Source organism: Chenopodium quinoa, unplaced genomic scaffold, assembly GCF_001683475.1.
Source record: "Chenopodium quinoa cultivar QQ74 unplaced genomic scaffold, ASM168347v1, whole genome shotgun sequence".
In the NCBI taxonomy this organism is placed as follows: Eukaryota; Viridiplantae; Streptophyta; class Magnoliopsida; order Caryophyllales; family Amaranthaceae; genus Chenopodium; species Chenopodium quinoa.
Window position 1 is genome coordinate 1,636,395 of NW_018744128.1, and position 69,574 is coordinate 1,705,968.

The following is a 69,574-nucleotide window of genomic DNA, read 5'->3' on the forward strand; positions in this document are numbered from 1 at the left end:
ATCAATGCTAGATTAATTTCCTATTGATTGATTTAATGCTCTGTGACTAGATTAGGCCTGATCTTTTATGCATGAGTTTGGCAATATTGATTCGAGATTCGACAGATGAGAATTGATGTTTAGGTCTAGTTTCAATAGGCAGGTTAATTTATAAATGGTTAGGTCGAGATTCGAAAGATGAGATTTAATACCGGTAAATTAATTGTGTGATTATAATACGTAGCGAAAACCCTTCATAATCTGATTAATATATGCATTGATGAATGATTATTATATTCTACCCTGGAATATTATTTATTGGTGAACCTATGCCCTAGATCCTTTTATATATTATTTTCTCCTTATTCTTGATCTCCGTAGTTTAGTTTATTATTCAATTATAAATATTGGTTACTTCATAATCTAATTATATTAATTAATTAGGAGTAGAAAGACTTGTTTCCCTGTGGAGTTCGACCCTACTTCCCTATCTACTTTAATTAGAGGACTTAGGTAATTAATTTTTATTAGGGGATACGACTTTACCCTGTCAAAATTTGGCGCCGTTGCCGGGGAAACGACTTTATTTTTATTTCTGATTGTTTTTATAGTCTAGATTATTTCCCTTTTGTCTCAGAGAGCGTTAGTTCTCTGAGACAAATCTCATATTTGCTTCTAGTTTTTGTTTATTCCCAGGTGCTCCAGATCAGGTTACATCCCATTCGATCCTGAGATCGAACGTTCCTTCCATAGACAGAAAAATCTCTACAAGCAAATCCTGGCGGATTCTGGTGATAATAATAATAAATCACCGAGATCCTCCAACTGGTTCTAGCAATTCAAAGGTATCATCAAACGCGGAATAAGAGATGACGGCTCCAAAGAAGCTTAGTGATTATTCACAACCAAAGCTTACAGATTTTCCACATCTCACCCCTACTCCGGCTCTTGATGGGGTTCAATTTGAAATTAAACCTCAATTTATAACGATGATAGAGAGGAAGCAATTCAGTGGAGCCAAGGGTGAAGACCCGAATCTTCACATTGCCGACTATTGTCAATATTGTAACACCATCAGGCAAGCCGGGGTCACTCAAGACCAAATCAGGGAGATTCTCTTTCCCTTCTCTTTAACTGGAAAAGCTAAATTGTGGTTTAATGGCTTAAATAGAACTACACTTGGTATAACTGACTGGGAAACTCTTGTTTTGAATTTCTATAACAAGTATTACCCTGCAGAGAGAACATCTGTACTACGGAGTGCGATTCAGAACTTTGTCCAAGAAGCCGATGAATCATTATATGAGGCTTGGGAGAGGTTCAAGGATTTACAAAGATATTGCCCTCACCATAATTTAGCGCAATGGCAGTTAATCCAAGCCTTTTATTATGGCCTTGGAAATTCTTCTCGAATAATTTTAGATTCTGCAGCTAGTAGGAGATTTATGAATCTTGATGTTGAAGATGCAGGGCAGGTTATTGAACATATGGCGATACACAATTCCCAATATGGGAATCCTAGAGGATTTGCGAACAAGGGGAAACATAGTGTTGACTCTGTATCCTTTTTGCAAGCTCAACTGACCTCTATTTGCCAAAAATTAGATAATCTGAGCATTGCTAATGTAGCTAATGTTTCTGCGATTAATAATAATTCTAATGAGTCTTTCTGTGAAAATTGTGGTATTGTAGGTCATTGGGAGCAAGATTGCAGGAGTTCCGTGGAGCAAGTTAATGCCTTCCAAGCTTATAGGCAGAATAACCCATACTCCAACACCTACAATCCTGGGTATCGGAATCATCCGTACCTTTCCTACCGGAGCACTAATGTTCAAAATCCACCACCACAAGAACCACAGACGCCACAGCAACAACAGCAGAAATATTATCATCCCAATGCTAGCCAGAAGAACCAACCACAACAACCCTCCTCATCTTCTGACCCTTCTCTGGTGGAAATTAGAGCAATGTTGGCTAATATGCAAAAGCACATGGAGAGTAGGGATGCGACAATTGATCAAATTTTAGCGCATAATAAAATTGTAGATAATCAAATTGCGCAACTCTCAGCTACCCTACAAGCCCGCCAATAGGGAGCCCTGCCGGCACAGCCGACTAGGCCTACGGATCAAGCATTTGCAATTACTCTAAGGAGTGTTTCAAACTATGAAGGGCCCTCTATGCCCTGATGAACCTGTTTTATTAAATAATGCTAATCTTGATTCCGTTAAACCAAACAATGTAGTTGATAGCCCTGCAGGGCTAAAGGATAATACTAACATATCTAATTCTACATTGCAGGGTACAACTCCAGAGAAGGTGGCTATTCCAGATAAGAGCAATAATGCTCCAAAGCCAATTATCAAAGTTCCATTCCCCAATCGTCAATTAAAGACAAACTTGGATAAGCAGTTTGGTAAGTTCCCGGAGGTGGTAAAAGATTTGAAGGTAACAGTTCCCTTCACTGAATTAATCACACAAATCCCCTCGTATGCAAAATTTATGAAAGAAATATTGACGAGGAAAAGGTCTATTAGTGAGGTAGAGACAGTAGCTTTCACTGCAGAGTGTAGTGCCGTACTTCAAAATAAGTCTCCACCTAAATTAAAAGATTCGGGTAGTTTTTCTATCCCTTGTCATATTGGTAATCTCTTGATTGACAATGCATTATGTGATTTGGGTTCTAGTGTTAGCGTCATGCCACTATCTGTGTGTTCTAAGTTGAATATGGGTAAATTAAAAGCTACCAATATAACTCTACAAATGGCTGACCGTTCTTTCAAATACCCCTTAGGTGTTTTAGAGGATGTCCCCGTTAGAGTAGGTAAATTTTATATACCTGTAGATTTTGTTGTTCTTGATATGGCTGAGGATATGCAAACCCCAATTATTTTGGGTAGACCATTCCTTAACACTGCAGGAGCAGTCATAGATGTAAGGAGTGGTAAGTTAACATTATCAGTAGGGGATGATAAAGTTGTTTTTAATCTAAATAATGCCCCTAAAAGCTCCATGACCGAGGAGATATGCTTCAGTGTTAATGTGGTTGAAAACTGTTCTAACAAGCCCCAAGCTCTTGAAAAAGGTCCCTTGGAGGCGGTATCTTGTGTTGCATCCTTTTCATATGGGATAGACAAATGGAAGAAGGAAGTCAATGCAATAGAAAGAGCGCTTTACACTGTTGGTCTTGGTTTCGAGGATGAACAGGTGGAACCGATCGAGCAAGTTGTGCGAATCGAGCCTGCGGTAAGTGTTCCGTCAAATCAAGTTGCAAGTGTTGAACGCAATCACAAATTGAAGCAACCTTCGATCGAAGAAGGATTTTTAGTGCGTAGCATTGAAGATCCCCCAGTCCAAGTTAAGGAGGATCCACCAGATAAGGTGATTTGGAGTCCCACAGGGTATGTCAGAAAGCCGCATCGCAACCTAAACACCGCTAGACCGGGTGAGAAACCACCCGATCAAGCGTTAGGCCAAGGGTCCTAGTTATTGTACTTGGTAAGAAAGTCGTGCAGGACCTAGATAAACCAGCGCTTTGCGGGAGGCAACCCGTATTTCTTGCTTTCTAGACTAGTTCTCCTTTTTCTTTATTTTTATTTTTTTTATTTTAGAGAGGTGAGGAGAGTGAAATTTCACCGTTTATAAGTGTTTTTGTACAGGTATAGGTTTAAGAGGTCAAAAGACTTGGAAAAAATTTGAAGACGAAGAAAAAGCTATGGAAATCTGACTGAGCACGGGCCCGATCGGGCGCGCAACCAAGGGAAATCTCAGCTTTAATTTCGCCTGATCGGGCGTGGCTGCCCGATTGGGCGCGAAAGGAGAGTTGGAGGTAGAGGAAATTTCGCCCGATCGGGTGAGGTTGCTCGATCGGGCGCGCAAGTACAGTCAGAAACTCGAGCAAATTTCTCCCGATCGATCGGGCGAGGTTGCCCGATCGGGCGCAAATCGAGTGAAGGAAAAGAAATGTTGGGCGAAGCTCGCCCGATCGGGCGAGTGAAAGGGCGAAATTTTGTTCGTGTTCGCGCCCGATCGGGCGCGCAACTAAGGTTCTGGATGTCAGCATTATCCGCCCGATCGGGCGAGGCTTGCCCGATCGGGCGCGCCTATTTGGCCGTCCTCTTTTAATTCTTTTCTCTTCTTTCTTTCATCACTTTCTTCTTCTTTCATCTTTTTCACCATTACTTTCTCTCTCTAAAACTTCCATTTTCATACCTTCAACTACACTTTCAATCCAAGATCTCCTCAAATCCATCTATCAAAACCTCAAAATTCTTACATATTCTTAATCCTCACATCTTCCTCTACATTTCCCACCTATTTTCTCCCACTTTCTCTCATACTTCCTTCAAACCCTTAGAGAGAGAAAGCTCCAAACATCAAATTTTTCCACATATAATGGCCTCAAAACGTTCAAGGACACAAAGGGGTGAGAGTTCAAGGGCACCACAGCCAACGGTCAACCCGGACCTTCAAATTCCGGGATGGGAGGAGGTTGTCATCACCTCGGAAGAGCAACAGGCTAGGATGATGAACCTCATCGATCGCCAGGTAATCTCTACCCGTTTTATCCATCATCCCACTCTAGCTAGGTTAGTCTTAGACAAATATGTGGAAAAATTGTTCAAAGGTATAGGCATGAGTGGTTTCTTTCAAATGTGCTATGATACGTATGACTATTTAACATTAGAATTTATTTCAAGTTTTAATGTTATTAAAATTAATGCACTAATTACTCATGTACAATTCTGATTATTAAACAACGATGTGAGACTAACTCTTAAAGAATTCGGAAAGTTGTTTGATTTGAAATCGGATAAACCGATTGAACCCTCTCAAGACCACACTGCCGTGGTCTATAAGAGGCTAACTGGGGAGGATTTAGTTAACCTCCAGCATGCCAAAGGGACGTGGATTCAACATCCCATCCCAAAATTTTGGCAAAGATTTGCCGGCCTCACTATTTTTGAGAGGTATGAACCGACGAATGTTAGGAGAGATGAATTGGAACTTTTGGCATCCTATGTAATTCCTACCGCTGAAAAATTGAACATACCTCATAGGATAGCCAATCATTTCCAAAGGGCGGCCAATGCGGCCGAGGCTAGTTTGTCTAGGGCACCTATTTATTTTGGGGGGTTAGTGACCCACGTTGCTAAAAAGCACCTAGGTTGGAACCCGGATGGGCATAGGAAAGTTGTAGGATCAAACCTCATGGACCTAGCCTATTTAGGGAGTTTGAACTGGGTGCAACCAGTGGGAGGTGACACTTGGTGGATAGTCCACCGACAATCTGGTAGGAGGGACCAAGCCTTCACCTTACCCAACCCCGCCTTGACCAAATTTGAGAAGGGGAAGCCTTCTTATACTTTCGATTTTAACGGTCAAGGTGAGGGTCGACCACCTCACCCTTCACCACAACCCCACCAATCTCCCCTAGACCATTCCCCCACTCACCATTCACCACACTACCCACCACCTCCACCCTTCACCTATGGTATACCCACTTCCTCGGTCGACTATAACGTCGACCCCAATGCCCCCTATGACTTTTCGGCTTTTAGGAGCCAATTAGACCGTATCGAGATGGGGCAAGGGAGAGTTGAGGGTATGATGCAAAACCTAGATTCTAGGTTAAGCACCTTGGATGGGCGGGTAGGACACATAGAGAGGAACCTCGGGAGGGGCCTATACCCCATGTATGATGATTATGCCCGTCGGGGGGCTATTCCCCCCGATTCACTTGCTCCCGATTGGTTCCAATACCCCCAAGGAGGGTATTCTCACCCCGGTGCGTATGGTACTTATGTGGACTACTCTTCAGTCCATGGTTATGGGGGTGATGCTCCTTTTGGGGGTATGGGGGGGAATGTGGACCCTAACTACTTTGCAGGTGGTTTGGGTTATGGTGCTGGACCGAGCCAGGGTGGCTCGAGTCATGGAGGAGGATATGAGAGGATGGATGACGATGAGGAGTAGCTCCTCTTAGCTACCCTCCAAAGTCAATGAGGACATTGCTTGATTTGGCTTGGGGGGAGATTTCTCGTATATATGGTAACTTTCTTTCTCTTCTCTCTATTTATTGCTTTTCTAGGTTAGTTTTTATTGCTTTCTTATATATGAAAAAATACAAAAAAAATTGAAAAAAAAAATCCAAAAATACATTCCAATGAATTGTAAATTATGCTTCCATGTGCCCCTTACTTGAGGAAATTGTTTGATTCTTAGTATTTGATGATAAGAATTGTGGATTAGTTGATCATGATTTGATGTTTGATTGCCTTGAAACCTTAACATGCGTCAATTTTGTCCAACTACTTGTGAGTTTAGTGCTTGACTAGTTGATTTGGTAAGGAATGTGTGATAGTTCCATAGTTCCTGGTATGTCAATGAATTTGAGTATTGGTTTGCAACTATTAGTAATATTTATATGATTCATTATTATGCACATCGAGGAGGACGAAGGCATTTGTTCTTTTAGGTAGCCTCCAGATATTGTAGATACATTTGTTCCCTTCTTGCTACCCGTGTTGTTGCCTTGACTTTTTGTTGTTTTATTAGTCACATTACAAGCCTATTTTTGCCCCATTGGTTACTAGTCCCAAGCTTGGCTTGGGGGAGCTATTAGTGAGTGAGGTTAGGGAGCTTGTAGTGTGCTTAGTATTTGCACAACTTGGGTGGGCTTTTGAGAAGTTGTTTTGTTGTTTATCATGTTTATTTTTGATGAGTTTGAAAGGTATATTTTCTTGAAAAAAATAAAGCATGATATTATGAAAAAAAAGAGAAGTTCAAAGAAAAAAAAATGTGAAAAAAATTAGTGAACTTCAAAAGAAAAGGAAAAAAAAGGTGTAGTGTTCTAGTTGGAGGTTGATCAAAGAAAAAAAATAGAGCTTCAATGAAAAAAAAAATATTCAAGTTTGAAAATAAAGTTTGTTTATTCACTCTACTTCTTCATTATTATATCCTATGAGTGAAATTGTAAGAGTTGGGATTATTTATTATGATTGGAGTATATTTGGTTTTTGTTGAAGTTGGTTATGTAGGAGATGTATGATCATTAGTTATTTTGATCATGGGTTTTATTAGGATATGGCTCCTTTAAGCATAGCTTTTCTCTCACTTATTCCCAAATTTATCCTACCCTTTACCCTAGAATTGTATGAATGTGAAAGTGTTGTTTATCAATGCAAGTTATGATTTGGCATATTTCGAGTTGACTAGTAGGATTGAGCGTTCATTGTTTTATACACACGAGAGTGTGAGTTGGGAGGGCATTGTTCACATAAAGGGGTTGGATGGAGAGCGATCGAGTACATCTTTTACTCGCCACAAAAATGAGTGTTGAGTGCGTGAGCACTAGTCTTGAATTCTATATGCTCTTGTGGTTTGCTCTGTTTGACAATTGTTAGGGAAGATTGGTTATTAGATGGATTTGATTGGTTGATTTTGAAACATGTTTATTTGATTTACCCTGGATCGTTGTGCTTGATTTTTACTTTTGGGGTGAAGCATGTTTATTGATTCATTGATGAGATCTTTGCTTAGGGACAAGCAAAGGTTTGGCTTGGGGGAGTTTGATGTGTCTATTTTATATAGTATTTTGACCCCGTCCCTTGGTCGTAATTAGTAGTGTTTTTGGCTCTTTTCGGGCCACTTTTATTACTAATTTGTGTTCTCTAGTGTTTTCGTAGTTTTAGTTGTGTTTTACAAGAAAGTGCACTCTTGGAACATTTTCCAGGGCTTTATGGATCAACTACGGAAGCTAGAAGGACACGACCACTTTTGAAGCCCAGGATCGGTGAGAGACGATGATTAAGGGCTTGGTAATTGGAATCCCGAGGCTTTGGACCGAGTATTCAAGACCCGAAGAGGAAATCCGGATTGGGCCGAGAAATCAAGCCCAATCGAAGTCCGAGCCTCAAAGTGAAGCAAGGGCCCGATCGGGCAACCTCTAGCACGATCGGGCGCGGCAAGGCATTGGTGCTGTGCGTGCTATAGTGCGCCCGATCGTGTGAACGTCTAGCACGATCGGGCGATGCTGCGGAGAAGGAATGCGAAGAAAAAGGTGGGCCCGATCGGGCGGCCCTTTGCCCGATCGGGCGCGTGTTTTTTATATAGTCTGATTAGTTTATTTTTAGTTTTGTTTGAGGAAACGTTTATATACGAGTTTTGTACGGAATTTGGATTATCTTCTTTCTTAGACTTTCTCTCTCTACTTAGGATTTTTCTCTCTCTTAACTTTTCTCTCAAACCTTGTTCTTGATTATTTCCATTAATACAGATTAGTTAGGTAACGATTTCTCTTCCCTTAATCTTAGCTATTTACTTTACTCCTTCCATCATGACTTGTTTTCTTGCTTTGATTAGTTTAGTTTTTATTATGTGTGAGTAGTTTTATTTCTAGGGTTTATGGGGATCCATAAATAGTATAAAGGGGTAATTTATTGTTGTTAATTATCAATGCTAGATTAATTTCCTATTGATTGATTTAATGCTCTGTGACTAGATTAGGCCTGATCTTTTATGCATGAGTTTGGCAATATTGATTCGAGATTCGACAGATGAGAATTGATGTTTAGGTCTAGTTTCAATAGGCAGGTTAATTTATAAATGGTTAGGTCGAGATTCGAAAGATGAGATTTAATACCGGTAAATTAATTGTGTGATTATAATACGTAGCGAAAACCCTTCATAATCTGATTAATATATGCATTGATGAATGATTATTATATTCTACCCTGGAATATTATTTATTGGTGAACCTATGCCCTAGATCCTTCTATATATTATTTTCTCCTTATTCTTGATCTCCGTAGTTTAGTTTATTATTCAATTATAAATATTGGTTACTTCATAATCTAGATTATATTAATTAATTAGGATTGTTTCCCTGTGGAGTTCGACCCTACTTCCCTATCTACTTTAGTTAGAGGACTTAGGTAATTATTTTTGATTAGGGGATACGACTTTACCCTGTCACCTCTATGTCTCGAGCACGAGCGGGACGTGGATGGGTGCAACCATCCAATTTGTCTTTAAACAACCGATTTATCGGTTTACAACTTGCATCGATTTCATTAACCTAAGCCTACCACGAACATTTATGACAACAAATATCGATCATATATGGTTCCAAAGACATTATATGACCTCGAATTATAATCCCTAATCCCGGCACAAGACACCGCATGATCACTGAAAATATCCCTAGGAAAAAGCCTTGAACAAGCAAAGCACAACAAGGGTATTGAGTTAAACAAGTAATAGGCCCATTAATGGGCCTCATGAGATTATGGGTTGGCTGGGAAGACTGAGGCTGCCGCCACTGAGCCTCCTGAAACAGCTGAGAAAGCTGAGGCTCCCGCTGAGACTGAGAATGTCGACGAACCTCAGGAGATCGTCTGCCACGACTAGGCTCCCCCTCGTCCGAGCCTCTTGATGTGTCTATTTTATATAGTATTTTTCCCCCGTCCCTTGGTCGTAATTAGTAGTTTTTTTGGCTCTTTTCGGGCCACTTTTATTACTACTTTGTGTTCTCTAGTGTTTTCGTAGTTTTAGTTGTATTTTACAGGAAAGTGCACTCTTGGAGCATTTTCCCGGGCTTTATGGATCAACTACGGAAGCTAGAAGGACACGACCAATTTTGAAGCCCAGGATCGGTGAGAGCCGATGATTAAGGGCTTGGTAATTGGAATCCCGAGGCTTTGGACCGAGTATTCAAGACCCGAAGAGGAAATCCGGATTGGGCCGAGAAATCAAGCCCAATCGAAGTCCGAGCCTCAAAGTGAAGCAAGGGCCCGATCGGGCAACCTCTAGCACGATCGGGCGCGGCAAGGCATTGGTGTTGTGCGTGCTATAGCACGCCCAATCTTGCGAGCGTCTAGCACGATCGGGCGATGCTGCGGAGAAGGAATGCGAAGAAAAAGGTGGGCCCGATCGGGCGGCCCTTTGCCCGATCGGGCGCGTGTTTTTTATATAGTCTGATTAGTTTATTTTTAGTTTTGTTTGAGGAAACGTTTATATACGAGTTTTGTACGGAATTTGGATTATCTTCTTTCTTAGACTTTCTCTCTCTACTTAGGATTTTTCTCTCTCTTAACTTTTCTCTCAAACCTTGTTCTTGATTATTTCCATTAATACAGATTAGTTAGGTAACGATTTCTCTTCCCTTAATCTTAGCTATTTACTTTACTCCTTCCATCATGACTTGTTTTCTTGCTTTGATTAGTTTAGTTTTTATTATGTGTGAGTAGTTTTATTTCTAGGGTTTATGGGGATCCATAAATAGTATAAAGGGGTAATTTATTGTTGTTAATTATCAATGCTAGATTAATTTCCTATTGATTGATTTAATGCTCTGTGACTAGATTAGGCCTGATCTTTTATGCATGAGTTTGGAAATATTGATTCGAGATTCGACAGATGAGAATTGATGTTTAGGTCTAGTTTCAATAGGCAGGTTAATTTATAAATGGTTAGGTCGAGATTCGAAAGATGAGATTTAATACCGGTAAATTAATTGTGTGATTATAATACGTAGCGAAAACCCTTCATAATCTGATTAATATATGCATTGATGAATGATTATTATATTCTACCCTGGAATATTATTTATTGGTGAACCTATGCCCTAGATCCTTCTATATATTATTTTCTCCTTATTCTTGATCTCCGTAGTTTAGTTTATTATTCAATTATAAATATTGGTTACTTCATAATCTAGATTATATTAATTAATTAGGATTGTTTCCCTGTGGAGTTCGACCCTACTTCCCTATCTACTTTAGTTAGAGGACTTAGGTAATTATTTTTGATTAGGGGATACGACTTTACCCTGTCACCTCTATGTCTCGAGCGCGAGCGGGACGTGGATGGGTGCAACCATCCAATTTGTCTTTAAACAACCGATTTATCGGTTTACAACTTGCATCGATTTCATTAACCTAAGCCTACCACGAACATTTATGACAACAAATATCGATCATATATGGTTCCAAAGACATTATATGACCTCGAATTATAATCCCTAAAATTACAAGACTTTCGACACTAGGGCCCCGAAACCTCCAAAATTTCTCAAAAAGCGTGGACATTAGCCTTTAATTTTAGAAAATTTTGACTTTTTCCGCCCAGAATAAAAATTGCCGAAATGTTTATCATGATCCCTAATACCCTCTGGGAGTCCAATTGGATGGGTGGAACCATCCAATTTGCCTTTAAACAACCAATTTACCAGTTTACAACTTGCATCGATTTACCGGTTTACAACGGCTAATTTAATTAACTTGCACCAAACTCGATTTGAACCGAAATTGACCCCAACCCGTTTTAACTCGTCAAAACTCGTATTTAACCCGACTTGTTATCAACCTGACCTGAATTCAACCCAACCCGTTCCTAACCTGACCCGAATTTAACCCAACCTGTTACAAACCCAACCCGAACTCAAACCGACTTGCTATTGACCTGACCCAAATCAAACCTGACTTGTTATTGACCTGACCCGAATTTTACCAGACCTATTACTTACCTGATCCAAAAATTCAACCCGATCTGTTACTAACTCGACTCGAAATTAACACGACTTGTTATTGCCTCGACCTAAATTCAATCCAAATTATTCCTGATTCGATTTCAAATCACCTTAAATGGAATTTAGACCACCTTATTATTGTTGATCAAAGCATTTTGTCTAGGGAGACCAAGTCGGCCCAGGCCAACAATAGAAAGGAGCATCATCCTCAAATTTAAGAGTTACATATAGTATATTTGTTGTATGGTCAAAGAAGATAATTATCTTCCTAAATTATAGACTATAGTTTCCTAGTATATTGCCATATATATTATAGTATTTATAGTTTGTTGAACCTGAATATGACCTGACTTGGAAATGACCTGTCCTGATTGTATATGCAAATTATTGATTTGAACATAACCCGACTTGAATCCGAGAATCACCCGACTTGGAAATGACCCAACCTGATTATTACTCGCAAATTATTGACTTGAACCGAACCCGACTTGAACCCGAGAATGACCCGACCCAGATTATAACCGGCAAATTATTGACTTGAACCGAACCCAACTCAAACCCGAGAATGACTCGACCTGATTCTAACTCGCAAATTATTGACTTGAACCGAACCCGACTCGAACCCAAGAATTACCCTGACCCGTTTTAACGCTTGAAAACCAGACCTATTGTTCACCCGACCCGAATGTAACCCGACCTGTTATTAACACGACCTAAACCCGGCCCAAACCCGATAAGAAGTATGACCCGACTCAAGCATGACCCAATCCAAACCCGACACGCATAGGTTATGGAATTAATCCGAATTGACCCGACTCGAGTTGACCCGACCTACTCTTATTCGACCCAAACCCGACTCGTTTACCCGAATTGAAAGCTCTAGACCCTCCATTACTAATGCATGCATAAAATGGGTAGTTTTTTTTTTTTTTTTTTTTTTTTTTTTTTTTTTTTTTTAACGGGTAGTTTAGTACTCTGTAGTTGTTTATACTATTTCTAAGAAATTAAGAATCCGTTCAAGAAAAAAAAGAATCCGTTCAAGGAAAAAAAAAAAAAAAAACTATTTCTAAGTATGTAAGATTAAACTACCGTTTTTTTGCAACAAATAAGAAATTTCTCCTATTGTTCTAACAATCTTGCAGCCACCAAAGATTACCAATTTTCTTTTGACTGCCAAGTGCCAACAAATGAGCACATGTACAAATAAAACTTTATCCGCTTAATGTCCCACACTTCCCAGGCTATATATACAAAGTTTAGAGTGGGAACATTTATCAATATTTTACCTTTAAATTTGTTAGCAAAATTAAACTCGTTATTTTTATTAAACCATATATACTTTTTCCTTACCATAATATGCAAGGACTTAAATATTCGAAATTCATATTTATTACTTATTATCTCTTATGTCAAAAATAATGTACATACTACTATTATTGACACGAATTTGACATTGTTACAAAAATAACAGAAATTTTATCTTTTTGACCCGTCGTCTCACAATATTTTTAGTCAGATATGAAATTATAAAGTACTATTACAGAATATATTTTGACAAAAGTTGTTAAGAAATAGTGCTTATATTACTAATATATACAAGTATATATAATAATCTAACTACATGTGGGCAATTGGGATACTACTGCTATATTAGTCCAGTAATAAGCTCACAAAATTTGATGTTTGACTTCAACTTTAGGCAGCCAACCTAATTTGATACTCTTGCTTTTGATCGAACAACCTACTTTACAAAAACATCATAACATAGCCTCCAAACAACTCTTTTGATTTGCTACTTAACAAAACATTTGGCCAAGTACGTAGCAAAGAAAGTTAAACTAAGGAAAAATGTCAAACTATTGGCTGTTTTTTTCATCTCTTCTCTTTATCTCCTTCTTCTCCTTAACAAATTCAAGCAACAACAATGTATCATGTCCAATAGACTTCACCTATGTCAATACATTCCCATGGGACACCCAAGAATGCGGCGAAAACGCCGAATCAAAATCTTGTTGTCAAACACTTAGGAGCTTATTAGGCATGGGATTAGCCACATACCTTAAAGCCTCCTCAAATTTCTATCTACCAACTCCTGAATTAGCCTCCTCTTGCCTATACGCCTTTCATACCAAACTAGCCACGATTTCGAGGACGAATGCCTCATTAGTCTCCTCATGCTTGAACGACTCAAATGAATTGCTGCTTAACCACCCATCAGACTGTGCTGGGATCAGGACTATCGACGAGTGGAATGTAAAAGCCGGCCTTACACCGGAGTTGAACACGTCTTGCCAAGGTGATATGATGAGATTAACACAATGTAACTCTTGCTTTGATGCTGGTATGAAGATGAATGCTCAATTGGTAAGTTTAGCACCTAACTCAACTAAGTGCTTTTACTTCACTATATTTTATGCTGCTGGGATTGTTAATCAGCTTGGACCAACAGATTTTGGGTCAGCAAATTGTATCCTAGGCCTTCCCTTGGCTCCAGGTCATTACGATCTCGGTCAATCTTCAGGGCAACTGAATAAAAACATTGTATATAGGTTTGTTTTCGGGTTTTTAGGGGGTATAGTTGGTGTTTTGATGGTTATAGGATTGATATATTTGCTTAGAGTTTGGGATAAAAGGAGAAAAGAAAGCGCGGTCCATGATAAGTTTGTTACTAGTGTTAGGGGTCAAGTTTCACCTAATGTAGGTACGATATGGTACCACGTGACAGAGTTAGAACGCGCTACAGATGGATTTTCACGAAAAAATTTCATTGGTCAAGGCGGATATGGGGTTGTGTACAAGGGGACGTTTGCAAGTGGGTCTACAATCGCGGTGAAACAAATCACGGACGATTTGGATTCCATGAGGGATGAAGAGTTTTGCAATGAGGTTGATATTATAAGCAAAATTAGGCATCGAAATCTTTTACCTCTAAAAGGATGTTGTGTAGCAAGTGATAATCTAAAGGGGAAAAGGCGGTACCTTGTGTATGACTACATGCCGAATGGTAGCCTAAGTGATCATTTGTTTGACCATCAAAGGAAGTTAACATGGCCTCAAAGGAAGAACATAATCATTGATGTTGCTAAGGGACTTGCATACTTGCATTATGGTGTGAAGCCGGCGGTTTATCACCGTGACATCAAGACTACCAACATACTTCTAGACTCGGAGATGAGGGCAAGGGTGGCCGATTTTGGGTTGGCTAAGCAGAGTGTTGAAGGGCAATCTCATCTTACCACTAGGGTCGCGGGCACATATGGATATTTACCCCCGGAGTATGCTTTATATGGGCAACTGACCGAAAAGAGTGATGTTTATAGCTTCGGAATTGTGATTTTAGAGACAATGACTGGGAGAAAGGTTTTGGACACATCAAATACCTCAACACCATTAATCACGGATTTGGTTTGGAATTTGTTTAAGTCACAAAATGTTGAGGCTATTTTCGACGAATTTATAAGGAATGAAGGTCCAAAGGGGATAATGGATCGATATGTACGTGTTGGACTACTTTGTGCTCATGTTATGGTCGCGTTTAGGCCTACCATAGCCCAAGCCCTTAAGATGTTGGAAGGGGACATTGACATACCAAAGCTACCAGAGAGGCCATTGCCCCTAGCCCACGAGTCTTTTAGGCTAACTTCGTGTTCGTGGCGTAGTGGCTCGACTAGTGAGAGATCAACAATGGCCGCCAGCAGTAGCAACTAGCAATAGTACTATCAATTCAAGGACGAAACATTTTAGTTTGCCAATTCCTTAATTTTGTAAATTGTAACCATTAAGAAAGTATTATACTTGTAGTATAGGGCAATAGTATATTCAATGTAGGTCAGTCTTACAAATGTTGATTTAAAGGGAAAATACTAGTTATCATCATGATTTTAAGTTTACTTCTTAATGGAATGACAAAAGATACAAGTTTACTATCATTATAAACAAAAAAAAAAACATTTATATTGGTAGTTTCGTAAATAAATATATTCCTACTAGTGTTTTGACTTGTCCAAACGCTAACCAATATGCAAAACGCTACAATCAAAAGGCCTTAACACGAATAACCTTTTATTAAATGTAGATCCTATAAATATTGATCTATTTACGAAAAATGAATTTTTAATTGAATTATTTGGAAAGAGTAGGAGCAACGCAAATTCAATTTGCAAAAGTATAGAGGTCATATCATCACGATTCATGATCTATGACTATGAGCCTAAACCGTTGACTTTGGAGAGAGAAAATCATAAAAAAAAGATGAAATAAAAAAATTATACAGAGTACAAGTATTTGGGGCCGAAAGAAGTTATCTAGCTTCTTCCAATCCTAATCTACTCTAGAAATTAAAACCCCATTAATATGTTTGCATTTGCTAGTCTTCTCAATCCTCCTCTTTTTTTACTTCCTAGTCAATTTTAATTATTCAATTTTTCTTCTTGTTTGGAAAGAGAATTAATTATGCATTTGGATTAAGGTAAATGTTCCTAATTTTACCTAAAATTTTAATTATTCTTTAATTTTGATGGTTTTAAATCTGTTTGATTTTGATTTCTGTTCAATTATTGCTTTTTTTTTTTGGTATCTTAATTAGTGTAATGCTTTTTAATTCGATTTCAATCCTCTTCTTGTCACAATGGAGAAAGTTTTCTTGTCCACTCTCTCTTTGAAAATAAAATTGAGTTTATGTAAAAAAGACAATTTCTTGAATGTTTATATCAACCCCTTTTAAACTATTTTTCGCAATCATATTAGTTGGGGTTATTACTTCTTTCAATAATTGATTTGGATTTGGCTATTGAATACCTTAATAAGTTACGGATAAGAGAGTTCTGACCACTCATAATTTATAATACATCTCTATTTCATAATTACGTCTTTTATAACTCATTCGACTTTTTGTTTTAGATTACATAAGTACAAGCATAGATCAATAGATCATTATGTAACGGCTAATAAATAAAATAACCATAGTTTCATTGTCACTAGTTGAAAATAATGCAAGAAATTAAGATTGTATTATCAATATTACTCTAACTAGTAAATACATAGGGCCCAATTGATGATCTCTGGAAATGATGGTTTTGGAATTATGTAGTACAATAATGACGACATCCTGTGCACACTCTTTCCTTTATTTTGGCTGATTTCAGACCATTTTCAAATCTAAATTCAGGATTCCTCGTTTACTCCACCTTTAACCACCAAAATACAATAGAAAATCATGTTGTCTAAAGCATTATGCTGCTATGTTTCCTTTCCATTTGATCAATTTCTTACAACTTCAATACAAAATTCTACATGTAATTGTGAGTATGTAACACAAAACCTTGGTATAGACATCCTATTAAAGTATAAAATCGCGGCGATTTTATCCATTTTAATAGCAAGTGCTATAGGTGTTACATTTCCTATAGTAGGGAAGAATTTTCCCATTTTACACCCGGAGAGTAAATTGTTCTTCTTGATCAAGTCATTCGCGGCAGGGGTAATTTTGTCCACGGGTTTTATTCATATATTACCTGATGCCTTTGAAGACCTTAACAGTCCTACCCTTAAGGACACCCCTTGGGGTAAGTTCCCCTTCACTGGCCTTGCTGCCATGGTTGGGGCGCTTGGGTCATTGATGATTGATGCTATCGCCACGGGGCATTATCGAAGGGCCCACTTCGGTGAGCATTCGGGCTCGGCTGGTGGGGTTGGTGTGGAGGAGACTAGTGAGGAGCATGCTGGTCATGTTCATCTTCACACCCATGCTACACATGGTCATGCTCATGGTCCTGGTCCATTGGAAGCTAACTTGGATGGTTTGACTGACTTTGATCGTATCAGATATAAGATTACTTCACAGGTAACTTTTTCTACTGTTCCATTGATTTTCAATCTAGCTTGGATTTTATTATGACTTATAATGCTATGATATGGTTTGTTTTTAGTACAATTGGTAAAGTTGGTAGCTTTTACCAGTAGCTGTCAAGTTGTTTTTGCAATTGTCCGATATGTTCAGGTCAAATTCCGTGTACATCATTTCTTACATATCGCCTAGTACGTTGAGAGTGGACCATAGTTTTCAGTAGGGAGGGATAAGGTCTAAACTCTAAAGTGGATGGGGGTAACTTTGGTGCTTTATGGTCCCCAAATGACAAACAAGTTTTTCAAGAAAATTACATTAAGTAAAATTACCCATATTTTGACAGAAGTTTGCTTAAATAATGCCCTGCAGTTAATCAAATGCAAATTTTCAGAAACTGCAGCTTCTTGCATATGACCAAAATTTGAAGATAGATTAGCAAATAAGTTTGTTTTATAGAGCATATATAATGATGTGATGCCTGATGTCTGATGTTGCTATACTTATGTACGTGTTGGGGAGGGAAAAAGAGCTAAACTTCTCTGTATTATCGAGTTCTTGAGCAGCTTCTGATGTAGAAGTATGTATTCTTGCTGATATATGTTCAGGTACTGGAGATGGGAATTGTAGTTCACTCAATTATCATTGGCATATCACTAGGTACGTCTCAGAGCCTTGACACGATCAAGCCTCTCATCGTAGCATTGTGTTTCCATCAGTTTTTCGAAGGCATTGGACTTGGTGGATGCATTGCACAGGTATGAAGAAGTTCACACATCCTTCATCTCTATGTTTTGTTCCTTCAGTTTTCTGACAACAGTTGGATAGGCTGAACTGTCATGCTAAAAATTGGAAATCAAATTCGTGACAATAAAAATGAGCCCTGAAGAAAAGTTCTAACACAATTATTCTTACATCATGGTTATTAAAAAGTTAAGCTATTGCTAAAAGAATTATAAATAGGCCTCTTTGCCTCTGAGTTTGTCTGCTGGTTTGATGGGATTAGAGTACTTATGCTGTAAATTAGTAACCAATAACTTGCTAACCTTTCAATCTGTTTCGAAGAATCTTTTGCTTTATTAGTAAACCTCGTTATCTTTCATTCAAGCTAATGGAAGATTAGAATCAGATTCAACAACAATGTGATTTTCTTAGGTCCTCAATTTCAACATAAAATCACTTTATCTTAACATCGGAATTGCCTGTCAAAAATTGGCATTTAGTATTCAAATTATATCTGTTGGTTGCTGTTAGAGGGAATCAGCTTCCAATTTTCATTCTATTTTGTGTTAAGCAGAATCTACCAAGCCTAAATCGAGCTAATCTTTTGTCATATCAACATCTTTAAAGCCTTATTGATAGAGTATAAAACATATTCGTGGGCCTCAACCATCAGCTTAAGCTTTTGGTTGAGTTGGTCCTCTAACATGGTATCAAGAGCCAGCGTAAACATAAGTGTAGCCATCCTTTCTTCCTTTGTTATTTGTTCAAGTTTTCGCCAAACTAATCATAATGAATATGAACATGATCTTCCTGTTAAAACAAAATTTAGTAACCCTGACAAGAAGCTGATCTGAAGACCACATACTTTCTATGTTTTGCAGGCAGCTTTCAAATCTGGATCTACATTGTGCATGGCTTTATTCTTCTCCCTCACAACCCCTGTGGGAATAGCAATTGGTATCGGAATTACAAATGTTTACGATGATAGCAGTCCAACAGCTTTAGTCGTGCAAGGATTGCTAAACTCAGTCGCTGGTGGAATATTGATTTACATGGCTCTTGTCGATCTTCTAGCTCAAGATTTCATGAACTCGAAGGTGCAGACCAACACTAGGCTCTTCTTTGGCGCCAATGTAACCTTGCTTCTTGGTGCAGGAATCATGGCCCTCTTAGCAATATGGGCTTAATTTTTTTCATTACACATAGTATAATAAAGCACTTTGCTACATATAGATGTATTTATTCATTGATTGCTTTATTTTTCTTTGAATTTCCCCTTCTATTTTAATTGGGGTTGATTATAGTAATTCAACATTGATGTTAATCAAAATTCAAAAAGGCATAAATTTTGCTGCAAGTTGAATATAATAATCTCTACATCTTCAGTTATACCAATAAAATTTCTGGTATGTGACGGAAGCACTTCACTACCTAATTTTTTTTTAAACAAGTCCAAAATTAAATAACTGTATCGCAAACCACATATTTAATTATTTGTAAGTTCGTGATAAAAGTCCGTGATAGTACTTTGTGGCGTTATTTTTCCGAATCACTTGCTTGATTACGGAGTAATCCACAAGAGCTTAGATTGAGAGTAATCGGTACAAGTAGTTCATAGATAAAATTAGTAACTACGTAGTATTTAATCTATAGGTGATACTTTTATTACGAGTATTTCTTTCAGCAAACACATAAGTACAAAAGTTGCTACTTTTGTTTGGTCTAACACAGAATCTTAAGGGTCCGATTTTTAGGACAAAATGATAAATTTACAACCTTTAATATATATAACTCGTATTATGTAGAATATACTCCTTTTTCTGAAAAGTAATTGGTTTTTTAATTAGTCTTTTTGTCAGATGCTGAGCTTGCCAGATCCTATAAAATTCACCTTGATTAGTTGTGTTCACATGCCTGGTTGGTACTAATTTTTATTTTAATAAGTGATTAGTATATATAATACGCCAACATTATATGATGATATAGGGCTTCCATCCCCCTCTTTATCACCCAAAAAAAAAATTAATATGAAGATATAGTTGTTGAATTTACTAATAAGTTTTCTTAGTGACATTTTTTTAAAATCTATTTGTGATGAGAATAATGCTTATTTGGAGTCATCACCTCGATGAACATGACATTAGGCGGATATAGTTGGGGATGCAAATCAGGCATAAATCAAATCCAAATCAAGCTAATAAGGCGTTAACATCAAACGTGATCCACAAGTTTTCATGTGTGACTGACCACATGATGTGATCGAGGGGTTATTCGGTCGATAAAGGGTTACTGAACATGGGTTACTCGGTTAGTGTTTTGGTGTGTACCAGCTTACACACGATGTGGCTGATTAGTGACTACACCAAAAATGCGTTGAACGAAAGTCTACAAAACAATGGGAAGGAGCGAGATTTAAGTACTGAAAGCTATGTTGCGTACTTGCTTTTCATTAATGAGACTATCAATGTAACAAAGACTTAATCCCTTCATTCCTATATAATACATGTACAAATTAAAATAAAGAGTAACTTGTAGATCGTCTTTTGCAAATAGATTTAAGAACGGGTTAAAATATTACATTTTTCTTTATTTTTTTACTCGTACATTTCTAATGATTTTATTAATTAACAGAAATGTCATTATCTGATTTTTAAAAATCACTGCGTCATCATCCCTTTTTGGATTGATTTACACTCTCCATTTAAGATGGGTGATGGTAACATTACATGTAATATGGAAGTTTAGAAATTATTTTTTTATTTTTTCTAAAATTGATATGTTCGTACGTACATGAATTTCCAAAAATAATAACACGCACTAAATTCCTTGTTAATACAAATGTGTATAGCAAATGATTTTGGATTAGCTCTTGGGATTTCGTATAAAATAAGAATATCTCGACAATTAACTACTTTAAAAGTGGCGAAACTATATACGCTTTATTTTTTTCCAACAAGTTTTACTTTTAAAACCTTTTAGTTTTATAACTTAACATGTGTCCATGAACATAGATCAGACAAGCCGTTATGTACAACACAAAATTACTCGATCAATTTAGATATTCAATCTAGTTTATGTTGCAAGCAAGGCGAATTTGACTAGTTATTGGCACTACTAGTCATCACCCCAAACAAAATCAAATCAAAACAAAATAATCCTCATTAAATTCAATCTAGGTTGGCTAAATACTAATCAAACATATATAGTTACATTACATAGAGTATATATTATGATTCATCATATCAAATTCAATCTTAGGTAAAGTATATACCCCTCGAGGGAAACGAGTTGATCCAAGCACCCAATCTTCCAATTTTCATCAAAAATACACATATTTTCTTGCTAAAAATATACAAAATAATTACATTATAACACATTTTTTTCCAACCAACGTCCTCATTTTCCACGAGGTCGGGCAGCATAGACTATAAATACAGAGTAGAAAACAACGAGTAAACCATGTCAATTCACCAGACTAATCTTCACTTTCTCTCTCCTCATAAACTAAAGATCTCATCATTTTCTCTCTCTTCTTCTTCATCATCTTCTCAATTTCATCGATCGTTTAATTTTCTCAGAAATTGATTAAATTTCTCAGAGATCTTCAACAATGGCGGCGGAGAAGAGTTGGGTGAGGTTAGTGACGGCGCAAACGCCGACGAACATTGCAGTGATTAAGTACTGGGGAAAGCGAGATGAAACCCTAATTTTGCCGATTAATGATAGTTTGAGTGTTACTCTTGATCCTAATCATCTTTGTACTACCACTACTGTTGCTGTCTCTCCTGCATTTCATCAAGATCGTATGTGGCTCAATGGCAAGGTATTGCTATGATTTTTATTGTTATTGTTGGAAATTTGAGCTTTTTGGTACTAATGTGTGTAATTTTTTTGCAATTTTTTGTGTTAATTTGAAGAAAAATTGAAACTTGCGAAAAATTGATAGCTGGCAAATGTTGCATATGAAATCTGTATGATTTGAGTAATAATTGGCAAGTTTTTGTTGTAAATTTGAGCTATTTGGAATCAATGTGTGTAATCATTTGAAAATTTGTTGGTTGATTGAATAGTAATTGATAGTGATATTTATAGTTGGTTAATTTTGCATTTGAAATTTGCATGATTCAAATGATTGCAGAAATTTTAATTTGTTTCACATTTACCAAATTTTTTGAATTAGGATAGGTATTAGTGTGATCAGAGCCATTTTTTTTTTATTATTATTATTTTTATTATTATTATTAACATTAGCCGTAATTTTTGAAAGTTCAAATTATCATTTGAAAATTGTATGATTTGATGGTGTTGCAAATATGAGTGTATAATGTTTGGTAAATAGTAATTGCATAGAGATTGATTTTCTTGATCGCAAGTTGCATAATTTAATGTAATACTTACATTCATTTTAGAAACATAATTTAATGTAATAGTTACATTCATTTTAGAAAAAGAAGCTCAATTTTTGTTGTATTGGTCTTCTTTTTGGGTTAGTGTAGGAGATTTCCCTAGCTGTAGATAGATTCCAAAATTGTCTGAGAGAAATTCGTAAACGTGCTAATGATGTTGAAGAGGAGGAGAAAGGCATTAAAATAGCGAAGAAGGATTGGGAAAGTTTACATGTGCATATTGCTTCATACAATAACTTCCCCACTGCTGCTGGGCTCGCTTCTTCAGCTGCTGGTTTGGCGTGCCTTGGTAATTTCTGATGTTTCTTGGAAATCATATCTACTTTATGATAATCTGTTGTTTGGTTCACAGTTCATCTTCTGTATTCCCTATGGTCTTAAATGGTACGAGTATGTGACATTTGTAGTTTGGGCTGTTGTTTATTTTGTAGATTTAGTTAGTTGAAGTTAATTTTCCTTACCACATATACGGGGGTGTCTATGTAAGTGAATATGGGGTTTGGAATGGGAGTCCAAATCATATTAAGTGGGCATTTCAATTTTTATTTTATGGAATTGGGATGGGGGTTTGGAAACTATGTTTATATAATTAGCACAATAAACCAAATTGCCATTCATAAAATGAGAAAAGAGGCTAGTTGTAAAGATAATAGAGCAAGGTGGTAGATACTACTTATTGCATTTTCAGTCAGCCTTTCCCCTTCCCCTTCCCCTTCCCCTTCCCCTTCCCACCCTTCAATTGTCCAACTCTCATTACCTTTATTCAAACACCCTGTTAAGGTTACCCTTATTAAGGGTTCCACGTAATGACCACGTGAAGTTTAAAGTGAAGGATGGATATATTAAATTTATGCAAGTTTCTTAGAAATAATATTGATACTATGTGGCCTATCATTTAGGGAGGGAGGAAGTATTTGATTCCAATTCTTCCTTAAGCTCATTTCCATGCATGTTTATTGATGTTTTCCCTCACGGCTATTAGTTACTTTTAGACTTTCGAATGTTTTTTTTTAAGATATAGTTCTAAGAATCTAATTGTACTAAAAGTCAGTTATGTCTATGTTTGCAGTTTTTTCTCTAGCAAAACTCATGAATTTAAAGGAAGATCAAGCACAACTTTCTGCCATAGCAAGGTATTTGATCTATTTTGAGGTGCTAAATTTTGCATGTACATCTAAGACAGCTATGATATTTGTGGTTCTGTTCAACAGAGTATTTAATTATGAATGTGCAACAAAATATTTTAATTATTGCTTGAATTGGTAATCTGAAATTAAATATTTTACAGACAAGGTTCTGGTAGTGCTTGTCGCAGCTTACATGGTGGTTTTGTCAAGTGGATCATGGGAAACGTAAGCTCTTGTTATAATTATTCTTTCTTTCCTGCTGGCCTATCTTAAATGTCTTGCTTGGATTTCTACAAATGCATAGAAACGTTTTTATTGGTATACTACTTTTATCATCCTAGCTATCTTTTCAATCAATCAGTCAAAGCCTATCCTAGCTATCTTTTCCCAAAGCTAACTTCTATGTTACTCGAGCACCTATGTCTGAGTGAGATAGTTGAAAGAAAAGTGGGAACCATGAGGAATTATCTTTTAGTTGAACAGATAATGGACCCCTAGACTGTCAATTAGAAAGTTGCTAGTTTTAAACCCTAACAATTACTGTAAAATGGAGGGGCTATGTTATCATATGTTTCTTATAACACTTGGCTGGACTGTCAAGCTACAATCAGACCTTAAGTTTAAAAGCTTTAAGGCAGTAAAAATTGAGACAACCCTGAAGAAGAAGTTAGAAAACCATATTGAAGTTAGAGGGTTATTTACTTATGTAGTTATGTCAAGTGGAAATATTTTTACTTTCATGTGATTTAATAATGTTGGTGTGGATTACATGTAGAATGATGATGGAAGCGACAGTTTTGCAGTTCAAGTCGCAGATGAGAAGCACTGGGATGATCTTGTCATTTTGATTGCTGTGGTATGTAATATTCTTTGAGTGGTCATTACTATAATCATGCTTGTTCCTGAAAAGTGTTATTCAAGTTACTGTTTCTTGATTTTTCTCTCTTTGATTGAACCTTTGGACATTATATTGGTTAATTTTAACCAGCTTTTCTCGCTACTAGCTTCTCCATCAAAATCTACTGTTTGTTTATAGTCTGCTCTGACCAGAGGTGAAACTTTCGATATAAATATGTGCAAAATGCTGGTCTTTCTGCATGTTTGCTTTTGGTGTGTTCCTTGCGAGTAGGTTATGCAAACTAAAGCCTTACTTTCTGTTGATGAGGCATCTTCCTTGTGTTCTTATATATAACTCTTCCATTCCAATTATAGCTCTTTGCTCACACAATCTATGAAATAATCCTGATCATAAACTATACAGGTAAGCTCTCGGCAAAAAGAGACAAGCAGTACATCTGGGATGCGTGAGAGTGTTGAGACAAGCTTGCTGCTGAAGCACAGAGCACAGGTACTTGACCTCTTCATTTCAGTCACCAGATTGGTGTAGGGATTCTAGCAAGACCCATATCACCACCTTACTTCTCCTAGTGCGCAGTAGAATTTTGGCAATAATAAACCATATTGGTGAAGAAAATTCTAGAACTCCAATAGTCTAGTGGTCTATTTAGGTTATTTTAGCAGGGAGTTGTAAAAGCTTTCAATTAACAACATTGCATCATTAGAATTAACTAATGTGAAATAAGGATCCAGATGTCTGACATGTTACCAACATGCTTCAGCTCCCTTCATTCTCAAGTAATTGGTGCTGAAGCCTTCTGTTGCTTGTAAACTGCTTATTTTCTAGTTAGAAGAAAGGCTATGCAAATTTTCTTAGTGTCTTTCTTTTATTTCCCTGCCAATGGTGGGTACCACCACCCTGTTTGGTGGTGTTATCACTAATGTCTGTATGTATGTTCCAAATCTCTCAGTTCTGTTACTTCTGTGTTTACCCCTTTCTACTCCCTCACCGCCTTTAGAAATGGTTAGTTGATCATTGTTTACCACTGTTTAGTTACTTTTAGTGGTTGATTATCTTATGTATTCATGTGTCATTTGACACCTGTGTACTAAAATTGTTGTAGGAAATAGTACCAAAGCGCATGGTTCAGATGGAAGAAGCCATTAAAAATAAAGATTTTCCCTCTTTTGCTCGTCTTGCTTGTGCTGATAGCAACCAATTCCATGCTACCTGCCTGGACACAACTCCTCCTATATTTTACATGAATGACACATCTCATAAGTAAGTTCCCTGTTGCCTGGTCTTTTAATTAGTAGTATGTTAAGCTTACTATTTGTCAATCTGAACACGTTATCACATAATTATATGAATTCAGGATTATTAGCATTGTGGAGAAGTGGAATCGTGCTGAAACAACACCTCAGGTTTGTCTTCTGGCCACATTCTAATATTCCTATCTGAGACAGCTTGAATGCTGCATGCACTAGAAAGTGGCAATACTTGCTCAGTTTTTCAAAATTTGTTTTTCTGATGTTTATGATCTGAAATTGTTGATATATGTTGCAGGATAATTACATTTATTATCTATAGGGATTACAAATATGTGTTATGTGTCATTTCTATCTTGGAATACCAAGAAGACTTAATCACTTGATAAGAAATAGCCAGAAAGAATATAAAAACCTAAACATTTATGTTGTTATCGTGTTGTCTCAGTGATTCCTTAATTTTCTGTGAACAAATTCAACCACTTTAAGGTACAATGGAAGATGTGTTTTTAATCTTGTGGATGAGAATTTGGTACGCAAGGATAAATTGCATTATAATATATGAAATAATGGAAATGTGGCAACATGGTATGAATCAAAACAAAATTCTTGGTTTGCTTGTTTTACACTGATAACAAACTTCTTATAATGTTTTTATAGGGAAAGCTAATATGGAGGGATCTGACTGTCCTATAACTGATACATGATCTTTGGCTAGCAATGTTAAAAGCTAAATTTTGCCTAGTTTAGGAATAACTATGTTGCTGATTTGAAAGGATAGATAGAAATCGGAAAATAGTCTTTGTGCCTTCACAGATGACAAACTGGATAATCTAATGTTTTACTTCGTAGGTTGTAACTCAAATAACCATTTTGTCAGCTTTGATTGTATATCTGCATCCAATCCTTAACTTTGACATTGCCCCCCTCTCTGTATTAGAGAAATTTACACGCAAATGTGATCTGAAAACCTGAATGTGTCACATGAATGTCAGCTATTATTGTAGTTTGCATGTTCTTTGGGATCATTGAGCCACTAAAAAGCCTAGCAAAAATTGTACCTTGGTATCTGTAGTTTGTTCACTGGTGGATTTAAATAGGAATTGGGGTTATAAATACATGGAATATGGTTGAACTCTAATTGTAGAGTTCAGCTCTGTTATTTGACGCAGTCCAATGAATGTGTTTAGTTTGTATAAAAGCCATATCTTGATTCGGTTATATTCGGGCTGCCCCTATTGCATCGACTTGTTGGTTGCCACTTGCCACTTAGGAATGGTAAGAATTGCTGTAGAGAGCTAGGGACTGTGCCCTCTTTGGCTTAGCTTGGCTTTGGCTTTTTTTGCTTCAAGAATGTTTCTTGAATATCTATGTAGGATTTCCCTGGTCATAAAGGCTGAACTGTTCAGCTGATAGTTTGTCTGCTTCAGAACTAAGTGATCATCTATTTCCACATCTCTTATTTTCTTGTGATGCTGTTGTGTAAATTTTTCACTAAAAGTTGATTTGTTAAGAAAATTTACATTGGTTTGCCTTTATCTACAATTTTAATATCTAGAAAATTGGCAGGTGGCATATACTTTTGATGCAGGACCAAATGCTGTCCTAATTGCACGTGACAGAAAGACTGCTTCTCTGCTTTTGCAACGAATGCTTTTTTACTTTCCCCCTGGTGCTGATGCTGATCTTAATAGGTAATATACTAACTAGATTGCCTATGTTATAAAAAGCACCCGTCATTTTATTCTTGTGGGAAGTTCTAATTTAAACCTCATTTGTGTTCTGTAGCTATGTTCTTGGAGATAAGTCTATTCTTCAAGATGCTGGGATTAAAGATATGGAAGATGTGAAGTCCCTGCAATCGCCTCCTGAAATCAAGGATGCCAACTCCAACCAGAAGTATGCTGGAGACGTTAGTTACTTTATTTGTACAAGACCTGGACAAGGCCCTATTGTGCTATCAGATGAAAGTCAGGCTCTTCTTAATCCAGAAACAGGATTGCCAAAGTGAAGATGCTACAATCTCCTCCTACAAATATGGTTTGTTGGCCTTCTAAACACTTGTAATGTTTAAAATCATTCGTTGGACATGACAAAAGAAGTAGCAATTTCACATATCTCACTTGATCACTAGCTATTTATTTGAAGGAACAAGTAGCACTGTGAAGTTCTCTCGCGTGAGCCTCATGCTGCTGTAATATTCGATTTAGGCATTGTAGTCATGCTCTTTAGGGTGAAACAATTTAGGATTTGAGATTTTTTTTTTATCCTGTATTGAGGTTCGGATGTTGAATCATGGCCATGAGAGAATTTGTTTATGGTTGATTTGTTTTAGTGTATGCTATTTTAGGGTGATTAGGATTTGAGAATTTGTATACTTCCACAAAATGAAAAGAGTACTACAAGAGGGTGCCTACAAGTAAAAACCTTAATTACCACAATCATATTACAAGTAAAAAAAAAAAAAAAAAAAAAAAAAAAAAAAAGTCACAAATTACAACTTAATTCAATACCTAAAAAGTTAAGAACCACAGGCATATAATACATTAATGATCTTTCTTTATTAAGCTTGATATGTTTTTCAAGAAGGCACAGTAGTTAAGTAGATGGGCACACAATTAGATCATTCTCGAAATTTGGTGGAGCTGCAAGTATTGGGTTTTTGCTGAAAAAGTTAACAGGTTTTAAATCAAAACCCGAAGTCACTGTTGGCATGACAGGAAAATCCTCTTGACATGGTATGTGATGGAAGCCTAAGATGTACCAAAGTACAATATCCTTGTTCTCTATAGGTCTGTCCCTGCAAAATTCGAATAATATTTGCAAATTAGTTAGGATCGAATGGATATAAGTTATGCTATACCGCATAGATGTTATGGATTACCTATTAGACCATGTTGCAAGAGTGTCATCGCCATGGCTTTGCCAAACAAACAACCCACCAGCCCACAACTCGCTTTGGTTATATGGGGTGACCCATATTTGGTTATTGGTGAATGCTGCCCTCTTTTGAGGCGGATCCTCCAAATCAAGCAAGCTCGCTGCATTAGCACCCGGAACCAGTTTATACCCAACCGGGTTTCCGACTTGTGTCTTCTTATTCGGGTTGACAAAATGAAACTCTGATGGCTCATATAAACTAAGTTTGGTTTGTGCATCTTTCTCAGTTTTAACAACATTTTTTGTAACTTTTAAGTAACTTTTTCTAGGTGATTTTTCAGGAGAAGTTTCTTGTCTTCGGAGATCTACCTTAACAAATGAGTTATTCGAACCATCCACGTCCAAGTCAAGATAAAATGCAACGTAGTGATCATGTATGACTCCAATTGCATTTTCAGTGACTAATGTGCCATAAAGGTCTTCTTCTTTAGGCACCTCCTTCATGTTCTTGTATTTTGTTCCTTTCACAATTGCAATACCACTCAATCCAACCTGTTACAAATGAGAAGTGTTTCTCTTTATAACTGACATACGGTCATACTAAAATCTCATTTAATTAAGTAAAATAAGTAACTCATCAACAATATAATAAACAGTCGTACATAAATAAAAATGCATACAAACATTTCATACCTTATTTTATATAGATATAGTCAATTAAACTTATGTGTTATTATAATTGAGTTTTTGATTTTTTTTTTTTTTTTTTGACAAAAGAGTTTTTGAACTTGTCAATTAAACTTATATTATATGTTACAGAGTAACATAATCGTTTTTTTTTTCTTTTTTTTTTCACCTAAACATTAAATTTGTAATGTCAAGATTCTTATGCTCATATCTTATAAGATGAGAAATTGACAATCCATGAGATATTCAAAAGAAGTAAAAAACTAACCTCAGTCCTAATGAGCCCATCAGATTGGAAAATCCAATCGATGATGTAATCGTAATTACCAATTGTTGATACCATTCTAGCCACCAACTTCACTTTCGGTCTCACCTCACGTACCTACAACCCAATACAATTAGTTGTATATAGAAAATTGTCCCAATATAAGTATTTATTGACATACAACACACATGACAATGTTATATCCATTATTTAATAGGTAACAACATAAGTGTCACATTTCTCACTTTATATATCTTAGTAAAATATAAAACATGTTCAAAATTACGAGTAGTACAGAACATATAAAAGGTGAGTGAAATATTCTAATTGTTGCAAAAATCATTACCTTATTTTCGGCAAAATTACCCTCGGTGTGACGCCATGCAACATCACCACCATAACTCTCAAAAACACAAATTATGTTCGATTGGATGTATGGTTTCCCATCAGCAACAAACACTCCATCCATAAAATGTGCATTTTTAGGGCAATCATTATACGGGTCAAGTGATACCGCTGTCAAACCTAGCCCGTATTCGCCTGCATCCAAATACGTCTTAAAATACCATGACTCGGTTGGATCCATATACGGAACAAATAACTCCGAGACCATTCCTTTATATAACACACTTCTTAGCTCACCACTATCCGGGTCTTGAAACTTGGCTTGGGAAATGACCAACCCGGCTCTTGGGTCGGGTTTGAGGTGAAATTCCCAATTTGCCCATTTGATCAAATGGTCATTTTTAACCTTGAAGCTTGGGCCTGTGGGCTGCTCAATGGATATTGGGTTAATGGGCTTATTGATTTTATTTGAGTTATTTTGGGCCAAAAAACGATAATCTGAGTTAATTCCCTTAGGAATTGGAATGTGTTTTCCATGGTCCAAAATCTCAATCACTTGATTAGTGTCCAAATTAACAACTGCAGTTAATCCTTCAATTGGCCTCATGTAGAAATTAACCGTGTTTTCCGCAGAGAAGCATTGTATCTTTATTATCCTCTTATTCTCCTCTTTTTTTCCGTACCACCCTACAACGAAAATTACATTCAAATTTGAAAGTCTTCTTTAAAATAATCTACCGTATAATTATACGTAACCTTGTATGCATACTTACTTGGAAGACTTTTCGATTTTATAATTTAGCCAACTAATGTAATGGTGTAGATAAAATAGTGCAAATTTTTATTTTGATTTTAAAAAACTTACAATCAACCAACCTACCTACTACAAAGTAGTATAAGTTTACTAGATTAAAATAAAAATAAAAAACAAAGAGTCAAAGTCAATTTAATTGGATCAATGAAAGCGATTGTAAAAGTCAATGCGGGCTATTTTATTATTTTTATTCGGCAAAAGTTAACGAATGTCCCGGGGGCGTTGGTTAAGCTAGCTAAAAGTAGAAGGATTAAATTAAAAATTAACATTAATCACACCGATCTATGCGTAGTTTCGTCATTTATTCCTAAATTAATACTCCGTACCACTTTAGGTAATATTTTAAATACTTATACAATGCCCGGGACGTTCGTTAGCAAAATCCTTTTTATTTTTCTTTTTTTTTTTTTTTTTTTTTGGGGGCTCACTAATCACTATTGAATATTGATACTGACATATATACAAGAGAACCTTATTAAAATAACCTATGAAGTTAATTTAATTCTAGTCAAACAACTTTGCAATTCGATTAATAACATGGATGAAATATGAGTGGGTCCTGAATTCGTGCTCTACCGTACGACTCCGACTCTAGATTAAAAAATGGTAAGAGTACGTATGTACACCGAAATACTCCATAGACCATAGTAGTAATTAGTAAATGTCAAAAGTCAATTTAATTCTTTTGCATGAGAAGATGCCATGGACGAGTATATTTAATTATTACGAGTACTTTATAATATGCATGTAACATCTCATATATACATATATATCTTTTTACTTATAATATTTTACTAGGTTAAGTCCCGTACCATGCACGGTAATTTTTAATACTTAATACTTAATCATTAGTTTAATACTATTATTTAATTATAAAAAATTATACCTAATTACAAAATAGGATGAAAGTTCTGTATTTACAAAAAAATAAAAAATAAAAATTAAAAATTCATCACACTAAAGAAAACAGAGACAATAATATATGCACGACTCATAAATATAACTATGAATTACATTACAAAGTTATAAACTATTATTGCATATTATTGTATAAAAAAAAAATAATATCTTTGTTTAAATGTGTACAAATAGAATATACTTATCAAATAGGAAATGAAATATTATTGCATAGTTTGTATTAAAAACTTTTTTAATAAGCTTTGGCCCAAAAAAAAAACAAAACAAAAAATAAAAAATAAAAAATAAAAAATAAACTTTTGGAGGGAATATTTTTAACCAGGAGATGACATGTGTCATTCCTGATTTCGCCTTTAATATAAAGTTATAGATAGGTTAAGTCCCGTGCCATGCACGGTAATTTTTAATACTTAATACTTATCATTAGTTTAACACTATTATTTAATTATAAAAAATTATACCTAATTACAAAATAGGATGAAAGTTCTGTAATTACAAAAAAAAAAATATTAAAAATTCATCACACTAAAGAAAACAGAGACAATAATATATGCACGACTCATAAATATAACTATGAATTACATTACAAAGTTATAAACTATTATTGCATATTATTGTATAAAAAAATAATATCTTTGTTTAAATGTGTACAAATAGAATATACTTATCAAATAGGAAATGAAATATTATTGCATAGTTTGTATTAGAAACTTTTTTAAGAAGCTTTGGCCCAAAAAAAAAACAAAACAAAAAATAAAAATAAAAACTTTTGGAGGGAATATTTTTAACCAGGAGATGACATGTGTCATTCCTGGTTTCGCCTTTAGTATAAAGTTATAGATTTATCCATGTCTCTATATGAAGTTGAGACAAATTAACCACGATTATAATACTTTGCATATTGTCTTAAGCAAAATCATACGAGTATATATATAAAATTAAATTAAATTAAAAAAAAAAACAAAAAACAAAAAACAAAACAAAACAATAAACGGAGTAGTAACTTTGTTTTACCAAAATGTCTCATTCTAATTTCATTTTAATTTCCACATATATCTTCCTTGCTATGCCTTAAATGCTTTAATTAAATAAGTATACATAGAGAATAATAAGTAAGCTAGGACAAATAGATGTAAAAAGAATTCATACCTGGAGACAAAGGTGCACAAACCAAGTCCTTAAAGTCAACCCCACGGTCACTGATGCTCTTGTTAAACTGAGCACTAGAAAATGGTGCGGTCAAGGCAGCTAGCATCTCCTCTAATGTTGGAATAGGATACCCTGACAATGGGTTAGTCTTAACCTGATCAACCCGACCCAACTTTAGGTCCACGACGAGCATGAGGAATGGCCCATCATCAAATCGTGCAACAACAGAGGCCTTTCTAGGGGACAAAGGATCACCTTGCCTCCAATTAAGTACGTATGACTTAAGGGGCTCCTCTAGAACCACAGAGTGAAGAGAAAAGGACTTATTAGTCGCATAGGAGGAGAGTATAACTCGTACCTGGTTTATCTCTTGGACCGTTAATGGGTCCATTGGATGACGAGCTACATTAGTTGTATGATTGTTAACTCCAGCTTTAGAAGTTGTCAACTGTAAGGAGATTATTAGTAGAGAAAGAATAGTAAGGTAGCAATTTCGGGTTGTAAAATAGGCCATATGCCTCAAACGTTAATATGTACTGTACGTCTAGCTAGAGAAAAAAAAAAGTGTTATTAGAATGATGGTTGATTTGATTTGTTATGCGTAATGTGTGTGTATATATAGTAGTAGAGGGTATTCATTGGCATAGTTTAAAGATTATAATAACATGCATAAATTCAACAATAAGATTATTATACTCGTAGTTGATTTGTAAAAAATCAAATGTGTGATTATCTAGCCTGCCATAGATTATGACTTGAGTATAAAAGAAATAAGTTTCAAATCATACATGCATATTTTTAAAGTTGAATGTCATTTTTCGGACTTTTTTTTTTTTTTTTTTTTTTGAATATTATGAAGCTTGACCAACTTGCTTTCAAATTATAAATTACATTCACAATTTTAGTAGCAAATGTAATGCACAGTCAACAACTAATCAAGTAATCGTCTATTCATATCTGTTAGTAATCTCATACGAGCAAGGAATTTGAGAAATAAATAAATTATGATGAGTAAATTGTTTACTTGAGCAACGAGTACTATGCTTATATTTCTCAAATTCATTCTATTAATTGACCATTGTCAATAATGAGGAAAAAAAAGTTTTCCTCATTCATCTACCCATTTTCTCTCACTAAAATCCTCATTTTCTCTCACAAAATTTGATGAGAAAATTTTATCCCACCAATAATTAAAAAAAAAAAAAAAATCCTCACCACTCTCTCTCTCTCTCTCTTACTTTTTCTATATCCCACTAACATTTTCTCTCTCCAAAAAAATCATCATATTTTATTAAATTAATTTTTTATATTATTTATATACTTTTATATAATAACGATTATGAAACAAATAAATCTAATTATAATTAATTATTAGTTTAATTAAGAATTTACACGAATAATCAACCATTTGATTAAAATGATGTGCTTTGAGGTACAATCAAGAACAACCACAAAACACGTCGTTTTGAGATGCAGTAAGCCAAAAAAAATTACTTGATAATTGAGTAGCAAGTGGTGGGGAGCCCACCTGCTACGTACTATGTTGGATTAAAGTGAGTAAAAACCAAGTTTTTTGGAGGTTGATTAGTTTGCTCCACAAGGAGGTTGTAGCCTATGATGCTTGTCCACAAGTGGGTTGTGGAGTTGACTTTTTATGTCTATTTTATAAGGAAAAATCAGCCTACTCCACGAGTAGGTTGTGACCAGTAACGATTGCCTAAAAGTAGGTTGTGTAGTAGACTTTTTATGTCTACATACATCCAACTTTTGACATTCTTCCTTCATCTCTTGAAAACTCTTGTAACCCCCCCCCCCCCGCCACATTAAATTGGATGTTTATATTGATTTAATCATCCTTTGGTGTCTAGATTCATCCTCTCTTATTCTTCATCTCTCATTATATATCTTCGTGATTGGAAAAATAAGAAAACACATTAAGTATAATTTTCTTTGAGTATAATTTTCTCTTATCTTGTTCATTTTGTTAACTATTTGTTCTACACCCTACTTATATAACAACATACTATTCATCAAAAATTTTGCTCATGAGGAAAAATCAAGTTCCTCACTACGGTGAAGCCCATGAGGAAGATTTTCCTCCATTTTTCCTCATGAGGAAAATTTTCACTGTTGACAATGCTTAAGGGGTGCGTGAAATTGCACTTAAACTCATGAAATTTTGTAGGATTAGGTGAAAATGCAAGGAAAAAAATAATAGTAAAAGGCTAAAAATCACATGTCTCTATGTCATTGTTTGTGTAAACAAACATTTCATTATCAAGGACCGAGTTTGAACCTCTTGTTCGACGATGAAGAGCTTCAATCACCACTATATTATCCAATTCTTTGTAAAAAGCCTCATGCACTTCATGAGGGTACTCTTCTAACAAAAGACGCGAACTACTATAATAAAAGTTGATTTTTGCTAAGCTATAAGCAACATGAAATTTTATCTCTTGGACCGTTAATGGGTCTATTGAATGACAATCTACATTAGTTGTATGATTGTTAACTTTAGCTTTAGAAGTGGTCAACAGTAAAGAAATTAATTATTAGTGGAGAAAGAATGATAAGGTAACAATTTTGGGTTTTATAATAGGCCATATGGCTCAAACGTTAATACGGCTAGGTAGAGAATAAAGTGTTATTAGAATTATGGTACGGTTGATTTGATTTGTATGTGTAATGTGTGTATATATAGTACTCCGTATTAGAGAATATATATTGGCATAGTTTAAGGATTATAAAAATGCATATATTCAACATAATAAGATGAAAAATTGTTGATTATCGTGCCTTAATTAAAAAAAAAAAAGTTAGGGTGAGGTTTAAAGGGATTTTTTTTTAAGGAAACCGAGCGTTTAAAGGAATTATTATACTCCGTAGACCGTAGTTGATTTGTAATATAAATCAAATGTGTGATTAACTAGCCGGCCATAGATTATGACTTGAGTATAAAATAAATAAGTTCCCAATCATGCATATATAACGTCAATTTTCGGACCCCTTTTTTTTTTTAATAAAGCTTGGCCAAGTTGCTTTCAATTCTTAAAAAAAAATAAAAATAAAATGCTTTCAAATTATAAATTACATTCACAATTTTAGTAGCATACATATAAGTACAATCAACAACCATGCAATGTAATTAATCTCAAACGAGCAAGGAATTTGAGAAATAATTAAATTGAGATAAGTTGGTTGTTTACTATTATTATTATTTTTTTTTTTTTGAAAGAAGTTGGTTGTTTACTAGAATACTATGTTTTTATTCTTTCTCAAATTCATTCTATTAAATAAATTGTGCGTGAAATTCCCCTAAAATAAAAAGTGGAAATATTAAACTTATTCAAAACTTGTTGAATTTTGGAAGTAAATTACTGTTTGGGCTCAATCAAAAGCTAACAATGTCATCATTAATAGCTTTGCCCTAAAAAAAAAAAAAAAAAAAGTGTCATCATTGAAAGCTAAGTAGAATATACTTCCTCTATTTTTCTTTTTATTTATTTATATATTTACAATACTTTTCTTTCACATTTGTCCATCTACTATTTCAATCGTTCATACTTTCAATTATCAATACGTAAAATTATAAACATATGATATTAAAATAGGGGCAATTTCAAGTTTCTCCGAAAATCAAGATAAATCTAACAATATCTCACATGACTATAGCTTAGTTTAGCCATAAATCACCAAAGCTAGTTAGTCAAAGTAAAACATATAAATAGTGTAAAAGTCAAAATGTAACAAAATATAATAAAATGGAGGAAATATTAAATTGAGGAAAGAATTGAGAATTGTATATATCAATCACATAAAAACATTTCATGAATCACCACCAACAAGTTTAGCATTTCATTAATCAAGCAAAAGTTGAATATCTTCACAAATAGCCTCATGCAGCTCATGAGGGTACTCCTCTAACTAAACACGCAAATTACAGCTGATTTTTGCTAAGCTACGAGCAACTAACATGGACTCAATTCATGAAGCAGGATAACAGGGGAGTAGTATTCTTAAACACACTAACATTTATTTACCAAAAATAGGTAGGATTCTTTTTTCATTTATTTCCTTCTTCTTCCTCCATTCATTTTGAGTTTAGATAGATTATTCCTTGTACTTTACTTTCTTACAAAAAAATCTCATAATTAAAAGTTTCGAAGTAACACTATTGATCAATCGTTTGACAATAACAACAACAACGAACAGAGCAGCTAGCAAGAAGAAAAGCAAAATGAAGGACGTCATAGGTTGTCTGGGGACGAAGGCCGGCTTGGTATTAAGGATAGGGCAATGTAGTTTCGCCGCTACCTCAATTATACTCATTTTTTTTTTGAAACCACCTCAATTATACTCATAGTTATTGCTACGATGCCTGATTTCTTGTAGTGCAATCAGGTAAATATTAGCGTTAATAAGTATATATGTTAATGTTAATTACCTTCATTCACTTAATTGTAATGTATCATTTTTTTTTGTTCAGCTACTTGGTTATGGCAATGAGATGGCAGGTTTTTTGGACCTTGGGGCTAATATGCGTCGATATATTCGCTATTAAAATGAACAAGGATCTTAGGACTACTTCCTTTTTCATTGTAATTCTTGTTGGTGATTGGGTGTATGCATATATAAATATGTGTTTGTATTATTAAGAGTATAATCGACTAACTATAATACAAATTGATATCAGGTGACATGGATTACGTCGCTCGCAACGACGAGCTCATCAGGAGGAGTCATAGCTCTATATGCACACGATAATGGTAGCTGCTTGGAAACACCAGGTCTTTGTGGTATGATCATGGTTTCAATTATAATTGCCTTCATCAGTTGGATACTTATGACAGTATCTGCTCATGTGGTATTTTGGACTTGGGCTTCTATTTGAAACTATATATATATATATATATATATATATATATATATATATATATATATATATATATATATATATTTGTTGTGATGATGTAATTAGTGTTTCGGATGAAAACAATGGGGCCTTGCCGAAGGCCCACTGAAGTGGCTGAAGACTGGTTCGGTCCAATTGATGCTGGGCCGAAGGTTTCCTGCACAGCTAAAACACGTAAACTGGCCTCGGGGGTGGATCCGAGGAAGACCCCTCCGATGCCGAAGTCAGACAATGCTTTGAGAGAGAAAGCTATGCAAGAGATTTTGTTGCTTGAGGCTTTGTTGTGTATATCATAAATGAATGAATTGAAGGCTTTTATACCTTTGCATATGAGGAGAGGAGAGTAATTGGGCCCTTAAATAGTCATGGGCTGACCATGGCAATTCAGACCAAAGGACTCTTGGCTGACTTGGCTTGATTGGAGGCTCGGGCCTTGACCTTGGAATGTTGGATCATTTAATGACCAGGCCCAATGAGATAATTGGACCCAAATAGATGACTAGGCCCAATTAGGTAAATTGGACCCAAACAACTTGCCCCCCATACCCGATTTGGAAGGATGACGGGTCGGGTTTGAATCCAATAAGAAATGGAGGGAAGCAAATGATCTAATCAAATCAAGAGATTTAAATTTTTAAACAGTTATTAATTAAATAAATGTAATTTGGATAATCAATAGAAAGTGGAGTGGATAGTGGGCGGTTAATCAAGAGAGAGAGTGTTTAACGGTTAATTAAGGAGGCATTTAAGGGAAATTTGAACTTTTCGACCTTTGGGATTCTCCTTCCTGGAATTATAAGGTCTAATTCGCATTTCAACCTCATTTCTTCACCAACTTACACTCAAATTCTCGCGCAAACCCATCTTCGCTTCGAATTTCTAGCGCACCATTCTCAAATCCGAGTTCGATACTCAAATCCATCGCTTCCACTGATTTGACCGGCGTATTCCGGCCAATTTGAAGGTAATTTTCTTCGAGTTTTTTCGATTTTCTTGCCTTTTTTAAGGAAATTCTTCTTCTCCCTTCTTTCCTTCTTTGAATTTGGTTATGGCTCGAGAAAGGAGGCGTCAACCAGGTCGATGGGGTCAGGTTAGGGATCCCCGTGACCGCGCCGATGTTTGGAACGGGGAACGAACTGGGGAAGACCCGGAAAGGGGGATTCCGACCGTTCCTTTAAACGCCGCGCCGCCTCGGCAGGACGCCGAGGCCGGCGAGGTGGAGCAACCTGAGAAGAGAGAACGGGCTAGGTAGGCTGAAGATTTGCCCCCTGTGCTCTGGGACCTGCTTCCTGGGCATGCTGAATGGCAGGACGCCGAGCCCCAGGATGCCATGGTGAGAAATACCCCATACTCGTGGTGGGTTCGGCACGCCGAAACCTACCGGTTCGCCGAGCAAATTGAGTTTCACTACGGCATTTTTGAAGAGGATGGGCATTGGTGCCGAATGCCCTCGCCGACTGACAGGATTCACTGTCCCCCTCCTGGGTATATAGGAGTTTACACTCGGCAATTACAATACGGGCTTCGGTTTCCTTTGGATCCCTTCGTCAGGGATATTTTAATAAAGTACATGATCTCCCTATGCCAATTAACACCCGTTAGCATTCGGCGGGTGATGACTTATCTCTGAGTGTGTCGGTTTTTTGCTGTTGAGCCGAATTTGCACTGCTTCCAAAAGATGCATCAGCTAGTGCAAAACCTTCAGAGCACATACGGCCAACATGGGTCTTCAGGCTGGTGGCAAATAGAGAGCCGCCCCCATTATCTGACTATGTGGCCGAACGACTCCTCGGACAAAGATTGAAGGGGTCAATGGGTCTGGGTGAGAGTTCCCGCTGATCCCGAGCATCCCTATTTTTTCGGGGCTCCCCGATACCTCTCCAGGCCTGATCCGAACATGCAGGATTTGGGCCTTGAGGACCCTGATGCAGCTCGTCACCCCAGCTACGAGCAAATGAGCTTCTTCGGGAAGCAGAATAACCCTGGGGGAGTTGGCCGAATGAGATTTTCCCGGCCAGATGACTTCCAGATAACCATTACGTCTTCCAAGAGAAGATGTTGGCAGTTGTCGGCCTCAGCCGAAAGTACAGGGATGGTAAGTATGTTCGGCTGGGGCCAAGGACTTTGACTTGTTTAATTTTCCGCTTATCTTTGATGCTTATTCCCGTAGTCTAACCTTCGTCTGTTCTTTTCAGAGCTGAGCGAAGCTACTTCGGGGGTTGACTATAACCGGCTTGGGGTGAACGCTGAACGAGTCATTTTAGACCGGGCTCCAGCGATCACAGCTTCGAAGGACTGTCCGCTGCATCTGCAAAAAACAGGCCTTCAGATTGAAGCTGCCGCCGAATACACCAAGCAGAAGCCTTGGTGGGAGAAGCGAGATCCCCTTTGGCCTTTATTACCTGAGGAAGCACAGGCTGCTCAGACAGCAGCTGACGTGTCCCGAGTAATCGACTCCTTGGAAGGAGATGTTGGGACATCTGGTGCTGCTGAGAGGGATATCCCTGCATCTGGAGCTCAGCCGAGGGTTTCAGTAAGTTCATGACTTGCTCGTTTTTTTTTTTACTCACACTTTGCTGCCCCCCCTTTCTGCAGTCCGAGGAAGGGAAGGGAAGGCGCCTGCTCGTTCTGAGGATCCATCTTCGTCAGAATCTGAAGAAATGGACGAGCAGCCCTTAGCAAAGAGGAGAAGGAGGTTAGCCGTGTTGGGGCCTCGTCAGTTTCAGACGGGGATGAGGCCTACCGGGGGCATCCTCATACGGGAGCCTGATGAAGGTAGACGCTCGCCGAGGGCTCCCCCTCCGCCGGAAGCTCCGTGTCCTCAAACCCCCCCTCCACCTCCCGAAACTCAAGAGATGGAGGTGGACCAAAGAACTCTTGATCTGAAGGGGGGGTTCAGGGATGCCCTGTTGAAGATTCTGAGAAGCCGATTGATGAAGGCTTCTCAGATGATATTGATAGGGAGGTTGACGCTTTTCTTCGTCAACCTGATCTGGGGGAGGAAGCAGAGGAGGTCGTTGCTGCTGATCCTGGTGGAGACCAATTGGGCTCCGCCGAAGGAGAAGGTCATGCTGAGCCTAAGAAGATTCAGGAGGTTCCCTCTTCTTCCTTCCCCTCATTCCAGACGCTGAACTCTGGAGATTTGGGTTTCTCGGCCCCCCGCGTCAATGTCCCATAACCTGTTTGGGAACGAATTTGGGGCCAGAACCGTGAAGGGGCTGCAGGTTACTTCGGCGACCTATCTAGCATGTCCGAAGTGGACCGAGCAAGGGTGTGGTCGCTGAAGGCCACGGCTGGGATGGGAGAATCCAGCCGAAGGGTCCCTGACCCTGCAAGAGACAACCAGCGTTTGCTGATGCAGGTACTTAACCTTTTAGTTACTTTGCTTTGCTTTCATTCAGCTCTTCTCCTCCTTTCTGGCTCTTTCCTTTTTTATTATTTTATTTATTTTAACTGATGTGCCCCTGAAAACAGCTTGTGCACAATCAGACTCTTACTGTAGTGTTGATTGACACCCTCCCAGACAAGCTGGAGCATGCCTGGGAGGATGAAAAGATTGCCCGGGAGGAGGCGAAGCTTGCTGAGCTGAAACAGCAGGCTGCTGAAGAGAAGCAGCAACAGAGCGAAGAGTATGAAAAAAGGGTTGCTGAAGCCATTCAAACCTTCTGCTCGGCTATGGAGAAGGAAGTTTTTCCCCCGCTGATGGAAGGGGAGAAATTCCTTCAGGAGCAAATGGGAGTGGACATCTCCAAATTTAAAGCTGCCATCGAGAGCCGAATTCAAGAAGGAGCTGCTGCACAAGCTGAAGTGCAGCAGAAGCTGGAAGCTCTTGAAGCCAGCAGGATGGCTGCTAAAGAGGCTCTACAGGCTAGGGATGTTCACCTTTCTGCTGCCCAAGCTGCTGCTGAGAGCCAGGACCAGAAGCTGAAGGAGCTGGAGGATCAGCTGAAGGTGAAGGGAGATGAGCTGACCCAAGCCAAGGCCGAGGCTTCTAACGTCCAGCTGGAGCTTAATGAGAAGAAGACTTCTTCCTCCAAACTCTCAGAAGAGTTAGAAAAATCTAAAAAGGATTTGGAGGAGAGTCAAAAGAAGTTGGCTGACGCTGAAGCCTTACTTCAAGTCTGCCTCTACACCCAAGAAGAGTATGAGATGGGCTACATAAATGGGTTTAAGGTGGCTCGGAGGTTGGCTCTCCATGCTGAGCCTTCGATGGATTGGTCCAAGTGTGCGCTTTGGGCTCAGGACCCCGAGGATCCGCACATGTTGTATGCCACTCCTGCTGAGCATGAGATCCTTCAGGCTGAACAAGCCGAGGAGGAAGCTGAGCGGCAGGAGTTGGAGGCTGAACAGCGAGCCGCTGAAGCTCAGGCAAGGGCCCAACCTGCCTCCTCTGCTGCTGGAACCGAGACTGCCCCGGGGCTAGGCCCGGCTGATCAGCTTGATCCTCCGACTGAAGCATAGGAAATCGGGCAGTCGTCTTCAGAGTCTTGCAGATCAACATGTGCTTAACTTTAGACTCGCCACTTTCTGAATCTCTTTTTGCCTTATCTTTTTGCTTTAGCTTGCCTTGATGTACAAACAGTTTATTTTTGTTTCTGTACGTATTTTGACAGCTGTTATTTTCCGCTTGTGGGCGGCTGCCGATATAGTCTTTAATTTATTTGAACTTTGTAGCTTGCTTTCTGAGCATTACTTTCATTAATCTGATGCTTCTTCTTCGATTGCTTTGTCTTATTTTGAATGCTTTACTATTTCTGAACTTTGAAAATTTCGCAAAAATTTGCTAAGAACAAAGCTTTCGACTTGAAGAATTCTGCTAAATATAAACTTGCACTGATAGTGCCTCTTGCCCCCCGCCAGGAATCTGAAGACTCGGGTCTTTGGATTGCTGAGTTGGGTTTTGTTTCTTTAGCTTTCAGACGAAGCTGAATAAAATATTTCTATCTTTAAAAATGGATATCCGAAACACAGGGCCAACTGAAGGCAATGTTTCGGATAATGGCTTTCTGGGATACAAGGCTCAGTTAAGGCAATATCCCAGACTTTTCCGTGGACTCATGTCTTTAGAGAGCAAGTCTTACTGAAGTTTGACTTCAGCTGAAAGATCGGTGTTCTTTAAAAAGACGAGTTTGTCAGCAATCTGAAACCCAGTTACCCGGAGGCGAAGGTTTCAGACGAGGCTGAATAAAAAATCTCCAACAGTTGTTGTTGTCCTTGATTTTCTGTCTATCTTTTAAAAATGGATTTCGAAACACAGGGCCAAATGATGACAATGCTTCGGATAATGGCTTTCTGGGATACGAGGCTCAATTAAGGCAATATCCCAGACTTGTCCATGGACTCATGTCTTTAGAGAACAAGTCTTACTGAAATTTGGCTTCAGCTGAAAGACCAAAGTTCTTTAAAAAGACGAGTTTGTCAGCAATCTGAAACTCAGTTACCCGGAGGCGAAGGTTTCGGACGAGGATGAATAAAAACCCTTAAAGAGTAGATAGAATAAAGAAAAGTTGAAAGAATAAAAAGTTGCTAATACTTATAGAAATGGTGGCTCCAAGGCCTTTCATTGATTCAAAGTGTACTTACAAAGATTGTTCTGCCTCGAATGGTTTACACATGATATTTCTTCAGTACATCAGCATTCCAGTGATTTTTCAACTCAGTTCCATCCAACTGCTGAAGTCGGTATGTCCCTGGCTGAAGCTCATCACAGATTTCATAGGGTCCCTCCCATGCAGCTGAGAGTTTCCCATGGATTCGGCCTTTCTGAACTGCAGCAGCATTCCGAAGGACAAGGTCTCCAACTTTGAGAGGCCTTGCATGGACCCTTCGGTTGTAAAATTTTCAGATTCTCTGCTTATAAGCAGCCATTCTGACTCGGGATGAGTCTCTCACTTCATCAAGAAATTCGCGGGATTCTTTCATTAGGTCCTCATTCTCAACCGAGAAGTGGTGCACTTGTAAACTCTCAGGGCCAATTTCCACTGGAAGAACGGCTTCGGCACCATACACTAGTTCAAAAGGTGAATAGCCCGTAGCCTCTTTTTCAGTAATCCGAAGGGACCAGAGGGTTCCTGGGAGCTCCTCCAGCCACTTGGACTTTTGATCTTCCACCCTCTTTTTGAGGGCGTTCAGGATCTGTTTATTTGCAGCTTCGGCTTGTCCGTTACTTTGCGGGTGGCATACCGCTGAATATGCCAGTTTGATCCAGAACTGATCGCTATACCGCTTCAGCGGCAAGTTATCGAACTGCCTCCCATGATCGAAGACAAATACTTTCGGGATGCCGAAACGAGTGATGATATTCTGCCAGATAAACTTTCTAACAGTTTGCTCTGTAATGTTCGAGGCTGCTTCGGCCTCGATCTATTTACTGAAATAGTCGACACCGACTATCAGCCATTTTTTCTGGTATGTAGCATCTGGAAATGGTCCCAGTATATCCAGTCCCCATTGGGCGAATGAGAGTGGATTGAGGATCGGCTGAAGGTCTCTAGCTGGATGATGGATGACTGGCGCGAATTTTTGACATTTTTCACATTTCCGGACCAGTTCCTTAGCATCTGAGATCATGGTGGGCCAGTAATACCCGGCCCTCAATGCCTTGTGGGCTAAGGCCCTTCCCCCGATGTGGTTCCCGCAGATGCCGAGGTGAATCTCCCGAAGGATATAATCTACATCTGTTGGTCCCACGCATTTCAGCAATGGGGCTGAGAAGGACTTTTTCAGAAGCTCCCCTCTGAAGACAATGAACCTTGAGTTGGTTCTCTTTAGCTTGGAGGCCAAAATTCTGTCTTCGGGAATTTCTCCCCGAAGCTTGAAAGCTAGGATGGGATCCATCCAGCTGGGCTCTAGGTCAGCGCAGCACACTTCAGGTGCTTCGTCGACACTTCTTTCTCGACGCACTTCCACATATACAGATCTGTTCAGCTCAGTGAGAGTTGAACTAGCAAGTTTGGAGAGTGCATCGGCTTGAGTATTCTGACCCCTTAGGATCAACTGAACCTCAAAAGTTCTCTGCTTTGCAATGACTGATTTGATCTTGGCAAGATAGGCTATCATAGAGGGCTCTTTGGCCTCGTAGCTGCCACTGATCTGATATGCAACTAGCTGAGAGTCTGTTTTCAGGCAGACATGCTCGGCTTCCAGAGGGATGCATAATTCTAAGCCAGCGATTGCTGCCTCATATTCAGCTTTGTTGTTCGAAGCCTTAAAAGAAAATTTTAGTGCATACTCAAAGGATTTGCCTTCGGGAGAGGTTATCACTACCCCTGCCCCCGAACCATTTACGGTGGAGGATCCGTCCGTAAACACGGTCCAGACTTTCTTTTCATTGTCTGGCGTTTCTTGGTACGAGCATTCAGCTAAGAAGTCCGCTAGAGCCTGAGCCTTGATGGCTGCCCTCGGCTGGTAGCTGATGCTGAATTTGGTAAGCTCGAAAGCCCACTTGGCCAGCCTACCAGATTTTTCAACTTTGCCGAGAACTTTTTCCAGCGGTTGATCAGTTAAGACCACAATCTGATGGCAATCAAAATAGGGCCTCAGCTTCCGAGCAGCTACCACTACTGCAAAGGCGACTTTCTCGAGTAGAGGGTAGCGAGTCTCGGCATCCGTCAGAGTGTGATTGACGAAGTAGATCGGTTGCTGAATTTTGTTTTCTTCCTTCAGCAGCACTGCACTGATGGTGGCTGGGATAACAGCCACGTACAGATACAAAGTTTCTCCCTCTGCTGGGCTAGCCAGCGTTGGGAGTTGAGCCATATGCTCCCAAGCTGCTTGAAGGCTTCTTTTTGCTCTTCTTCCCAAACGAGCTCTTTTGTTTTCGAGAGTTTCAGGGCTTTGAAAAAAGGTAACCCCTTATCCGAAGCTCTGGAAATGAGCCTCGAGAGGGCTGCCATTCTTCCGGTGAGCCTCTGAACATCCCGCTTTGTTTTCGGCTCAGGAAGGTTGAGCGCTGCTTTGACTTTGGAGGGATTGGCATCAATCCCCCTCTTGCTGACCATGAACCCAAGGAATTTCCCTGACTTCACGCCGAAGACACACTTCTTCGGATTCAGCTTCATTTGCTGCTTTCTTAAGGTGGCGAAGGTTTCAGCCAGGTCCTTAACATGGTCCTCGGATTTTTTGCTTTTGACGATCGAATCGTCAACATAGACTTCCATGTTTCGGCCCTTTTGATCGGCAAAAACTTAATCCGCCAGCCTTTGATAGGTTGCCCTTGCATTTTTCAATCCGAAGGGTATCATTTTATAATTGTACACCCCGGCGTTCGTGACGAATGTCGTCTTTGCTCGATCGTCAGGGTGCATGAAGATCTGATGATACCCCGAGAATGCGTCCATGAAACTAAGCAAGGCATGGCCACTTGTCGAGTCAACTAACTGATCGATCCTCGGCAAGGGATAGAAATCCTTCGGACAAGCCTTATTTAGGTCCGTGAAGTCAACGCACATTCTCCAGGTACCATTGGCCTTCTGAACCATCACCACATTTGCCAGACATTCTGGATATTGACAAGGCTCGATGAAGCCTGCCTCCAACAACTTTTTGACCTCGGCTACGATGTCTCGGTTCTTATTAGCGGAGTAATTCTGCTTCTTTTGCTTAATTGGCCGACACGTTGGGTCAACATTAAGCTTATGGGAGATGAGGTTTGGACTTATCCCGGGCATATCAGCTGCCGACAAAGCAAACACATCTCTGTTGTCCCGAAGGAGTTGAATAAGTTCACAACGGGTGTTCGGATCGAGGTTCATCCCGATTGTTACACATTTCTCAGCGTCTCCTTCGGCCAACTCGATCGTTTCAGTCTGCTGGTCCATGTCCATTGCAGATAGACTGGACTCTTCACAATCTGGTCTGCTGTCTATGTCAGCAGGCGTCCCAGACTTTTTCTTCTTCGGCTGGCTCTCTGAGTCTTTCGGCTCAGATGAAGAGCCAGCCCTTTCTTTTTCTGGCCCTTTTTCTCTGGGCACAGAACCTTAGGCCGAAGCACTTAAACCTTTCGGCTTTTTTGTGCTTGGCTCTATTTCTTTTTCTTTCTCCTCCTCATCCTCATCGTCGTCATCTGGGCGACTAGTGGATGGCTTGAGGTAGTTGCACCTTCGGGCGTTCTTTTGGCTGCCCCTGGATCCTTTCGGGGAAGCCGGCGTCTAAGACGTAAATCATCAGCTGATGATAGGTTGAGACAACCCCTTGGATCTCGTGAATTATGGGTCTCCCCAAAAGCACGTTGTACACTGAATGAGCGTCAATGACTAAAAATTCAGTCATGACATTCCTGGCTGCCTCATCGCAGCCAATGGTGACAGGAAGCGTCACCTTCCCATCTGGATAAGTTGAAGCATCGTTGAACCCGGATACCGGGTAGGGTACCGGCGTAAGGTGCTTGGGCTTAAACTTGATTTGATTGTAGGCCTTTCGGAACAGAATGTTTGCTCCGCTGCCGCCATCAACAAGAACCTTGCTGACGTCGTGGTTGGCCACCGTGGCGATGATCACCAGCGGGTCCTCGTGAGGGAATGTTACCCCCCGGCAGTCGGCGGCTGTGAACATCATGTTCGGCACCGGCGACTGAGGAGGCTGAATATCAGCGTTGTTCACCTGGTGGGTCAGAGCCCTAAGGTGTCGCTTGTGTTCCCTCCTAGAGCATATTCCTCCCGAGATAACATTGATTGGAGAAAATTTTCCCTCCGCACTCTTGCTGTTCTTCCGGGGGAAGTCAAGGTCCTGTCGAGAGTCCTTTGCTGACTTTTCGGCCTCTTTTTTCTCGCGGTGATCCGCGATGTATTTTTTCAAGTATCCCTTCCGGACCATGTCCTCGATCTGGTCCTTCAGCTGGATACATTCCTCAGTGTTATGTCCCGGTGATTCATGGAACTCGCACCACTGGTTTTTATTTTTTCGTTGATACCACTCTGGGAGCGGTCTCGGCTTTCTGTAACTCTGCTCCTCCTTCGTCACACTGTAAATTTTGGCGCGTGGAAGAGAGAGTGGAGTGTAGGATTCATATCTGCCTGTGTATGGGGCAAATTTTTCCTTCTTCGGCTTGTTGGCCGAAGATTGTTCCGAGGCCTTCGCCTTTCCCTTTGTCTTCTAGCCTTGGCCTTCAGACGAGGGTGTTTGTTTTTTCTTCCCTCCCCCAGATTGAGGTAGGGTTTTTGTTTTGTTCCACTCTTCAGCTCGGATGAACTTATCCGAAGCATTCAACGCCTCCTCCAAGGTCTTGGGTGAATTCATGACCATGAAGTCGGAGAACTGCCCTGCTCTGAGGCCGTGCTGAAGGGCGAAAACTGCTAGCCCTTGGTCCAGTTGAGAAATCCTGGACGACTCGTTGCTGAAACGGGTCAGATAGTCTCGGAGGCTTTCAGCCTCCCCTTGCTGCAGGCCCATGAGTTCTGCAGTAGTCTTCTCTCGGCGATTTGCCGTGGAAAACTTGCTCCTAAATTTGGAGGACAGATCGTCCCACCCAACGATTGAGCCTTGTTTCACTCCTTTGAAGATTCACGCTTGCGCGACCCCCTTGAGAGTGGTTGGAAAATATTTGCACCAAGTCGCTTCGGACCTGGGGCAAAGATGCATATGAGCCTCATACGAGGCAATGTGGTCCTTTGGATCCGAAGTCCCATCATATGTGATGTGCGACGGTATTTTAACCGTGGGTACGTGCTCTTCCAGTATCCATTGCTCGAATGGGGAACTGGTGGGTAGCATAACGGCCTTGCCTTTGTTCCTGGCCGAAGGGACCGCGCTCCGCCCTCTTAGAGAGGTAGGAGTGGTTTTCGTCCCTGGCTGGGAAGTCTGGGCCTCGGCTACAGGGAATGAGAGGCGGCTGTGCACGCTCGGCTCCCTGCCACCGAGTCGGTCGAGTACGCTTCGGCGAACAGTCTCAGGTTGCTCTTGGCGAGCAGATTCTGGCCGAGAAGCTGAGCTGCTGCTCTTATGCGTTTCTGGCCGAGAGGTTGAGGATCCTCTGAAAAATTGAGGGTTCTTTTTCCTCTCTCTTTCAGTTCTCCAGGTATCCTCTTCCCACTTTTCCAGTTCCCGGAAGGAGGGAGGTTTCTCCCCATCGCGGTCTAGCTTCCTCCGCTGATGCCGGGTATGCGAAGGAGTTCGATCGCGAGGTGGAGGCATATTTTGTGCCCTCATTGCCTCCATGAGCACTGCCAGCGCTCTCGCCACCTCCTCCGAGCTGGGCCCCGTCAAAGGGGTCCTCGGCTGAGTGTGGGAATGAGAGCGGATGGTCGATGGTTGGCTTTGGGGCACTGAATGAGTCCTATGATCGGACTGACCTCTGTTAGACCGAGAGGGACTCGGCCTATGATGAGAGTTGTGAATTACGGGAGAAAGGGAATCCTCCCTGTATGATCCTCCCCCCGAACTGGCACCCTTGGGAGAGTTCCGGTCCGGTGAGGGTGATGGTGTAGGAGTTTTAGGCCTTTCGCCTGCTCCTTGACGGAGGCTTTTGCTCTTGCGGTTCTTAGCCATTGCTACTAAGATGATTGCAAGATGATTTTGGTTAAAGATTTGGCTTAAATATTTTTGAAAGTCTTCCCCACAGACGGCGCCAAATTATTTCGGATGAAAACAATGGGGCCTTGCCGAAGGCCCACTGAAGTGGCTGAAGACTGGTTCGGTCCAATTGATGCTGGGCCGAAGGTTTCCTGCACAGCTAAAACACGTAAACTGGCCTCGGGGGTGGATCCGAGGAAGACCCCTCCGATGCCGAAGTCAGACAATGCTTTGAGAGAGAAAGTTATGCAAGAGATTTTGTTGCTTGAGGCTTTGTTGTGTATATCATAAATGAATGAATTGAAGGCTTTTATACCTTTGCATATGAGGAGAGGAGAGTAATTGGGCCCTTAAATAGTCATGGGCTGACCATGGCAATTCGGACCAAAGGACTCTTGGCTGACTTGGCTTGATTGGAGGCTCGGGCCTTGACCTTGGAATGTTGGATCATTTAATGACCAGGCCCAATGAGATAATTGGACCCAAATAGATGACTAGGCCCAATTAGGTAAATTGGACCCAAATAGTTAGTATTAAGTGTATTTTAAAAAAATTAGCAGATTGGCTTGTACGAGGATAAATTAGCTACTACAACATATTAGCGTCTTCTTTGGCACCTACGGTAGAGATCGGAGGTATTTGGCCCCCAAAAGGGATTTGGGTTTTAGATCCCCGGGAAATCCCTTTTCTTAAAACCCTTATTCTTCTTTCAGAAATGAAACCAGAGTGGTGAGTAATATTAAGATTCAAGAGAATCGTAATTTTATCATCACATAAAATATTTGAAGTCCTACCAATTTAATTTTATTCACTATAATCATATTGGAGACGAAGGCAATATAATTGACGATAAGAACGGCAAAAACTTTGGTAAAGATGAAAAATATTGTATACTTGCACTTATTTTAAATTCAAAGTAACATTACAACATTCATAACTGTAAATTTCATTAGCATCCTTTACAACCGACTTTCCAACATTGAAATGGAGTACAACAAAAACATAATTGTCCGGAACCAACTAGGCCACAAGACGCCTTGTAACAACCATTTGAAACTTTCGTGCCCTCAGTCGATATTTTCTTATTTTGTTCCGTAGTCACCTTCAATCCCTCGTACTTTTCACTAATGTAAACATCACCTACATAAATTTATCGTAAACAATTATTATTCAATGGCAAAATTTTCACATAGTACTCGTGTGTAAATTATAGTGAATTTTTCACATAATTCTCATATTTGAATTATAGTGAATTTTACACATAATACATATATATACTACAAAATCGATCACCAAAATGATGTGAATGTATAATAAACTACATAAACAGATAACAAATAGTTGCATTGTATAACTTACAATTTGCTATGACGACCAAGAGAGAAAAAATGAAGATTATGGAAAAAATAGTGCATGGAGCTCTACCACTTGATGCCATTGATTACTAAAGTAAAAAATAAAATGCAAATATGTTAGTGAGTACAAAAATCAATTCAATTCAACCAGCATTACATATTTACATTTATAGTCGAAATCAGATTAGTAATTTTGGAATCAAGATTTACATAAATAATTTCATATCAGAGAAGATGATATGATTTGCTTTCCCAATTACACATCAAAGAAGATGATATGATCCATTTGCTTTCCTAATTATATATCAAAGAAGATGATATGATTTGTTTTCCCAATTACATATCAAAGAACTGAAGATGATATGATTTGCTTTCCTAATTACATATCAAAGAAGATTATATGATTTGCTCCCCATTACATATCAAAGAATTGAAGATATACTTTCGTTCTATCCATTTTTTTTTCATAAAATTCAATCAATCAATAAGATATATTAAATTAAACACTAAGGGTCTGTTCACTTCAGGGGCGGAACGGAACCAGGGGGGCTAGGGTGGGCCTTGGCCTCCCCCTTGGTTTTAGTTATTTATTAAATGTTAAATATAATTAAAGAAGTTGTAATGTAGCTAAGTTGTAATATATATATAATTATTAATATTAATACATCAATAATAATTTTATATCACATTTCTCATATTAAATAATTCAATATTAGCTATTAAAAAAAAATCAATATTAAATAATTTATTATTTTTTTCATTTTTCAAATATTTATTTTACAAAAATACGTAGGGTCAATAGATCTGCCTATAAATTTAAGTGCGATTTTATTTATGTGATGTGTATAATTTCATCTATTACTCGTGTTATATAAAAGTAGAATTATAACTTATTAATTTAATTTACTACATTGGACTCTTTTGCACCTGAAACAAAAGAAAAAACATGTTCATGTACATTTCGGATATTAAAGGCCAAAGATATATATTTGTAAATGTGCAAAGTGGTTATAATAAAAAGTAAAATAAAATTAAAAGGGAATATAAAACAAAGGCAATCATAAGAAAGTTAAGCACTTTCCATGTTTGGTTGGAATTCTAACAACTTAATTAAACAGTATTTGATTTCCCCTAATCTTTTGCAACTAAACAAGGGTTCATACATTGAGCTGACAACTCATTACTCACCCACAATCCAAATTATTACCATCCTTCAAATTTATTACTGAGAAAAATGGGTTGTTACAATAATATTCGGACATCAATCAATCAACTTGTGGAAAACGTTCAATTACTATTCAAACTTCTTCACTCACATTTGGTATCTTTATCAATACACTTAAAAAGAAATATATAAATAAATAAATATTGAATACTGTATGTATCAAGAGTGGGCAAACTTGATTGTCCACCATTGTTTTTTTAGACACTTGATTGTCTACCTCTCCTTTTCTTATAGCCATCCTCCCAAAAATTTAATGAATGGACTGGAAAATATTAATGAGAGAGGTGGTCGAAATCGGGATTGGTGGCCGGAATCAAAGAAATGGTGGCGGGAATTGGGTAGGGTCGGTGATAGAGCTTGGGTTAATTTTCGATTTCTTAGCTTAATTTTGCTAGTTTGCTATTGTAATTTTTCAGAATGTGATTGTACCAAAATTTTCCATTTCTTAACTCAATTTTGCTACAGTAGCAAAATTAATACCCTTTAGATGACTAAGATAAGAAATGGAAAGTTTTTGTGGTATAAATAATTAAATGTTGTAATCTATTTTGATTTGTATCAGTTTAATGCATAAAAGATTATACAGAGTATAAGATATTTTTACCCTACCATATATTTTATAAAACTCTCTCTCTCTCTCTCTATTTTTACCCTACCATATATTTTATAAAAGATTATCGTTTTCTCTATTTTTCTATAACAATGGTCAATTACAAATTATGAATAATTAAAAAAAATAATAATAAATTTCAGTTTATGAAGAATCTAGAAAATTTTAATGAATTAAGAAAATATTTATAATTATATACTCCCGCCCCTTCGTCTTTTTATTATAGTCCAATTTCTAACATTCATTATTCACATAGTAAAGAGAGATGAGATTCTAATAAAATGATAGAGGGAGTAATAATCTTTATAACTAATAAAAACTTCTATTCAACATATATTAGTCAACTTTATATTACAATTTAGTAAAAAAAAAAAAAGTAGGTCAAAGGATGTTAACTAATTATACTTTTGAGGACAATGATGGTTATAGGGTAGAAATAATAAAGGAAGTAGTTCTTCTAACAAAAGGCAGAGATTGAGTATGATAGAATATTATTATAGATGTCAAGAAAGTTATTTGAGCAGTTTTTGGCTAATGTCTACATTATGATTGAGGCTGATAGATTTAATTACATTCGAACACATCTAAAAAAAATTGAGGTCAGAATTGTATAAGAATTTAATTTGTTGATGCAATTTTGAGAGCAGACATTAATCTCTAATCTACAAGATTACGGATTGTCTTATCTTCGCCATTTGCTGATAGTGCTAGATATATGATGCAAAATTTTTAGGATACCATGTCTATATACATGCAAGTGGTATGGATATCCAGATCTATTTATCACATATACATGCAATCCAAAGTGGTCAGAAAACACTAGATTTGTTCAAAAGATAGGGCTTAGACCATAGGATAGGTCACACATCCTATGTAGGTTTTTTTAAAAATAATAATATGAGGCATGTAAGTGTATATGTACCACCCTATAAGAAAAACTATAATTTTCATTTTTAATATAGACTTTGGTACTAATTTTATATGTGTGCAGCCAACCATCGTAAGGTTACTCAGTTAGTGTTATAGGGGTTACCCAATTAGTGTTATAGTTGTTACTTTGTCAGTGCAGTACTTTGTTATTTAATTGGAAGGAAAATAGAGTGGAATTAGGAAGAGGGGTGTGATTAGAAAAATAGGAGGCACATGACACGCACATGTGAGAAAAAGAGTGGCTTTAAAAGATTTTTTTGAACAAAAAGTTTACATTAAAAGGTTTTCCTGAACAAATTTTCCTTACAAAAAAAAAATATTAAAACCCCCTTCCTCCACTAGCCGCCGGCGACAAGCCCACCTCCTCCCCCCCCCAGCCTACCTACTCGCCCAATTTAAATCTCCGACCACCGGCACCATCCCAACCCTAATTTCTTCTTCACACATCATGCCCCACCATCACCATCAATCACAAATCTCAACAAAATCAATGGAGGGTGAAAATGTTTAAAATTGGTGGCGAATTGCCCACTGAATGGCGGACTGGTGGTAATTGGTGGCGTAGGCTGTGATTTGGTGCGCAATTGGGGAATTGGGGATCTGATGCGTGTGCGAGGAAAGGGAGTAGGAGCAGCGGCTGGGTTTGTGAGGTTTGTCGTGTGGGAGTTTTTGGTGGCGGGTGGAAACAGTTAGTGAGGTGGCTACTGGTGGTAGCGGCTCATTGGTTGAATGGTGGGGTTTGTGGGAATTTTTGGTGGTCTTGGTTACCTGCGATGGTCAGGAAAAGGTGAAATGGGGGCTGTGGTGCGCAATTGGGGATCGTAAAGGCGGTTTGGTTATAGAGTCCTACTAGATTTCAAGCTGCTCCTTGTATGCTGAATCCTCTCTTTGTGCCGTGCTTGAGGGTAAAATATATACCTTTACAGAATCAGGAGTAGGGCTTCTTGTACAGGTGTTTGATCCTCAAGTTGGAGAGTGGAAGGACTTGCCTTTTCTACCATCCTCTGCAACGCATTACCCTCTTCAGCCTGTCGTCAAATATCTAGACGTGTCTGATCCTGTCATTCCTGATGAGAACAATCATAGGCTTGTTATGCATGTCAAGTGTATTTCTGCCCTCTTTGCCTTTTATCCTGCTACTGCTACTTCGCCTACTTGGAATTGTCTCGCACATGATTTCTGGCCCTGATCTCAGGCCACCACCTTGCTCGACGATGTTATTTATTTTCATAGGCAGAAAAAACCCGATTGCCTTACTGCCTATGATCTGACCAGTAAAACTTGGTTGAAGCTCGCTTACTCTGAGTATTTTCCTGCCCCCTATTGCATTGCTGAATTCCTTAACATGCTTCATTTGGGCAACAATGTTTTGTGCTTGGCTAACTCCTGTACTTATAAAGAGGACAATCAACCACTCAAGACCAATCTTCATCTCATTCTATTCAGAGTCCAACGTACCTCTCCTAAAGAGGTGCTCGTCACTCTTGTTGGTGGCAAGTGCTTTACCTTTGACGGCGAGATCAGAGCCAAACACTACATCCTTATTTAGCTAATTTTTCATTTTTTCAATGTTAGTTTGGCAAGATGTGCTCTATAACCTATAGGTATTCCGACATACTTGACATTATGTGCTCTATAACTCTTTGATGACGAAATCATAGCCAAACATTACATCCTTCTTTAGCTAATTTTTCCTATACAAACAAACAAAAACTACTACTACTATATACTACCTCCGTTAATTGTTATCTGCAACTTTGGAATATTGAAATCTGTTTTTGGTTCTATCAGTATCTGTCAATGGAAATAGAATAGAAACACCGGTTTATTTTTGTTGCCACTGTGTATGAATTCACTTCTCGATTACTTAAGTAGTATATCGAGCAAGAATTGATCTAGTAGTAAGAATTTAAATTCACAACATAATTGGTGTTGAAAATTGCATGTAATCCCGTTCTGCAACTTTTTTGTTAAATGACCTGATTATATTGTTATAACTATTGGGTGACATACAACTAAAAAAAATGAAGTAATGTTTTCAAAATAAATAAATAAATAAATGAAGTAATATTATCAGCAAAAACGGTATCATAGTATATTGCATGTGAGCCATATAATTTACAAAGCCTAATAAAAACTTCCATCTAAAAAATGGTTACATAGCCAAATAAACATAGAACAAGAAGTAGTTTCTCGAGCAACATATATCTCCATCGTTTTTCACCTTCGCCCTGTGCATGTGTATGTGATGTCAAGCTTCAAATCAAAGCTTAATTAGTGTACCAACTTACTATAGCATGCATGTAACATATTCTGATCTTTTGTCTAGGATAATAGTCACATATACTTTGTATTGGTTTAGAACGCGCAAATGTAAAGCTTTATGAATTTACGCGGTATTATTTTTTCAATTATATACAAGTACTTTCTAAAGTAATCTATTACAAATGGTAATTTGTAAAACCATGGAATCCTTTATCATTCAAAGAGTTAGGGACTATAAAAATTAGATAAAGGGAGTATATAAATAATAAAGATTTTTCTTGACCATCAAAATTTATACAGAAATGATTGTTCTTGTACTATTAAGCTTTTGTATGTAAAATGAGTGTATATATTGTATATAAATGTATAATGAATTATTATTACGTATTTTCATTAAAGAAAGAAAAAAAAAAGCCAAAAATTTCTTGGCAAACAATGAATTGTATTCAAAAATATATTTTCTTTGTACCTATATTATACTTTTCCTTCAATTGAAGAAATGTAATTCCTATATATATTGATCCAATTCTTACCACCTAACAAATAATATGAATGTGTTTTAGCTGGGTAGAAATAACTATACTTTTTGTTGTTGTTGTTGATGATGATGGTGATGATGTGGTTCGTCTGGCTCAAAAATCCGATCATGGCAACTATGATCACAAGGGTATGGACAGTCTATCATCTGAAGTCGTCTCCTGTCGTAAAACCAGTCTGCAACTGCCTTTGCTATTCTCTGCAAAGCATAATTGACATTATGTTAGCAAATAACATTTGCATTCGAAAAAAATAAACCACTGAGTTTATACCGTTTTGTGCAAAGCAGGGGAGTCATGACTAAACCATGTTTCCTGCAATTCTGTCTGGCAGTGGGCGTAACACGAATTTATGAACAACCCTCTAGATGGTGACTTTCCCAGTTTACTCAGAGCAGTTAAGAACTCGGACCTAAAATCTGATGAAACAAGCAATATTGTGACAAGATTGTACAGGTGTAATATATGATTCAAATTAAGGAAGAGCAATATTGTTGAGTTCTGTGAACCTTGCATGACAGTAAGCTGATTGGTTGAGCAATTCTTTATGTCAATCTTGCAGTCAGACCAGACGCCTTGAGGATCAGCTACAACGGGTGCCAAAATGTTCTTTATCTGAACACAATAGAGCCACTTCAATCAGTCAAGGTTGGAATTTTTACTACCATACAAGTGAGACCAGATGATTCTATTTCTCAACTTCTAATTACCAAACGAGGATATGATCATACTACATGTTAACATGTTAAAGTATGCGATATTCAAAAAGAACAGGCAGGTATAAGATTAGAGAGAAAGATATCACAACAGTAAAGATATTGTTTTTAGGCAGTTATGAGTTCTAGATTAGAGAGAAAGATATCAACTAACCTGCCATCTATCATATGCTGCATTTAGTATAAAGAGTGGTGCCTTGATCTTTTTTGCCATGTATTGTGGGAAGAAGCACTGAAACATCAATTCCATGCATCAAAAAAGACTGAAGAAGAGAAGCAATCATGGCTTGAAGACTAGAGGTAACCAAAAACCTGAACTTACCAAATCAGGTCTTAAAGTCCTGGTGCAAGATGCAGGCAAAGTCCTTGCTGAACCCTGCTCAAATAAGTAGAGAGTCAGAACTCAGAAGAAAAGGCAGAAATAATGCACAGCTATTAACATTGAGAGGATCAATTCTTAAAAAAGTAGTAGTGTACATGTAATTTGACTATTTGATCAAAATATGAAGCGATATGTGATGCTCCGGAGACATCTTTTCTGTTACATCAAACATGGAGTGTGTCAACGAAATCAACCAGTTGGCAGGACAAGAAAGGATAAACAGTTTTTGTAAAGGCATTGTTTGCTTACACATTGATAAAATAGCCAGCATCTGAGAGGCACTTTACCCTAGCATTCACAGGGAGATGAGCTCGAAAGCTATCACAATGTAAAATGGAAGTCAATCCACCAGCTGAACACCCAGAAAGAATAGCCTAATGCAGCAACTTTTTTCAGCAGTCACGACAAACACGTGTATGTAACGCAAAAGAAGCTAGGAAAACACTTAAGCTTAACCATACATAGAGACATACATTTTTAGCATTTTTCATTCCCTTCAGTAACAAATCCTCAATGACAGCATGCCAAATTCTAGCTCCGCGAAAGTGAAGCTTAGTAATCTACCAAAAGAAATTTGAAAAAGAATTCATCAACAAATTCATGTATAAATGAAAGCATTAACTGAAGATATGTTAGGTAATATATTTACAGAATTGACAGCTTCGACGTCTCCTGTAAATGAGGCACCATCACAGTATCGAATTTTAACTCTGTTCCAATTATAAAAATCTGAAAAATAAACAATTTTTGAGTAAGTTCAAGCTTTAAACAAAATTATGGACTATAATTCATTACATGAGAATTGGTAAAACCTGGATTAAACATTGGATTATTGCCCAAAATTCCAGAAAATGCAAGCTGCTTTTCCATTTTCCAGGATGAACCCAAGTGAGAGTACTTTCGTTCGAGGCATGTTGTGATATTGTTACACCAACCTCCTCCCTGAATATGCAAATACAAAGCTGATAAATCATGCAAACAAACCCATCCTATAAAGACAAGGTGTTCTTGTTATAACAAGACACATTTTACCTCAAAATTATACACTAAGCCTATAAAATCATAATATAACCTCATTAAATTGAGATTTTTAGAGTTGAATTTATTAAAAATGCTAAAAATGTTACTAGGAAAACTCACTAATATATAGTAGGACTAACCTCAACATGAACCAACCAATTATTAACCCCAGATCCATGTCCTCTATCTAGGTGGTATGCAGGGGCACTACCATCTAAACAAACTGCATAACATTACATTTAACACATAAATTAGATTGTACAACCATAACAACAAGAAATAATAATAGCCACTTAATATTAATGCAGCATTTGAAGGGGTCATATATATAATTCTTATCCAAATTTAACAAATTATACTCCCTCCAATGAATATACTCAAATTATACTCGGAAAGTATGACAATTAATTCCGAACAAAGGGTGTGGCACGCAACACAATTTGTACCATGCTACTCACCAGCTCCTTTAGCCACTGCACTTCTGACTTTTGTAATTCCAACATATAAACTTTCTGTTTTCAGAAATACTCCCATGAATATTAGAAGCTTCATCCATTGTTGGATTGTTCTGAAGGTCATTCTGCACATTAAAAATAGACATTGCCATATTAATATAACTTATAAAATAAAATAAAAAAAAAATAAATTCAAAAAAAGGCTACTCCCAGGAAAAGGGGATGTGACTTGCAACAGTAGAACTGACAAAATCAATATTTCACATAATCAATGTGGTATTGAAATTCCTTAATTTCCACACTGTCAGTAAATAACTTCATGACACATAACTTGAATACATAGTAACAAAATGACAGAGGTGATCATGGGTCAAGTCGAACTTTCTTAAAAAAAAGCTCGTCGAGGGGCCAAGTGGTCAGCTAGGTTGGGCCAATCTCCGAACCAGAATTTTTACCCATACCCGCTATAGTTGGGCTGATTCGGCCATGAGTCTACCAATAAAATAGCCTAAAAATGTACATAGCCCATTCCCATCGACAAAGTAAAGAAATTAAGAAGAAGACAAATCATGAAATCAAAACATTCATCACTGAATCCCAAAACAACCAACAAACCTATTTTAAAGAATTTGGTTGTTTTCACATTGTAGAAACAACTCAATATTCTTAACCAATTCTGTAATTTACCTAAACCCAATATCATCCAAAATCCAACATTATAAAACCCAGAAATTTCCCACAAAAAAAAACAACAAAAATGCTAATAACAACAAAGGAAAGATTGAAACTTTATGGTAAAAGACAGAAGATATGGCAGTATATAGATGATTAGTATATAGTAATGATAAATATACCTTGAATGTTGTAAAGAAAGAAAAAAAAAACAGAGGAATAATAATAATTGTGATTACCAAATGGGTAAATACGATTGAAAAGGGTTAAGTATATATAATGAAGTTGGAAACGGCGGAAGCTTTGGCAATAAGCCAATTCCAATAGGAGAGAGAGAGAGAAAGATGGTGTACCAAAATAAGAAAGAGACATTGTATTAGAAATGGAATCAGTGCAACACTTTTTCTTTATTTTTCCTTTGTAAGGTTGAAACGTAAGACGATAACATGAGTATACTTTGGGTTTGAATTTTGGTGCAAAAAGTGGTAAAACCCTATGTTGTGACATTTATTCCTTCTTCAATGAGAAGGGAATATTAGCCTTCGTCAAACAATTAAGTATAGATACATGATGTATGTGCCTAACTAATGGATTTGCGTTTTTTTTTTTCTACTTTATTTTACGGTTGTGATATAAGCCGCTGTTACCTTATTCGTGTATATAACTAATACTAATGACGTATTAGTACTTTAGTCTAATGATAAGAATTAATGGATCCATATATAGCTATTAGTGAAGATACATTATGTAGCTTTCGAAAGTTATGAGTACAAAAACATTGTAGGAGTAATCCATAACTTTAAGGCATGAGATACAACATTTTAAATAACAATTTTTTTTTCGTATTTTGGATTAGAAGTAATAGAATAATTTCTTATATTTACAGCTAAATAAATGTGTTTATCTTGCCAAGGCAACAACACATATTAAACCGATAAGAATATTATATACTGCATATTCAATTCGATTTACAAAATCAAATAAGATATCTCATTTTTCGGGATAAATTTTTAAGTCTAAACAAAGATTAAGATCCGTTAAAAAAATAAAATTAAAAAAAAGATTAAGATAATAATTGACTTATCACTAAGATATTCTTGGTGTTTCCCACCATCAATTAAAGCTATAATTAGTGATTTTGTTAAACTCAAATAAAAACTATAATGTTTGGTTAAAACCCCACAATATAAGCAAGATAAACAACAATACAACAAGGTGGATCAAATAGTATTAGATAATCATCAATTTGTTAAATGGTGATTATGCCTTTTGACATTATAGCACCCAACAAAATTAACAAAACATGCATAGCATAGAAGCACCAATAAATGCGTGATATATGGGCATATTGGAAAATCTGATATCTGCCAGTTGGTTCACCAAGTTTTATATGACCAACCTATGTTTTATGGGCCAACCCTTATGTGGGGTCCTTCTCATATCATATCTAAGTGGTGACATTTTAACTAAATCCTAACTAAATTAAGTCAGTTCAAGTTGCAGTTTCAACCACTGCATTTTAAGGCCAAAATCACTTGTAAATCATAAAGTACAATTAAATTTAATTGGAGTTTTATTGTAACACTAACTTCATTTGAAATTAGTCATCTCTAGCTATAGTCATTTGAGATAAGCAAGTTTAAATGAAGGTAATAACAAACTGTTACATTATTGGATATTTATCGTGTATTCGTGTATGAGGAAGTACTACGCCTCAAGAAACATCAACAAGATCCAAATTATGACTAGATACAGTGGTAAGATAAGTATAGGAGAAATAATAGGAAATAGTTACACCAAATGTGAACAACGATAACAACTTGATAAAGATAGCAGTAAGGTCCACAACGTCAATATTCTATACAAAAAAAAAAAAAAAAAAAAAAAAAAAAGACCAACTAATCACTAATCACTATTGCCTTTACTAATTGCTTTTCTTAATGTTCAACTTGATCAAATACATCTAATTACACACCACACCATTACAATCACTATCACCATCACTATTTACCTAGTGTCAATCATATGAGCATTATTCAAGCATTAATGCTGTAGATATGTAAGTAGTGAACTAATTGGATACTCAAGTTTGGGATGCATCTACATCATATCTCCTTTCAAAGAACCATGTGCCTTGTTTTTATAGCATTAAACATCTTCAAGGAAAAAATAAAAAAGGACTTATGATACAATTCTTTCCATTGAATTGCCTAATACAACTTGATGAAAGCACTATAAAGCTATTTTTGACACCTAATTATTATGGACTTTAGATTAGATTAGATATTTTTATTTAATACTTTTTTTACAAATAAAATACCTTATTAACAAGTGTCTTTCTCAAAATTTCTTCAAAAAAGTGTCACACCATTCACAAATGATGTACTCTTAAAAATTTAAGAATTACCTCTACATTGATGAATCCAAATTCAACTTAAAAACTTGTACCACCTTTGTTCCTTTTAAATTCTTAACGATTTTTTATTTTATGATAAAGTCTGTTGTAATGCCAATCCTTTCACGAATTGAGTGAATTTGTGTATGAAATACAATTAAATCCATTTATTCATACTTGTATAATATAAATCCAAATAGATCAAATGTTTAGTGAGTGGTACATCTATGATGAATGATAATTAACTTAAGTATACAATTACAAGACAATTTCACGTATAATACAGCTTAGTTGCCTTACTTACCAAAAACTATGCATGATTGGCTTAATTAATTGATACATATATTGGACAAGTTTATGCATACATGATTTTGATGAAATATGTCGTGTTTTGTATAACTTCTTGTTCCATGGAGTTGTATCCAAAAGAAGAGATAATTCCATATATAAGTTACTCGAATACACGGTTGTGACAAGTTTTGTCACAAGGGTAGGGGCAATCGATCTTCTGAAATGGTTTCCGATCATAGAACCAGTCACCCACTGCTTTTGCAATAGTCTGCAAGAATGTAACATAAATAAGGTTGTGAAAAATGTTACGGTGAACTATTGTATGAAGCATTATTAAATGAGAATTACGTACTCACTCTGTCCAAAATTAGTTATCACATTATCCTAACTTCTAATATACCATGTATAATAGATTAATAGCTATGTTATGTCTATTTCTCCTTACCTTTTCTTATGCAAGAACAAAAAACCAATAAATCATTATTTTATTGAATTTTGTTTTACCATCCTTAATAATATAGGTGACTATTAGTTAGTTTTAAACTATGAAATTATATAGAAACAGGGGAGTCTGATCGAGTCTCATCATACCGTGCCATCTAACAAGGGAGAATCATTCCTTAGCCATGTCTCTTGGGTTCCTGATTGGCAATGGCTGTAGCAAGAGTTGATATACCACCCTCTAGAGGGTGAGTTACCGAGGGATGATAACGCGGCTAGGAAGTTTTGCCTAAAGCCTGAAACATTGTACAAAGTTCAAGTTTATAATTGTGTCCATCTATAAAATAATCTGCAGTCCATCATTATTGAGTTTAATCTGCATGCTTATTTCTCTCTACATCTCTTGGTTTTTAATATTCGAGTTTGTTCCAATTTTTATTGAATATTTATATCTGAGTTACTTACCATGCATTGTTTGGAGCTGACTGTCTGAACACTTGAGTATATCAGCCTTGCAGTCGCGCCATGTCCCATGACGATCAGCAACACCTGGTGCCAACGTATTCTTTATCTGCAGCAGTAAAATCATCATGAATTCAATGACTTTGGCTTCCTTTTTCACCTTATAATCTATGACAGTCTTAACTAAATTCCCTTGTTCAAACTTATTTTGGTGTGAACTGAGCTTCACTAGCTCTTATATGTACTTATACAGTTATTCTTTATGAAACTTATATATTAAGACGTTCTTTCTAAGGCAATGCATATGAACGTTGTACTTGTTATAGGTAGTTGCTACTTTCACCTATCTTCCTACATTAGAAATCCTTCGAAAACATGGTTTGGAGAAGTTATTATCATACAGATTTACAATTCCATAAATAAATCAATTCAGTCTTTTTCGTAACAAAGTGTATAGGATGCTTTTGATTTCTACTTTATAGCACATGTCCTTGTTCAATTATTAGCTCAGCATAAAAGTTTACAATTATAGTACATTTCAAAATGACTTTCAAACATGATCACATCAAATGGATTTTGTGCAACATTTACAATTTTATTTTGTCTCCCAAGTGTACCTTTCACAATTAGAATACAGATGAGGAGTATTAAAAAAATACGAAGTATATATGAGCAAACCTGCCATGAATCATAGGCTGCATTCAGTAAAAACAGCGGTGTTTGGATCCCCCTTGCAACATACTCAGGGAAGAAGCACTGCATGCAAAATGGTTGATTCTTAAGTCCTTTTATCAGAAATACAAAAGCTAATACCTTGCTTAACCAAAATCAATTGTGCTTACGAGTTTAGGATCGAATTTAGAGGTGCAGGATGTAGGCAAGTTTTTCGCAGATCCCTAACATAAAAACACAAACAATAAGATTAGATCAAAAGGTTTAAGAAAGTTTTTTAAAAAAATTCAAGATTAATCTGTTTAACAAACTTTGGGATGGAGAGAATAATACATGTGTAGTGACAACATCAGCAAATACTTCTTGAATATGTGATGCTCCAGAGATATCCTTGCTGTAAAAAATGACCAATTTCAGTAGTCAGTTTTCAGTAAAAAAATTCAGAAAACAGATGTGAAATGGTTAAGGAGATTTCAAGAATCATACGCGTTAATGAAGAAACCGGCATCAGAGAAACATTTCACTTTGGCACCGGAAGGTAGCATAGCTCGGAAGTTATCACATTGCAGTATAGCACCTAGTCCACCAGCAGAGCACCCACCAAAAATTGCCTGCATTTACCAGATTTTTTAGTGTAAGTTTCTTGAAGTATTAGTAATTATATAATGCAAAATATGTCAAAATCATACATTTTTAGCATTCTTCATTCCTTTAGCCAATAACTCATCCAAAATTGCCCTCAAAAGTCTAGCTCCTCTGTAGTAAACTTTAGCCTTCTGCTCATTTAACATCGAAAAAATTCAAATTAAATTGTTACAAAATACAAATTATACATCATAAGTAAGCTTGGACAATGGTATAGTTGAGGTTTTAGAATTTACATACTGGATCAACAGCTTCAACATCTCCTGTGTAAGATGATCCATCACAGTATCGAATCTTAATTCGATTCCAATTATAGAAGTCTAGCAATCAAAACAACGCGTCTTAGAATAATTATTAAGTTATTAACCATAATAGAAGCAATGTCAAGAAAATTATACAACAATCTATATGAATGTTAATAGGAAGTGAACATATAGTACCAGGGCTGTACTTTGCCTGATTGCTTAGTATCCCGGAGAAAGTATATTGTTTTGTCATTAACTTAGACGAGCCTAGACGAGTTTTGGTACGCTCTAGGCAAGTCGTTGCATTGTTGCACCATGCTCCTCCCTAGCCAAACCAAGAGAAATTACATATACTGCACCAAACATCTTATTACATACATTGTGTCATGTATTATAGCACATTGTTACAATTAAAATGAATTAGTGGCCTTGTTGTAGCTAATGGTATAAGACATTAAGGTTGCGTGCATCTAAACCTTCGAAGTCATGATTTTGCACAAGCAATTATTCTTTTAATCTGTCTCATCATCATCCTGTTGTGCTCCATAGCACGATTCTAGTACATCTTACTAGTAGTAATTCAAAGGTCTTGTAGTAATAAGGTTGCGTGCATCTAAACCTCTAGAACACTATGCATGTTGAAACAGTGATATTGTATATAAAATGTTTTTTTTTTTTCCTTTTTTATATATGTAAATAGATAATTATCATATAAATTAATAAAAGGGTACATACCTCCATATGAATCAACCAGTTATCAACACCAGCTCCAAATCCCTTGTCAAAATGGTAAGCTGGTGGACTCCCATCCAAGCAAACTGCATAAAGTTACAACTTTCTTATATATTTTGCTTTATGTTGAAAAAAAAAAAAAAAAAAAAAAAAAAAAAAAACAATAACACCACCTTACAATGTCACCCTCACGGGCTCTTACTTTCCTCTTAGTATCGAGAGGAAAGATTTTGAAAAAAAGAGCCAATGCTAAATCCCTTAGCCAATCGTCTTAGGGTAACACCACATCGGCAATGTTACTATAGCAGTAAGTCAGTAACTACGGCTTTACGAGTTTAGTAAAGCTAGAACAAAAGACAGTAAATTCACTTATGACTTACCACCTCCTTTAGCAACAGCATCTTGAACAAAAGTTATTGGAACTTGAAAACCATTCACTCCCAACAACATTAAAACACAAACTAGAAACTGAAACCATATTGAATAACACATCCTGTTTCACAACAAAAACACAAAACTTGTTAATATTTACAATCAAAATTTAAACCAAAATGAAATCTATACAGAATCAATTTCAAAGAAAATTTAAGCTTACTAATATCATAAAAATAAATTTTTGAGAAGAAAATTACTTAATTAGCTAAAATAATTAGTCTAAAATTAAGGTAGAAAAAGTACCTGAAATGAGGTTTGCTTAATGAAGCCATTGGAGCTTAAAGGAACTTGTAGTGCTCACTATAAAAGGAAGTTGCCTAGAATAATAATACAAAAAAAGAAAAAAGAAAATAGAGAAGTTCTTTTCTTTGCATAAAGTTAAAGTAGCTAATAGCTATTGGTTTGTAGCTGAGAAGACAAAAATCAAAGATGTAAAATTACATAATCTGTTTTATAGGAAAAAGTCAAATATTTATTAGCTTTTTTCTGACTTAGAAGTGTGTTACAAATAAATAAAATGTAACTTATATATAGTGTTTTCAAATTGGTTTTTATACTGTATTGGTTGACATTTGTTTGCATTTACTTCATTGGGATATTTAAGAAGGATGTATTGGCTATATCTCTTTGTAGGGCTAACTATTACTTAAACTATGATTACTGATTACCCTATCATTTTGAAAAAAGATGTACAAAATATAGAAATCAACTTTTTATGAATGTTGGTTAAAAAGTCTATAAATTTTATGACTTTATTATATTCACTTGATTTTACTTACGTACATGAAGTCATGAACGAACTCTCATGGTTGTTATATGTCAAATTTAATTTTACCGTTTAAAACTAATAACAATTAATGGATCAAATCAAATTATATTTTACTGATATGTATAGAAGCCTAAAGCTCCCTCTCTATTTCTCTAATCTAACTCTACACCTCACTTAATTAGGCTTGCTAGAACATTAATTGCTTACTTAAAACTTAGATACACATGCTTCATATGTCTTAAATCTAGTAGTACTAATTTAATGTGACTTATCACGAATAAACTGACAAAGTATCAATGGTTTATTGTGGTCCTTTTTTTTTCTTTTGAAATTGTTAGATCTAAAATGTTAGGCATTTTTAGCTTTGTAAAAAAAAATTAGGCATTCCATGCGTAATAGTTCTACTGTGCCTAATTGTTAACTAAATTTGTAACACATTTTAAACTTTAAAAAGATCTAATTTATTTGTGAAAAAAAAAAAGTATTACTATAACTATATGTTCTAAGGATTTGTTTGATTATCAATTTTGGTCGTAAGCGCGTGTACATAAAAGAGAGATTAAACCTTAAAATAAGGTTGAATAATCACGGATGAAAAAAAAAAGCTTAAAGTAAAGCATCCAATCTAACAATTAAAAGTGTATGTGGTACTACTAGAAACAAATCATCTCCACTTTTATTCAATTTTGGTTGTTGAAATCTCTTTCTCTACGTACATGGCAATTTTGACAAAGATAGCTAAGAAAACAACCACATAGGTGGACATTGTATTGGATCACTTTCGTCTATTTTCCAATTTGCTGTCAACCTTTATTAGGGACTCAGTCATAGGCTCATAGCGATTACGGAGTAACTCTTTATTTAATTTTCTACATTACAACATCAAATATATTATAATATCAACACGGATAGAAAGATGTTAATAATTATGCTAATGACATTTGACATATATATAACTCAAATTAATGCAAGTATTGAAAAAAAACTAGTGTCGAAGCATATATGACAAACCAACACAATCACATGTAACTATGTAAGAAAATCACTTGCGTGGTTTTTTAACATTCAATCAAAATTATATCCATGGACATATTAGGTTCAATGAGATTGATCATTTTCTAGAGTCGTTAGAGGCTTGCCATAATAAATAACGTCTTTAAACTCATTTTGACCAAACACATTAAAAATATTCTCCATAACTATGCCCCCATCTTTCAATTATAGAGTAAGAACCCTATTCTGAAAGCAAATACTCTTGTTTTTCCGTCATGTATTCTTAACCGTTGATCTATAGAACCGACCGAGTAGTTTCGGATAAGCAAACATGAGAGGCTCCATTGGACATGAATGAAGAAAAACAGGGGCAGAAGGTGGGATGGATTTTAGGCACATGGCATGAAGTAATGATAGTATGTGACATTGTTTAACGCGTTAGTACCGACACTCTGCAAAACATAATATCAGCGCAAATCTACGCCGCCTTAGACTTGACCCTTGTTCTGTTCATTTCCAACTTAGCTGTACATCAATTTTATTCATGCTGTATTTATTTTGTCAACCACTAATCCTTGTTCTCTGTCATTTTTTTTTAATTTTTTTTTAATTTTTTTTTTGGAGAGTACAGTGTATCAAATTACTATTAACACACTTGAGCTGATCAAGAATCAAGAGTGGTCTGGCTTGTCTTGGGCCGAATAACAACCTGGATTCGCGCAGAAATTTTGGGCCGGTTTTTTGAAAATTAAACATGGATTACAAGGCCGGCATGATGCATTGGACTAAAATTAGCCCAAGCGTAGCCCAACATATCAAATTAGTCAAATTTTTTGACATGATTTTCTTTTTGTCTAGAGCTAAGCAGCTAACAACCATGTTTACAGTGTAGTTCAAACAAGAAATGAGAATTAAAAGGAGTGCAAAAAATTGTGAGTGTTGTACTTGAGGCAACCTTGTATATATTGTCAAAATCAATAACTGTATCGTCTAGCATGGTTTGGAAAAAAAATCGAACCCAATTTAGTCATGAGAAAATGAAAAGGAATCTAGAAGCAATTAAAAGGAATCTAGAAGCACATAGAACAGGTGGTGTTATTGAGTATGGACTTGAAATTCTGCACCAATGGGAAGGTGATCACTGGGATGCTGATAGTTTGGGAGCCCACCAGCCACAGAGGGAGAGTCTTCATCAGGAAGTTCTAAGAAGCTCACAGGTTGTATGCAACCGGAAGGCGAAAAGAAAATGTAATCCAAAGTACCTGTAAAGCCAGGGGTGCAGTTGGTGAATGCCGGTTCTCCTCTTGTGCAGGCATAGACGCTGCTCAAAGGAATGGGCAATTCATCAGGACATTCAACCGTAGACTCCAAGGAAGAGCTGCCAGAAATTAGGTAATTGTACACCTGGTAGACAAAAGGGAATAAACATTCAGGTTTTAACCCAATAAGCAGCAGTGGCAGAACTCCTAACTGTTAGGTAAACTGATAGCAGAAGGAATTCATACAAAATTTTCAGGTAAACTGATAACAGAAGGAATTCATACAAAATTTTCTGAAAAAATAAAAAACGCAAAAAGTAGAAAAGTTTACGAATCCTACAGTCGTACCTGATCTCCTGGGATAGAGTTGAAGTCGCCAGTCACAATAACAGAAGGAAAACATTCAAATTTTTCTGAAACTAGAGTTTTGAATTGATCTAAACGCGACAGTAGATATTTAGCTTGAGCTAGCTTAACATCAGCCCATTCTGGATCCCTGGAATAGATGGCAGCCATTCAATAATATCAGAGGAATATCTTTTTCTTGGAGGTAAGAATGCAAGTCAAAGTAGATACATACGAGCCCGAGTAAATCAAATAATCAGAGACTGAAAAATGAGTCAACATACCAATACAAATGTGTATTTGCAATAATAATAAGATGCTGAGAATGGTTCTTTAGTCTAAATGCAGCCATAATTCCAACACAATCACGTTTTAGTCTGACACGAGGATCATTAGGGTCTCCACGGTCGTTTTCAGCACCTTTCTCTGTCGAACCTGAAAATCCACAAAAGACGCATATAAATGGAAGGGTTAAAAAAACCTTGAGTGAAGTAACGTTGACATAATACATATTTGATGTGGGTGGATTTTAT

The 69,574-nt window shown here is 37.1% G+C and overlaps 8 protein-coding genes across 15 annotated transcripts in view; 4 read left to right on the top strand and 4 right to left on the bottom strand.

Annotated features, from left to right (window-relative positions):
- Positions 1-13,145: 13,145 nt before the first annotated feature.
- Positions 13,146-16,011, top strand: LOC110692769 (probable receptor-like protein kinase At1g11050). Its single transcript, XM_021869832.1, has one exon. It carries the CDS (start codon positions 13,358-13,360, stop codon positions 15,215-15,217), a length of 1,860 nt encoding a protein of 619 aa, XP_021725524.1. The 5' UTR covers positions 13,146-13,357; the 3' UTR covers positions 15,218-16,011.
- A 613-nt stretch (positions 16,012-16,624) lies between these two features.
- Positions 16,625-19,445, top strand: LOC110692770 (zinc transporter 1-like). The gene is made up of 3 exons (XM_021869833.1): positions 16,625-17,351; positions 17,960-18,109; positions 18,956-19,445. The coding sequence occupies exons 1-3, from the start codon at positions 16,725-16,727 to the stop codon at positions 19,259-19,261; spliced, it is 1,083 nt and encodes a 360-aa protein (XP_021725525.1). The 5' UTR covers positions 16,625-16,724; the 3' UTR covers positions 19,262-19,445.
- A 1,984-nt stretch (positions 19,446-21,429) lies between these two features.
- LOC110692772 (diphosphomevalonate decarboxylase MVD2, peroxisomal-like) lies at positions 21,430-29,063 on the top strand. Of its 2 annotated transcripts, XM_021869836.1 has the most exons (11): positions 21,430-21,897; positions 22,571-22,769; positions 23,550-23,613; positions 23,769-23,832; positions 24,383-24,463; positions 24,869-24,955; positions 25,569-25,726; positions 25,821-25,869; positions 27,283-27,407; positions 27,502-27,753; positions 28,935-29,063. In XM_021869836.1, the coding sequence occupies exons 1-10, from the start codon at positions 21,685-21,687 to the stop codon at positions 27,722-27,724; spliced, it is 1,263 nt and encodes a 420-aa protein (XP_021725528.1). In that variant the 5' UTR covers positions 21,430-21,684; the 3' UTR covers positions 27,725-27,753; positions 28,935-29,063. The 2 variants fall into 2 exon arrangements, with proteins under 2 accessions (XP_021725528.1, XP_021725527.1); XM_021869835.1 differs by lacking the exon at positions 28,935-29,063 and having other exon boundaries at positions 21,450-21,897; positions 27,502-28,082.
- LOC110692771 (primary amine oxidase-like) lies at positions 28,253-33,596 on the bottom strand. The gene is made up of 5 exons (XM_021869834.1): positions 32,772-33,596; positions 29,892-30,577; positions 29,549-29,662; positions 28,598-29,145; positions 28,253-28,513 (listed from the first exon to the last, which is right to left on the bottom strand). The coding sequence occupies exons 1-5, from the start codon at positions 33,283-33,285 to the stop codon at positions 28,312-28,314; spliced, it is 2,064 nt and encodes a 687-aa protein (XP_021725526.1). The 5' UTR covers positions 33,286-33,596; the 3' UTR covers positions 28,253-28,311.
- A 5,984-nt stretch (positions 33,597-39,580) lies between these two features.
- LOC110692865 (plectin-like) lies at positions 39,581-42,144 on the top strand. The gene is made up of 6 exons (XM_021869946.1): positions 39,581-39,778; positions 39,854-40,216; positions 40,583-40,777; positions 40,889-41,044; positions 41,158-41,411; positions 41,526-42,144. Exons 1-6 carry the CDS (start codon positions 39,581-39,583, stop codon positions 42,142-42,144), a joined length of 1,785 nt encoding a protein of 594 aa, XP_021725638.1.
- A 13,237-nt stretch (positions 42,145-55,381) lies between these two features.
- On the bottom strand, positions 55,382-59,839 carry LOC110692773 (pectin acetylesterase 8-like). Of its 5 annotated transcripts, none has more exons than XM_021869839.1 (14): positions 59,711-59,839; positions 58,689-58,810; positions 58,371-58,453; positions 58,023-58,152; positions 57,860-57,939; positions 57,684-57,770; positions 57,460-57,584; positions 57,306-57,366; positions 57,151-57,204; positions 56,983-57,060; positions 56,622-56,727; positions 56,386-56,531; positions 56,160-56,312; positions 55,382-55,542 (listed from the first exon to the last, which is right to left on the bottom strand). In XM_021869839.1, the coding sequence occupies exons 2-14, from the start codon at positions 58,807-58,809 to the stop codon at positions 55,456-55,458; spliced, it is 1,311 nt and encodes a 436-aa protein (XP_021725531.1). In that variant the 5' UTR covers position 58,810; positions 59,711-59,839; the 3' UTR covers positions 55,382-55,455. The 5 variants fall into 5 exon arrangements, with proteins under 5 accessions (XP_021725531.1, XP_021725532.1, XP_021725530.1 ...); XM_021869840.1 differs by lacking the exon at positions 59,711-59,839 and adding an exon at positions 59,597-59,690; XM_021869838.1 differs by lacking the exon at positions 59,711-59,839 and adding an exon at positions 59,540-59,687.
- A 2,070-nt stretch (positions 59,840-61,909) lies between these two features.
- On the bottom strand, positions 61,910-66,160 carry LOC110692774 (pectin acetylesterase 8-like). Of its 2 annotated transcripts, XM_021869842.1 has the most exons (13): positions 65,919-66,160; positions 65,621-65,733; positions 65,244-65,326; positions 64,704-64,833; positions 64,504-64,583; positions 64,308-64,394; positions 64,105-64,229; positions 63,952-64,012; positions 63,789-63,842; positions 63,625-63,702; positions 62,950-63,055; positions 62,635-62,780; positions 61,910-62,311 (listed from the first exon to the last, which is right to left on the bottom strand). In XM_021869842.1, the coding sequence occupies exons 1-13, from the start codon at positions 65,945-65,947 to the stop codon at positions 62,204-62,206; spliced, it is 1,200 nt and encodes a 399-aa protein (XP_021725534.1). In that variant the 5' UTR covers positions 65,948-66,160; the 3' UTR covers positions 61,910-62,203. The 2 variants fall into 2 exon arrangements, with proteins under 2 accessions (XP_021725534.1, XP_021725535.1); XM_021869843.1 differs by lacking the exons at positions 65,621-65,733; positions 65,919-66,160 and adding an exon at positions 65,414-65,585.
- Positions 66,161-68,024: 1,864 nt separating this feature from the next.
- The window catches only part of LOC110692776 (carbon catabolite repressor protein 4 homolog 4-like), a 7,494-nt gene continuing 5,944 nt past the window's right edge, over positions 68,025-69,574 (bottom strand). For both annotated transcript variants that reach the window (XM_021869844.1, XM_021869845.1), the window contains exons 8-10: positions 69,326-69,476; positions 69,045-69,192; positions 68,025-68,841 (exon numbers count right to left, since the gene is read on the bottom strand). In XM_021869844.1, the coding sequence (XP_021725536.1) occupies positions 68,533-68,841; positions 69,045-69,192; positions 69,326-69,476 (608 nt within the window). In that variant the 3' untranslated portion in view covers positions 68,025-68,532. The remainder of the gene's footprint in view (positions 68,842-69,044; positions 69,193-69,325; positions 69,477-69,574) is intronic.

Excerpts from the sequence above, each read along its gene's own strand:
- LOC110692772 (XM_021869836.1), top strand. The coding sequence starts at position 21,685 with ATGGCGGCGGAGAAGAGTTGGGTGAGGTTAGTGACGGCGCAAACGCCG. Across the intron at positions 21,898-22,570 it reads GTATGTGGCTCAATGGCAAG|GAGATTTCCCTAGCTGTAGA; the intron begins GTATTGCTATGA and ends GGGTTAGTGTAG. Across the intron at positions 22,770-23,549 it reads TGCTGGTTTGGCGTGCCTTG|TTTTTTCTCTAGCAAAACTC; the intron begins GTAATTTCTGAT and ends CTATGTTTGCAG.
- LOC110692773 (XM_021869837.1), bottom strand. The coding sequence starts at position 58,818 with ATGTGCAGAATGACCTTCAGAACAATCCAACAATGGATGAAGCTTCTA. Across the intron at positions 57,061-57,150 it reads GGACTTTAAGACCTGATTTG|TGCTTCTTCCCACAATACAT; the intron begins GTAAGTTCAGGT and ends TTGATGTTTCAG. Across the intron at positions 56,532-56,621 it reads TCAGCTTACTGTCATGCAAG|ATTTTAGGTCCGAGTTCTTA; the intron begins GTTCACAGAACT and ends TTGTTTCATCAG.
- LOC110692770 (XM_021869833.1), top strand. The coding sequence starts at position 16,725 with ATGTTGTCTAAAGCATTATGCTGCTATGTTTCCTTTCCATTTGATCAA. Across the intron at positions 17,352-17,959 it reads GATATAAGATTACTTCACAG|GTACTGGAGATGGGAATTGT; the intron begins GTAACTTTTTCT and ends ATATATGTTCAG. Across the intron at positions 18,110-18,955 it reads TTGGTGGATGCATTGCACAG|GCAGCTTTCAAATCTGGATC; the intron begins GTATGAAGAAGT and ends TATGTTTTGCAG.
- LOC110692774 (XM_021869842.1), bottom strand. The coding sequence starts at position 65,947 with ATGGCTTCATTAAGCAAACCTCATTTCAG. Across the intron at positions 65,327-65,620 it reads TGCTGTTGCTAAAGGAGGTG|TTTGCTTGGATGGGAGTCCA; the intron begins GTAAGTCATAAG and ends AACTTTATGCAG. Across the intron at positions 64,584-64,703 it reads TCAGGCAAAGTACAGCCCTG|ACTTCTATAATTGGAATCGA; the intron begins GTACTATATGTT and ends TTTGATTGCTAG.
- LOC110692771 (XM_021869834.1), bottom strand. The coding sequence starts at position 33,285 with ATGGCCTATTTTACAACCCGAAATTGCTACCTTACTATTCTTTCTCTA. Across the intron at positions 30,578-32,771 it reads TTGTGCACCTTTGTCTCCAG|GGTGGTACGGAAAAAAAGAG; the intron begins GTATGAATTCTT and ends TTTTCGTTGTAG. Across the intron at positions 29,663-29,891 it reads GTAATTTTGCCGAAAATAAG|GTACGTGAGGTGAGACCGAA; the intron begins GTAATGATTTTT and ends ATTGGGTTGTAG.
- LOC110692865 (XM_021869946.1), top strand. The coding sequence starts at position 39,581 with ATGCAGGATTTGGGCCTTGAGGACCCTGATGCAGCTCGTCACCCCAGC. Across the intron at positions 39,779-39,853 it reads CAGCCGAAAGTACAGGGATG|TCTAACCTTCGTCTGTTCTT; the intron begins GTAAGTATGTTC and ends TTATTCCCGTAG. Across the intron at positions 40,217-40,582 it reads GAGCTCAGCCGAGGGTTTCA|GGATGCCCTGTTGAAGATTC; the intron begins GTAAGTTCATGA and ends GGGGGGGTTCAG.
- LOC110692769 (XM_021869832.1), top strand. The coding sequence starts at position 13,358 with ATGTCAAACTATTGGCTGTTTTTTTCATCTCTTCTCTTTATCTCCTTC.